This window comes from Cyprinodon tularosa, unplaced genomic scaffold (assembly GCF_016077235.1).
Source record: "Cyprinodon tularosa strain WSP-4 unplaced genomic scaffold, ASM1607723v1 ctg661, whole genome shotgun sequence".
Taxonomy (NCBI): domain Eukaryota; kingdom Metazoa; phylum Chordata; class Actinopteri; order Cyprinodontiformes; family Cyprinodontidae; genus Cyprinodon; species Cyprinodon tularosa.
Genome location: NW_024039409.1, coordinates 319,120 through 385,993, shown reverse-complemented (window position 1 = coordinate 385,993; position 66,874 = coordinate 319,120). Strand labels below are relative to the sequence as shown.

General features: G+C 39.7%; 3 protein-coding genes across 4 annotated transcripts; 2 read left to right on the top strand and 1 right to left on the bottom strand.

The window, feature by feature from the left end:
* Positions 1 to 6,826: 6,826 nt before the first annotated feature.
* Positions 6,827 to 12,412, bottom strand: dennd10 (DENN domain containing 10). The gene is made up of 9 exons (XM_038309486.1): positions 12,119 to 12,412; positions 11,561 to 11,757; positions 11,388 to 11,467; positions 11,147 to 11,295; positions 9,266 to 9,377; positions 9,085 to 9,185; positions 8,852 to 8,959; positions 7,724 to 7,818; positions 6,827 to 7,650 (listed from the first exon to the last, which is right to left on the bottom strand). The coding sequence occupies exons 1-9, from the start codon at positions 12,162 to 12,164 to the stop codon at positions 7,483 to 7,485; spliced, it is 1,056 nt and encodes a 351-aa protein (XP_038165414.1). The 5' UTR covers positions 12,165 to 12,412; the 3' UTR covers positions 6,827 to 7,482.
* Positions 12,413 to 14,434: 2,022 nt separating this feature from the next.
* Positions 14,435 to 41,436, top strand: eif3s10 (eukaryotic translation initiation factor 3, subunit 10 (theta)). Of its 2 annotated transcripts, none has more exons than XM_038309485.1 (22): positions 14,435 to 14,608; positions 16,735 to 16,925; positions 17,015 to 17,151; positions 17,277 to 17,440; positions 19,780 to 19,979; positions 20,300 to 20,508; positions 21,863 to 22,034; positions 22,130 to 22,234; positions 22,536 to 22,634; positions 22,721 to 22,837; positions 22,925 to 23,110; positions 25,095 to 25,442; positions 25,548 to 25,652; positions 25,731 to 25,844; positions 25,919 to 26,041; positions 26,129 to 26,282; positions 32,408 to 32,580; positions 34,990 to 35,063; positions 35,145 to 35,746; positions 39,429 to 39,561; positions 39,654 to 39,808; positions 40,719 to 41,436. In XM_038309485.1, the coding sequence occupies exons 1-22, from the start codon at positions 14,560 to 14,562 to the stop codon at positions 40,886 to 40,888; spliced, it is 3,780 nt and encodes a 1,259-aa protein (XP_038165413.1). In that variant the 5' UTR covers positions 14,435 to 14,559; the 3' UTR covers positions 40,889 to 41,436. The 2 variants fall into 2 exon arrangements, with proteins under 2 accessions (XP_038165413.1, XP_038165412.1); XM_038309484.1 differs by having other exon boundaries at positions 40,701 to 41,436.
* A 5,159-nt stretch (positions 41,437 to 46,595) lies between these two features.
* Positions 46,596 to 50,426, top strand: emx2 (empty spiracles homeobox 2). Its single transcript, XM_038309487.1, has 3 exons — positions 46,596 to 47,345; positions 48,189 to 48,373; positions 49,472 to 50,426. Exons 1-3 carry the CDS (start codon positions 46,955 to 46,957, stop codon positions 49,637 to 49,639), a joined length of 744 nt encoding a protein of 247 aa, XP_038165415.1. The 5' UTR covers positions 46,596 to 46,954; the 3' UTR covers positions 49,640 to 50,426.
* Positions 50,427 to 66,874: the final 16,448 nt, after the last annotated feature.

The following is a 66,874-nucleotide window of genomic DNA, read 5'->3' as shown; positions in this document are numbered from 1 at the left end:
AACATGCAGGTTAGTTTTTTTTTTTATAAATTCAGCTCCTTAAGTGGTATTAACTCTCTTTCTATAAGCTTCTCTCTCTGTCCTTCCTCTGCTTCTCATGGTCAGTCTTGCACATAGGTTTGTATATTTTCAATCCTCTAAGGATGACACTGTTTTCTTTATGCTGATCAACCAACACATTTTAAATCATTTCAAATTGTTGTGCCAAGTCTTGACATTTCCACAATTTCAAAATTTTGATACTTATTCAATACCATCTTCCTCAACATTTTACTTCCCATCCTTGAGCTACTCATATTTTCTTCAACCAGATAAGATTCAATTTTTTCTTTGTAATTTCTTTTCTGATTCAGCTAATTTTATATTGTTCAGCCTATGCTGTGAACCTTGGCTTAATTTTGCTCTTTTTCTGGACAAGAATTAAGCTTTTCTGTTTGCTGCTAATTCATAACATGCCTGACATGTTTCTGGGCAGTAGGTGGCCCCACTTCAAAATTTCTTTAGAAATTTTTCTAGAAACTTGATAGACATTATATTAAGACCCTTCTAGTGCACATATTAATGACATTTTTGATATTATGTATGGTTTGGCTGTGCAGCTTTTAAGATGAGTTTCTTTCTGCCATTTTAGTGCCAAATAATTCTACCCTACAAAAATCTTCAGATGATTCAATTGTTTTCTGCAGTTTGAAGTTTCTGATGACTTCCTATCACATTTTCATATGTTCTGCAGTTAATTTCAGCTTTATTCATTCAGCAAAAGCATTCCCACTTGCTGTTTCTCCGAAACAGCTTTTTCTAGTTACTTTTAAAATAAGATAATTAGATAAAATGCACTTGAAATAAGACAATGTAATTGTGTTTTCTTATTTTAAATGTAAATTGTCTTGTTCCATTGGCAAAATGTATCTTTTTCCTCCTCAATCCAAGCACAAATGCACTTATAATAAGAAAAGATGATATCTAGATTTAGATTTTTTTCCAGTGTGCAGGTTCCCATGGATCCTTGAAATCCTTTCAAATGTTTTAATATATAAAAAAATATATATTTAAAACCTGGAAAGTAAAAAAAAAAAAAAAGGCATAAAATTACACCCATCCTTGAAAGTTTATTTATTTTTAGTTTTGTGGTGACTGCTGCATGTGAGGAACCTCTGCCCGCGTTGATGTCTGTTTGTTTTCTGCTACCTGCATGATGCTCAAAGGCTTCTTTAATAATTTTATAGATTCTTTAAAACATGAAACCAAATCAGACAGAAAATGTGAGATGCATATAAACCGATTCCTACCAGGTAAAGCTCTGTTGTGACGACTGGCAGAATCTACTGTGGTTTGGTCTTTGGAGGGTCACTGGAGTCCAACTGGGAGGCTGATAATCTGGCCTAAAAGAAGTCTGCCATGTTTATTTATGTTAGCTGGTCAGGTTGATTCTAACGCCTCTTGTGATGTCATCAATACAAGTTAATGCAAAGCAGATTTACAGTTTTTCTTTCTTTACAATGTTCTTTTTAAAATCGTACAATGGAAAGTCCCAATTTATTTAGCATCTCTTTTGTTTTTAATTATTTTTAGCATTTTTTTTACTGTTATCACATTGTCACAAGTACAGAGCAATGAAATTCACTCTCTGCATTTAACCCATCCCTTTGGGTAGCAGTGGGCTGCCATTGTGCGGCGCCAAGGGAGCAGTGTGGAGGTTAAAGGTCTGCTCAGGGAGTTGGGCTCGAACCTCTGGATTCCAAGCACAATGCCCTAAACCACTAGGCCATGCTTTCCCATTAGTATTATTCATTTTTTGGTGAAAACAGAAATTCATTTTCCCCTTGCAGAACCAGATTTTTCCAGAGCAACTCTCTGCTGGTGGCTCCATGCCGCCACATCAGCGTCGTGCTGACCCTCTGCCTGATGGTCCCCGTCTCGTTCAGCCTCTTCTCACCAGTAGGAACGGTGAGTTTCAGGCTCCTCTGATCCCATCTAATGCTTTCCATGTGACGACCCAGGCTGACTCCGGCTTCGTCTTACAGATAAAATGGGAGAACGTGGAGCAGGGGCTGCTACCCGGAGCGGTTGGCGAGGAGCTGATCTACCATAGAGGACTCTGAGGAGCTGCTGGGCAGCATCACTTCACCCAGAAACATCTCAGCCTATGAAATATTTAAATCATCAAACCAAGTCATGTTGATATTAACTTTATTTAATGTTATATCAGGTGTTGTTTTATACCAAACATAGTATTAAATCTTAAAAATACATTTGCTTTAATGTTACATGATTAGTGACACATAAACCTGCTCTCTCATTTGTAGAAATGAGGCACAAAAATAATCGGATGAGGCAAACAGCCAGGCTACACCAGCCATGATGAAGTCAATGTGGTGATTTAAGTGTGAACTAAAACCTGGCGATTCATCGATCAGGCTTTTCCGAGGGTTTTATTTTGTCATTGTACTTTAAACACTAAGAAACGCCATGCTTCAGGCTCTTTAGAGGTTACAATTTCCTCATCACCTTCCTCATCTGACGACGATTTTTATTGAGCGCACCTGTTAATATCGTAGCTTTTTTCAAGATTAACAAAACGGATTGAATATTTTCCACCTACTAGGTTGACAATATTTCCTTTCCAGTTCAACAGAAGATAAAAATAGAACAGAGCATCATCCATGCATCCATTTTCTGACACCCTTATTCCAGAGTGGGGTTGTGACGTTTAATGGCGTCTATCTCCAGCAATCAATGGACGAGAGGCGTGGTCCACCCTGGACAGGTCGCCAGTCCATCGCAGGGCAACAAAGAGACAAACAGGACAAACAACCATTCACGTACACACTAATGCCTAAGGAGAATCTAGAGAAGCCAATTAACGTAACACTTATGTATTCAGACTGTGGGAGGAAGCCAGAGTACCCAGAGAAAACCCACATGTGCTCAGGGAGAATGCAAACTCCATGCAGAAACAGAACAGAGCAAATAACCCGCTTGAAAAAGCGAGTCTGGATCACTATTTATTAGTGTTGCGCCGTTGCAATTTTTGGCCACGATACCGACCTGGCTGTGCAGTATCGGCCCATATCGATACCATCTGTTTGAAATTGATATATGTTTGGTGTATATATGAAGAACTGCAGACTACTTGGATGTAAAATAATTGCCATCATGGCTTTGTCAAGCTGCTGCCTACCTTTGTGAAGCAGGAAAAAGACTAAAACAAAGTGAATCCAGTAGAACTTTTTATTGCCTACCTGGAATGGATGACAATAGTTGAATAAACTTTTGGCTCTCAAAATGGTAACGGTGCCCTATTGGTTGGTACTCGCGACCCGGCTCTGGTATCGGTACACTACTATTCTTCTTAAATTCAGACCTATCATCTATTATCTGATAAACCGGATATAGAGCATCAGTTCAAAAATGTATAAAGGATCAAAAGGATCGCCCGTTTTAAAAAAACAACAAAGTCATGAATACCTGGAGAAAAAATCATTATTGGTTTTGTTCTGCATGTTACATTAAAGCTACAGTGTGTAATAATTTCAGGGATATACGGTCAGAAATGTAATATATTATACATAACTATGTTATTTATCATCATCTACGAGCTCAGCCTCTTAACCTTAATATTTGCGTTGCCTTAGAATTCGTTATTTATAATTACATAGGAGCGGGTCTCGCAGCCATGGAGGCAGACATCTTTGCGCTACGGCAGCGCAGAGCCAACAAACTAGCGATTGCGAGATCGCCCATTACGCTCGAAAGTAACTACGGCAAGTTGAGAGAGATGAACTGAGACGGTACTGAACAATAGATGGCAGTATTAAAATTATCTATGTAAACAAACCTCATCACTTGAGAAGGTAGGTGATTCCGACGTCGTGGAAGACATTTTGTCCCGTAACGCTCGCCGTACTGTTGGGGGGGAGAAGCGGTGGGGGGGAGATGTTCATGTCGCTGAAAATTACACACTGTAGCTTTAAAGGAAAAGTCTGGTCATATTCAGAATTCAATCTGCTTCTTAAATAGTATATAATAAGTGTTTTTAATTCAGAGTAATTTTCATTTTAATGTGCTTTACTGGAGGCATCCATGTTTGTCAAAGAACACTACTGCCACCTACTGGTTTGTGACGTCACAGTGCGGTATCGGCTGTTGATCAAGTCCCAGTGCTGTAACTGGTGTTTGTCACAACGCGCTATTATCCAAGTCATCTTGAAAACATTCTTCTTCCAAATGTTGGCTACATATTACGGGTTTTTTCTCTGGCCAGAAGTTCGATGGCAAATCCTCCCTCTTCAAGTTGGCAATCCAACGACCAACCCGTCCGTGGCGGATCATGAATCGGAAAGGTGAAATAACTCTTTTTTTCACTTTTACCCGATGTATTCCAGCATCCAGCTGCCATGCACGTGGGCATTGTCAGTTTCACTATAGCTCTGGTGAATTTCAATGGTGAAGTCCTCTGGAAATCTTCAATAATTGTTGTTGATTGCAGATGTGTCTAGTAGTTCCCATTGATTTAGCTTGTAAAGCGGGGAGAATGCGCTAGGCTTACCGCACCGTGACGTCACTGCTGGAAGATGGCAGAAGGGGTTACTATATTTATGCAAAAAATGTCCGCTTCCAGACTCAGTGATCAAGATGAAAAATGTTTTTATTTTTTTTACTGATTAATGCTAAATTCATTAAATCACTGCAAACCCAAGCTACAGCCTCTCTAGAGGGAGAGTATTTTATAACTTGAAAGAGCTGAACTGGAATTTTAAAGGCATACTATGCAACATTTTTCAGTTAATTAATGTGTTTCATAACGTTTTGGATGATTAAATGAGTCATTTCAGGTCGAACAAAGGTTTTCTCGGCCGCCCTGGTGGTCTGTAGGGGAAATACCGTACTTGCAATTGCAGGAGCCCTCGGCCCGCACCCACAGGCTCAGAAGTCTCGTGCATCGCGGGAGTCGGTCTTGCTTTACGGCGAGAACTTGGCTAACTACAATCTTTGTTATTTAGTCACATGCATAACAAATAATGTTTAAAAATGTGCTAAATTTTCAAACTCAAAAATTGGAACAAAATAGTCACTTACCGCAGTAGACATGGTGATTCGTTGCGTTCACCAGTCTGCTAAGCTCAAAACAACCGCGCCTGGCTTGACGGAGAAACCAGGAGAACAGCTGAGCATATTTACGACAGTGCACTTTTACTTTCGCCCTCTGGGGGGGGGGGGTCTCGCTGGAAAATCAACACCGGTTGCATAGTATACCTTTAAGTTTGTTGTTTCCAAAGGTTTAGTTTGGGGCAGAAACACTACAGAGCATCGCCGCAAAAAAAACTGAAATCGTTGGGATTCTGGTGGAAAGATGAGGAAGGGTTAATTTTCCAGCACCAGTGAGCCTAAAAATACAAACACTTAAAAAGCAATGGATCTACTTCCCGAAGACGACGGTGATGGATGTGGAAGGAATATCACCGAGATGTCAGATGCTGACAGCCTGTGACCAAAGAAGACAGAATGCTTTAATAACCTTTTAGTTTTATAGTCTGCTCACTCCTGCTGCCAGGTTTGGTGTAACACACTTTCCTCCAAACAGATTTATTGGTTTTCTGATTTAACTTTACAGGATCTACATCACATTAGCAGCAGAATCACGGTTAAATCAGCCAATCCTGATCATCTGAGCTTTTAGAAAACCAAGAAATGACCAACAACAGGGACGGTTTTAGTGAAATGTTGACCTGATCAGGAGGGAGAAACCACACGTTGTGTTACATTCATCGCAGCCATCAGACGAACAGAGGAGCTTCTTTTCACTAACTTAATTTGATGAGAAGAGCTCGTCACATGAGGATCAGAGGAAGGCTCTGATCTGTTAAACGGGCTGGAATTTTTAAAGGAATAGTACACCCAAAACATGATTAGCCTTCATTTTCTACTCACCCCCATGCTGAACAACACCCTGGAGTACTTTTTTGATATCTCAAATGCATCTGGAGATCTGGGAGGCTTCTTGCTGTCTGCTGACATTCAAATAATGGAGGTCTATGGCGCCCGAGGCAGAAAGGTCCATAAAAGTCCACAAAAAACGTGTCAATATTCCTCCATACTGCTCGTCCAATGTATTCCAAGTGTCCTGAGTGGGTAGCGTCCATAATTTACTCGAAACGAAGTCATTTAGAATGTTTTTAGAGCATAAACAGTAGTGTATAGGACTTCCTAGAAGCGCGTTCACGAGTCTACGGAAACCGCGGCAGACCAAACCAGATGAAAGTGCGCATTCAGCGTCTGCTCTGCCGATAATGCAAGCGTAGCAGAAGAAATGTGCTGTTTACCTGTGCAAAGAAAGAAACAACGAAAGAAAAATGTCTAAGGACTTCAGTGTTGAGGAAGAGCATGAGTTCTTTGCCGAGCTGAATGCGCACTTTCGTCTGGTTTGGTCTGCCGCGGTTTCCGTAGACTCGTGAACGCGCTTTCAGGAAATCCTATACACTACTGTTTATGCTCTAAAAACATTCTAAATGACTTCGTTTCGGGTAAATTATGGACGCTACCCACTCAGGACACTTGGAATACATTGGACGAGCAGTATGGAGGAATATTGACACGTTTTTTGTGGACTTTTATGGACCTTTCTGCCTTGGGCGCCATAGACCTCCATTATTTGAATGTCAGCAGACAGCAAGAAGCCTCCCAGATCTCCAGATGTATTTGAGATATCAAAAAAGTACTCCAGAGTGTTGTTCAGCATGGGGGTGAGTAGAAAATGAAGGCTAATCATGTTTTGGGTGTACTATTCCTTTAAGGATGGCTTCTATCTGCTCATTCCCACATACACTTTTATGAGTTTTACTTTTATTTGTTTATTTAAACCAATCGTTTTCCGGGTTTGGACGCTCATGATACAACAAACCACTTTAAACTGATCCAGTGAGTAATTATAGAGTTCAGAATTATACAAACAGGCTCAGAAACATGCATACATTCACTTAAATCTTGTGGAAGTGAAGTCCTAGATTGCCTTTATGCATGAAAGTTTCTCTGTTAGGCTTTAATCAGTCAAAGGAAACCAATTTAATAGAAGAGAGGTCAAATGTCTGGTTAGAATAGAACCTGGAGTTGGTTAATGCTATGAATAATCCTGTGGTTGAGGTGCAGCTTGCAGTAACTAAATAGTTGAGGAAATAAGTTTGCATGATGCATAATTATTCCACCCAGGAAGGATTTAAGTAAACGCCTCAAATCCCATAATAATATGATGCTGATGTCCATAATGGCTGGATGTCGGCTTCTCTATGACCAGCACCACCTACTGTTAATCCTAACATTGATCCTTTGCTCTCTTGTGCAAAAACTAAACACCCCCCACCCCCGGCTTAAACGTGTTCACCTGTGGTCACTTCAGAATACAAATGTTAACAATTGCGGTTCACTCTCTTGCTGCTCCTGATGTTTCCTCACCTTCAGATTATAACTAATGACAAAAAAAAAAGTTCATATTCGTAGGAGTTGTTCTGCTGCTGCCAGGTGAAAGAGGAAGTTCTCAGTGGCTGGAGGGAAATGATGCTGCTTTAAAACCTCCAGCGTGATTTTAGAGTCTTCGCACTCTTCGACCAGAGCGAACAGGCTGGTAAGGACTTCTTTAGTCTTGATGGAAATGTCCTGTGGATTCATTGGGATAGATTTAGAACCAAAGAGAAGGTGAGAGGGGAGCTGGTTCTGCGTGGGTTCTCACCTTAATGACTTGGCTGTCCGATCGCTCGGCGTCCTCTGCCGACTGGACGATGATGTGAGCAATTTCCTTGTGTAGCTTCCCCATCGCCATGGCCTCTGAGGTGAAATACGGAGTATTAATCTGAAGGCATCAGAGGAAGCTTGGAAATTCAGGAACATCGCTATGAATGCTGATGAAGATTCTCATTTATCCAGATCATTGTCATTCCATAAAAGTAAAAAAAAATAAAATCCACTGGACTTTGTTTCCAAGTTTGAAGACATTTCACTTCAATTCAATTTATTTCTATAGCGCCAACTCAAGGCACTTTATAATTCAACCAGATCATACAGTCAAATTGATTCAAAGTTTTCTATCTAAGGAAAACCAGTTAATTGCATCGACTCATTGACTCAAATACAATCCCTCACACTAAGCATGCGTGTAGTGACAGTGGAGAGGAAAAACTCCCTTTTAACAGGAAGAAACCTCCAGCAGAACCAGGCTCAGTGTGAGCGGCCATCAATCATTTGCCCACGACCACCTTAGGACGGCCGACTGAATTTCAAACATGCTTGATTTTCTCCCGACCTTACGATACCTGATCGGGAGATGGTCTTGAGAGGCTGATCGTCCCTCGTTACCGTCTGTACACTACATGATTTACGACACACGATCAGGCTGAAAGTCAGCCAAAAAAAATCATACACTGTGCCCGGCTTAAGATACTGCTGCTGTTTATTGTAAAAGGGCTGCAGCCCGTATTCTTGGTATGTCTGGATGTTTCTGTTCTAGCTGTGGTCCAGTATCTGTGATGTTTGTCCCTTGCACTGCACTTTTTCCTTCTACCAAACTTTCCTTAAACTCAGTCTCAGAACATCCAGCTTCTTTAACCGTGAAATTGTGCTTTCTACTCTCCATGCAGGTACAGGCTATAAAAATAAATCTGTATTTATTTACTTTTCACTGTATTTATATAATATTGGATTATTCTGAGACACAGTTTTTTTCTTCCTGGCTATAAACAATAATTAGAGATGTTGATATAAATAATACAGATTTCTACTTTGATCATGAGTTTTCCTCTGAACTGAAATCTTATTCATTAGAAATCTGCTGTGTCGTGGTTTCTCTTTGAACGCGGCTTACCTTTGGCTCCCTGGGACACAGTGATCTCACTATCTGGAAGGTTCACAAACACATCAAACAAATCCGATCTGTTGCTCACTTCCGGATCCACAAAGCCTGCGATGTATCCTGTGCAGAGAGCACAAACATCAGTGATGAATACTCCCTCCAATTAGATGATGCTACAGATGGGGGAACATCTGGGAGCCTGGAGATGTTTCCTGTTAATTAGAGAGAGCAGAAGGTGGTCTCACCGGGGCACTTCTTTAAGTCCTCCAGCTCAGCCTCAGTCAGATGCACATAAGGGTGCAGGATGGACCAGTCCTTTCTGTGCCACGTCAGAGCAGGCAGGACTCTGCTCACCAAGAGGATCCAGAATCAGCATCAGGACATCGTTCCTCTCAATAAAGAGAAAGTTAAACGTCTTGGATGTACCTGGTGAACTCCAACAATGCCTCGATCCGAGGATGATGAACCACGATCCTCTTCTTCAGCATCAGGGCGGTGTATAAGATGATGGTCTCCATCCCGAACTGAGACACCACATCTGAGACAGAGGAGGGGGCAGAAAACCCGGGTCACCAATACGTTCTCAGCATCAGGTGTCCAAATGACGCACTTATAAAACATCTACTGAAATTATGAGTCTTTAACAGAGGGGGGATTTTTTCTTTTTAATCAAACATCCATCTTCTCCTGCTTTTTCCTCCAGGTTCGCCAGTGCATATATCCAGTGTTCTGTCAGGTGGACATACCCCATCAGACCAGCATACCTATAGTCAATACGCATGCGCAAGACGTCAGATTTGCGTTTATCCCTTTAGGTTTGTACGGAAAATACTTTACACTACCTCAACGGGGGTGTATATACGGAAGAGGATTAGTGCCACTGAAAAAAAAAAAAAAAGTTAACTGATTTTTTTTATTTTATTTCAGTTTAACATGGGGAAAAAGTCAGAATTCTGACTTTTTTCTCAAAATTCTGACTTTTTTTCTCAGAATTCTGACTTTAATTTCAGAATCTTGGATCTTAATGTAGATGGGCACCATGAAGGAAGAGATGTGGAGCACTCAGCTTCACTGACAAAGATGTGAGTTGTTTGAGAGGGCCAGTGACACATTGGTGGAAAATGACGGAATAAGGCAACTTTTTACGTGCCAGAGGGGTCTCCTCATTAATGGAGGAGCAGAAGGTCATTAAAACAAGAGAGCTAGTCTCTAAAACAGACATGGCTATGGCTTGATGCTAACATGTTTGTTAGCTGTCAGAATTCTGAGGAAAAAAAGTCAGAATTGTGAGAAAAAAAAAGTCAGAATTGTGAGAAAAAAAAGTCAGAATTGTGAGAAAAAAAGTCAGAATTGTGAAGAAAAAAATCAGAATTCTGACTTTTTTCCCATAATAAACTGAAATAAAATTTAAAAATCAGTTAACTCTTTTTTTTCCAGTGGCCCTAATCCTCTTCCCTTTAGTTTTGTACAAAAAAAAATAAATCTAAGGTGAGCTCACCATACAAATCAAAAATCACCAAAAGGTGTGTAATCAAATAGATTTTTGTACATGACTAAAGGGATACACGCCCATTGAGGTAGTTTAAAGTTTAGTACCCTGAACAGGTTGCCAGTCTGTCGCAGGGCAACACAGAGACGCACAAAGACACACAACCATGCACACACACACTCACACCTAAGGACCTAAGAGAGAAGTCATGATTTTGGACTGTGGGAGGAAGCCAGAGCGCCTGGAGAGAACCCAGGCATGCACAGGTAGAACATGCGAACTCCATGCTGAAAGACCCCGGGCCGGGAATCGAACCTGGAACCTGCTACCCACTGCTGCACCGTGCATTTTTTTTTTGTCAACAAAGCTGAAAATGTATTAATGATTAATAGACAGTTTATTAATGCCTGAATCATTTCTAAACTGCATCTAAACCATCTGTAAAAGGTAAACAGATCAATTATTAAGCTATTAAGCCCATTAATGTTGGGGTAAGGGTAAGTCCAACATGACAAGGCAAGTTAAATTAAAAATAAAGGTTAGGTTCAGGTCTTTAATTCACTGATGTTAGGGCTAAACTAACGTAGCAGGGTGATATGATCTATTTATGTTTTATAAATGGTTTGGATGCGTTTTATAAATGATTATCAAACATTAATAAACTACCTGTTAATCATTAATAAATTATATTTATGATGGTTATTGTACTGTTACCCGGAATCTTATTTTTTTTCTTTTGTTAATATAAACAAACTTTTCCATTAAAGTTGATTATTTTCTGAGAGAAAACAGAACAGCCGACACAATGACGGTCTAACCTTTGACTGAACCGGCCAGGTACGCCTTTCTGACATCATAATCCCTGATGAGAAACGAGCCGTTTTCATCGTTCTGACAAATCCCCTTGGTGAGGACGGTGATGTAAGCCTCCATCATCTTCACTGGACTGCCATGTTTGATGTACATTCTGAAAAACAAATGTCACCGAACCATTACGTACTCAGAGCACTAAAAAAAAAAAAAAAAAAAGAGAGAGAAATGTATTTTCTAAGATGTTACCTGCAGAGTATTCTACTTAGAGCTGCATATTTCTCAGGGTTGAAGTCTTTCGCCGTTACACAAATGGAAAAATGGGTGACCTTTAAGCCGAGGAAAGACACAGACATCAGCGCATGTATTTTCAGTGATGTTACCAACCCGGGTGAGGCAGCTGGCTGCTTCCAGATCGGTACCTTTTTCAGTGCCGTCGGCTCCTGGACCTCCACTGTGCTGATGTAGTACCAGGTTCGGCTGAACTGGCCGAACACAAAGGTGTGGAAATCCCGGCCATCCTGTGTCAGGCAGCACTTCCTGAGCAGGAGTTGCCTCAGTTCAGCAGTGATGGAAGGATAACACCACACCCACAATGTGTCTCCATTAACATCTTTCTCTAGAGGGGAAAAATATGCATCAATAATAAATCACTCCAGACTTATGGTGTTAATATATAGCTTTTAAACTTCACATTAAGGCAGGGCATAGCTGAGAAGTGGAAGGAAATGTATACATATCTGACAGAACTTTAAAGAAATAAATGGAGTTATGAAAACTGTCATTTCCTTCAACTCTAAAATCAGCATGAATGATCTGTGACCCCAGATCTATGAGAGCTGCTCCTGCTGATGCAGCACATATGGGTCACACTGCTGTCATGTGATCGTCCAAAAGTCTTAAAGCGCCAAAATAAGATGTTTAAATTATTACACAACTTGTATACTAGAAGGAAATGAGCTGAATAATTAAAAGTGTACCAATCAATCCGACGCTCAACATCAGCTGCGTCTCAGTCGTTGCCATGTTCCATAGCAGTCAGAGACCACGGAAAGAGTTCAAGAGTTAACCACAGCCACAACACCACAGGTCTCCTAAAATCGAACACGGAGATACCGCGAGAGTTAAAAAAAGGAACAAATATACGAAAACGACTCTGGATATATCAGGAGGACCGAATAAGGTTAACGTAATTATTGTGTTAGGAGGAAATTCAGCTGTCAACTGAGTTTCTCCATCATCTCCCTGCAAAAACCTCTTCCGGGAGTGGACGACTGAAGGGGCGGAGCTTCGGTGCTCGCAGCCAATCAGATCTTGCCATTTGAAGCGCTGTAGATGCATTTAAGGTGAGCGGAATACAGAGCAACAGTGTATATTATATTATATTATATTATATTATATTATATTATATTATATTATATTATATTATATTATATTATATTATATTATATTATATTATATTATATTATATTATATTATATTATATTATATTATATTATATTATATTATATTATATTATAATATATTATATACACGGATATACACAAAAGCTGAAACGTTGTTTTTGAACAGAGTTCGGATTTCAGATACTATTGAGTGCATCATCGTGTAGAACATCCGGGTACTTTGCTCTCCCGGTGCTGCCAGGTTCGTTAAAAATCCCCGAAGTGAGAATATGTCATTTTAGAAGCTGCTCAAACACGTTAAATAATAATTTATGAACAAAGTGGTAGGAAATGATAGTTAAACAGACACTGGGTCATGACATGGCCAAATTATAGTATCGATTTCACTGTTTATTGTATTATACCAAAAATGGAACAGAAAAAGAATATATAGATGCTTTTACTTAAGAGATTAAAGAACAAACTGCTGCTAAAATAGTATAAGATTTTAATACTTACTTATGTTCTTATACATAGACTTAAAGACCAGTATTCAAAAAGTACCTCATCAATTTAGTACAAGTATTCAAGCAGCTATTCAATGTGACGAACAAGCTGCTTGTTACTTGATATCAGCAATTGGATAAACATTTGTTACTTTAATCAGAATTATTTTTGTTCCAAACCCTTTCTTAATTATTTACAATTTAAAATGTTTTCTCATTTTTTTTTTCAAAGTAAAAATTATATGGGAAATATATATTTAAAAAAAAGCAAGCGTTAATCAAAATAGCTCATATTTTTTCAAGAAAAACAACAAAAATTTGCAGAATTTAAAAGAACTAATAAATATGCTGCTCTATGGTCCACACAACCACAGAAAATTAAATCAGAGACACATTTTCTGATGTCTCATTTGAGTTTTTTTAAACTACTTCTGTATTTATATATTAATATGCTTTGCTTTGTCCTTTTTGAGTGTCCTGATAGCATCTTTATAGTGGTAAAACCTTATGTTACTAAAGAAACATCAGATATTTTTGGACTCCATGTTGCGCCCCAGAAAACCGTATTCAACTGTCCCATTAGCCATCATCTAATGTATATCAGGGATGTATATATAAATATAAAGTAAATATATACGTTTAATTTCAGATGAATACATTTTTACATGACAAGTAATTCTTAAATTTATCATTTTTAATGTATTGGTAAATATCTGGTAACATATTTACTATGCATTTTCCAATTTATGGTATATTCATAAATTAAATAAATAAATAAATAATACATCTATTTATTTCATGGTATATTTATTCACATTAATGAATTTTATTATATATTTTTGCCCTAAACCAGGATCATATCATATTAATTGTAGTTAATCTATTCTTTTTTTAAGCGAAAACATATGTCCATGTCTTGTAGATTTTTTAAAATCAAAGTACGCAGTTGATATTTCTTACATTTTTCGATAAACACACTATTTTATCACTTTATTGCTGATATAATTGAATTTCCCAGTTGTGGAACAATGAAGAATATTCATATTCTAAGTCAGTTATAAGTTTTCTATAATGCCTAAGGACGGTGTAGTTTTAGTTTTATACATTTTATTTGATATTGGCTTCAATTTCCAATTAAATTAATGAATTTTTATTATGCCACCAGAAAGGGGCCCTGACCTACAGGGTTTTGGAGGAGCCTCTGCATAAAAGGCAACGTTTAATGTTATTAACCTTCTCTTTGTAAATGTCTACAAACCAGTAATCGAGAAGCGTGTAACACATTTTAATTACCTGTAATAAATAATAAAAATATGACATCAACTAAGAAGTGAAAGAAGTCTGAATAGTGACTTGTCCTAAACGGGGGCTCGCATCGAATCTGGCAACCTTCCCGCGGTTGTTCACGAGGTTCTTCCTTTCAGCCAGCGCCGTCGCCGCGAGTGAGTGCGTGGCCTGGATGGACTGGTGAAGTCTCTTCCAGTTTTAACCAAGTCAGTCAGTTTTGGGTTACACTAGTATACCAGCAAGATGCCGGCGTATTTTCAGCGCCCAGAGAATGCTCTGAAACGAGCGAACGGTGAGTGTGAGGAGCTCCTCGAGTTAAAGCCGACTTCAGCCGCGTCACTACTGTGCGGCTCATGCCAATGCTAAAGCTAATGCTAGCTTTAGCATCAGCTAGGCCACACTTGTGGCCCTCACGGGGTTACCTCTTATTTACATCGCTGTATATCGACGTTTTTATAGATTTTCCACGGAAAAAAACGTTTTATTGGTCATTCTTTGTTGCGGTTGATCAGTTATTTGTCGATATCGCGAACTTTTGCTCTGTTTTCATTATGACCTAGCTTCATCTGTCAGTTAAAACATCTCCGTTTGACGGTTTTCCTGCATTTCTGTTCACGCAGCTAATCTTAATAACAGATATCCTTTTCTGCTCCAATATTGTTTAAATTTTCTGAGCATTTTTTAATTAAATTCTGTAGGAGTCCTCATCTAACATTGATTAAAAGTTCAATTAGATGTGTCTGTTTCCTGTGACAGTTTAAAGGATGTAAAACCTAATAAGAAAATGATCAGAATATTTGGCCTTAAGGTTCCCCACCTATAATATCATGCAGTATTATGTGCGGTTACATGTATTTGGTGGTTTCAGATTTATTTTTCAAACTTAAAGGAATAACTACCTGTTTAATAATAAAAAAAGGCAAAATCTGCAATAAAAAAAAATCGTATATTTTTGTTATATTTTTTTTATTACTGAGGCGCTTTGGATTGTTATTCTGCAGTGGTCACATGTAAACCCAGATATTTAGAAATGCTTTGAATTTAATCCTTGCTGTTTTTGTTATAGAATACAGTAGTGTTTATTTTATATGGTTACAAACGTATTACACTAAGAGATTCCTATAATTTTCTAACATTTCCAGGAAAATCAAATTACATACTGACATTGCAAACTCCATCCAGTATTTTAACCTAAAGACCCCATACTAAGAATATTAAAATACACCCCGTGTGTAAAAATAACAATAACGTTTGTCTAAGTCTAATAAAAATCGAAAAACAAAACCAGTACAATGTAGATTTGCATGTATTTCATACCCAAACCAGAAATTCTGTTTCTAATAATCCTGTCACACAAGTGTCTTCGTAATTATTTTATTAAAAATCCAATAATGAAGTAATTACCCTAAATAACAGGTTAATAAGAAGGAACCAAATAAAGCCAGAGATAATAGAAAACAGACAAAAGACAATAAATGATTAATAGTGAGGGTCTTAAAAGATGTTTACAAGCTGGCATTTAAGTCCTAATACATAATTATTTGCAGAACTTTAAGTGACAGACAAAGCAAAGCCTTTCATATTTAAATATATACTGTATCTGGCCTCTTTAAGAATTTCTTAGTCTTGTTTATGGGTTCAATGCTTATATCTGTTTGAACAAACGTTCATCATCACTATATCAATTTATTGACCTTAAAAGCAGGCTTGCCCCCAAAGAAGTCAAGTGATCTGGGCTTGTGATTAAGGACCAGTACGTCCACATTTGAACCAATCAGGTTCTGATCCCTGGTACCAAGGTGTCGGTACTCAACGGTACCTATTTTCAGCACCATTATATTATCATCTAGGCTAATTTAGCTGAAGCAGAAGAAGATAATGATGCTGAATCATCTTGCTGTTTGCAGATGATAATTTGCTAACAAGTGCTGGATGATGTGGCTTAGAAACCAAATCTATTTTTTCCCCCTACCAATCCAATTCATTTTTTTTTTCGCCTTGGGTTTCGTTGTAAAAATGAAAGTATGAAAATGTGCATTACTTTCAAAAATCATCCTCAATCATCTCTTTTTGGATCAGCAGCTCTCTGACATTATGTGTGAAATGCTGTGTTCATGTTGGCCAATTTAAAATCGTCCAGTCTTCTACTTCCTTATTGTTACAATGACGCCTTTGGGAACATAAATATGTTGCCATTTGATTTGATTTGACTTTGGTAGGTCAGACAGTAGCACAGACTGTATTTGGTCAGTACATATAAAACTGTCATATTCAGTACCCATCCATTCTTGTCACAAACTTGTTATGCCTAACAGAGCTGAACGTTATTATAACATTATTATTAGGTTTCCTTTTAAACTGCACTAACTGAATAAGGATTAAAATGCTGATAAAAATCTCTTACTTGTGTTTAAACAGAATTTCTCGAGGTCGGCAAGAAGCAGCCAGCCTTGGATGTTTTGTACGATGTCATCAAGAGTAAAAAACACCGAACATGGCAGAAGATCCATGAACCCATTATGCTCAAGTACCTGGAGCTGTGTGTCGACCTGCGCAAGAGTCACCTGGCCAAAGAGGGTCTCTACCAGTACAAGAACATCTGCCAGCAGGTTGGTTTGAGACAATAAATGCAGCTTCATCTGAACCTGTGTTTTTCAGTTTCTGGTATATGGAAGCATTTTTTTTTTTCCCTTCTCAGGTGAACATCAAGTCTCTGGAAGATGTAGTGCGGGCTTACCTGAAGCTGGCTGAGGAAAAGACTGAGACGGCGAAGGAAGAGTCGCAGCAGATGGTGCTGGACATCGAGGACCTGGATAACATCCAGACTCCAGAGAGGTAAAGATGGTGTCCTTCAAACTTATAAACTAGTTCCTAAACTTTACAGGTGGGTGATTCGGGACTTTGTTTAAAAATGCCCTTTGACGTTTTATCTTCTTAATGCCTTGCTGTCATTGTTACAGTGTCCTGCTGAGTGCCGTGAGTGGAGAGGACACCCAGGATCGTACTGATCGCCTGCTGCTCACTCCTTGGGTCAAGTTCCTGTGGGAGTCTTACCGCCAGTGTCTGGACCTGCTGAGAAACAACTCCAAGGTGGAGCGTCTGTATCATGACATCGCCCAACAAGGTACTACAATGATATTATGTCCTTCCATTACCACTTTCTCTGTGTACTTTCAATAAATCTACATTTAATATCATGTTAAAGTACAAAATATTCTTATGTAAAGTTCAGCAGTTAAGGGTATGTGAAGCCTGATCTTTGGCTGCAGGTTTAAAACCAGCATTCGATTCTTTAGGGCCACAGGACACATTAAATTGCTCTTGCAGCTTTAATGCTTCTCCTTCTTTAAAGGGATCATAGAATGCAAAACCAAGTTTCCATTGTCATAGATGAATAACGGTAGTTCAGTGGGTGAAATAGACGTACAGAGAAGATCAAACCCCATCAACACCTCCTTTCTCTGCAAATCTCACAATTCTAAACTTCCACCATAAACCAGGCGAATCCAAACGAAGCACCGAATTGACGTCAACTCGGGGATGTTGCCTTATTTTGTTTTGCCCTGTACTTTTGTCAGGCCCCGAAGTTATCATACAGACCAGCACACTGGTTCACTGGCCCAAGAATATGAATACAGGTAGATGTAAGACACCAGTTTAGCCTACAGTTGGGGTAAGCTCTACAAAAATTACAAAGCAGGCAGTTTCTCTATTTAAAATGAGCCAAAACCAGGGGTGGACATGCAGCGTTCCAAGCTGCTGACTAGGGGTGTAAATCACATCCATCATGGCGATTCGATTCAGTATCGATTTTCTGACCCAACGATTCGATTATTTTCGATACTCAAGAATACACCACGATTCGATTCGATTAATCGGTTATATTTTTTTTTTATTATTATTTTTTTTACACCTTACAGGTTAAACAAAGTTTCAAGTTTGAAATAAATCAATGAAAGCTGTAATATCATTATGCATTTTCTTTAGAAACAACAGCAAATAACAGAAGTAGAAAAGTTGCATCAAAAAATACTGCAAAAATACTGCACAATATCAGTGTAATGAGTTCAATGCAATACCTTGGCTCCAGAGAAACTGTCCAACATATTTTTTTAGAATGTAATAAATATACTCAGGAAAGAGAGATGTTGCGTAGAGAGTTAGACAGGAATAAAAATAAACTAGATATAAGGAAATTGTTTCAAAGGTCATCTGGGGATGTAGTTTTTGGTAGTATTTTTAATTTTCTAAGAAGAACGGGTATTTTAGGGAGAATATAATAGTTTGTCTGGTCCATACTCCATTCTGGAAGGTGGCGGTAATGCACCTATAAGTTGTTTGCCAACCGCCATTAAAAAAAAGAAGAAGAAGAAGGCTCCAGTGTCGACGTCACCGCCCCCTTGAGAGACGCTCCGCTGCTCCTCTCCCAGATTGTAGCTCACCGCAAACAGTGCAGCAGACAGGAGGCCGGCTTGTTTTGTTTTTATGACCGAAATTGCGGAAAACAACTCGTGAAGGTTGACCCGCTAGAAGAGCGAGGTGTGAGAGAACGCTGGGACCCTTTTTCCAGCTGAATCTCCGCTCTTTTTGCCCCATTGTCCCTCCGTCGTCGGACTAAACTCGCCCCCACTTCCTCGCCGCCTCGGCCGTATCTAGACCCACAGCGTGTAGCACAGACCACGCTTCAATACTGAGCATAATTTAAAAATGTCTGTGTGAAGCTTGCTGCAACAAACTGCTGTAAGAGTATAACCAGGAAGCGCGGTAGGAGGGCAAAATAGGTTTAGCACCACCGCAGCACGGGAGGGAGAATTTCGCCCAGGAGCAAATGGATAAAAATTACGATTATGATAACGATTATTATTTACACCCCTACTGCTGACTGGGTTCATGCGGACGGGGCAGGGAGCAAGCGGGGGGCGGAGCGACCGAACCCAACCTGGTGACGGTAGCCTGGACCCTGGAGCTCACGGCTTGTTTCAAATGCCTGGTGTGTTTCGACTCCGAGCTGCACTGTAGTCCACCAAAATCCCGGACGATTTTGAAATTCTCCCCAGACATTTTTTAGGTATGAAAAGTAGGACATGTCGGGGAAAAGAGGACGTCTGGTCACCCTACCATTTCAACAATCTGATGTTTCTGTGAGTGAGTGCTTGTTGCTATGATGCGTCTTTGTTCAGCAGCTTTACTCGTTGTAAACCAACCAATCAGAGCACAGCTGATCTAAATATTCATGAGCATACCATAAAAGGAAGAAAACCTGTCGTTTCATTCTAGGGCTTTTAACCAGGCTTGCATTAGGGCTCATAGAACAGCAAATATGCCATTTTCAGCCCTACCAATGTTACACACCCTATTCAGAGACCTTAAGGACCAAATGCCCTATAGAATCATATTATGACTCCTTTAATAGGGGAAAATAAGCTGGATATTAGAAATCTGATATTCATTTCTTTTCTGCAGCTTTTAAGTTCTGCCTTCAGTACACCCGCAAAGCAGAATTTCGCAAGTTGTGTGACAACTTGCGCATGCATCTGGGTCAGATCCAGCGGCACCACAACCAGAGCACCGCCATCAACCTGAACAACCCTGAGAGCCAGTCCATGCACCTGGAAACCCGCCTGGTGCAGCTAGACAGCGCTATTAGCATGGAGCTCTGGCAGGTTGGTTCCTCAATATTTTGGTTTTCATTTCAACAAGTAGCCTGATGATCCAGATTCAGTCTGAGGTTTAAACCTACTAGGTTTGACTAAAACGGATGTTTGAAAGGAAATGAATCTGTTTTGTAAATATTTGTGATGACATTTTGAGCTGATTCAACTTGAAATGACAGTTTTTATACATTGGTACTTTATAAAAAAGGCTGCTTTGGTAAAAAATGAATTGAAAGTAGCAGATAAAAAGCATTTTCACAGCTGTCTGAAGAAAAGATGCCTCCAAGATGAGCCTTGGGTAACAGATTGTCTTCTTTGTGTCTTTCTAGGAAGCGTTTAAGGCTGTAGAGGATATCCACGGCCTGTTTGCCCTTTCCAAGAAGCCCCCCAAACCCCAGCTCATGGCCAACTACTACAACAAAGTTTCCACTGTCTTCTGGAAGTCTGGAAATGCCCTCTTCCATGCCTGCACTCTCCACCGTCTCTATCATCTGTCGAGAGAAATGCGTAAGAACCTGACCCAAGATGAGATGCAGAGGTAATTTAATTCACTATACCGTAATTTTCGGATTATAAGCCGCACCTGAATATAAGCCGCAGAAGCTAAATTGCATGATTTGTACACATACAAGCCGCACCTGACTATAAGCCGCAGGTTTTTTATGTTTAATTGCCATATGGTTCGTGCACAGAGAGGATGGTCGGGAAAGTTAACAAATATTTGTTAACATTTCAACACAATTTGCATATTTGCATACATTAACTGTTACAATTTAGTGCAATAGAAGCTCCCATTTATTAACCGGTACGTTTGTTTTCCATAATGAGGGTGTCACACAAACTGTCTTGCGCTCGCATTGACCGTCTTTCTCGCTGTCGTTCTGTCTTGTACCACTCGCGGTAAAAGTCTGCTTCCGGAGGACCTCTGCATTCCTGCACGCGCGGCTATCATACTTGTGTGTTCAAGCAAATGTGACGTCAACATGGTGGATGGTAAAATCCATAGATTTAGGTTAGGGATTCACAATATAATCGGCCCCCTATCAGTATCGGCCTTAAAACCGAATATCGGACAGCGGCCACCCCACCGATATTTAACCCGATATTTGATCAGCTTCTAAGTTTCTAAAGTCTAAAAAAAAAAAAAAAAATACTACTTCTTCTTCCTCAAAAACTTCTTTTTTACAGACTTAAAAACTTCTAAAGACGATGGAAAAAATATTGATACATTAAAATATCACAATATCTTCATATGCTGATATATTGCCATTTAAAAACACCATATCAATCTCTTTTACTAATGAAATATTGCTATACGTCATCGTTATGCTACGAAATCCCCCGAAAATTCACGAAATTTTGCCATATTTTTATATGTTGATATATTGACGCGGCATCGATCTATTTTACTAACAAAATCTCACAAGAATTTGCGAAATATCACGAGTTTGTAACAGAACGATGAAATTTCACGAGATTTTGAAAGTAAAATAGATCGATACCGCGTTTTTAAAAATCAATTTGATATCAGCATATGAAAATATATTTGACTATATTATTTTTCAAAGTGTCAGAAATGGATAACAAAACTGCTATTTTCAATGACTACTTATTTTTGTCCAGCTTTAACATCGGTATCGATATCGGTTATCGGCTGCATGAGTTTTAAAATATCGGCCAAAATCCCAATATCGTACATCCCTAATTTAGGTATTACCCTAGTGGCCGTTAGCTGTAAAAGTCCATTTATTAACCACATTGTTATATAAGCCGCAAGGTCGAAAAATGAGGAAAAAGTTGCGGCTTATAGTCCGAAAATTACGATAATTGAAAGGTGTGTTTAGGCTGGGAGGAGAGAACTTGGAGTGTAAACGTTTCATTTGGATCCTCAGGATGTCCACCAGAGTCCTCCTGGCCACTCTGTCTATCCCCATCACCCCTGAGCGTACGGACATCGCTCGGCTGCTGGACATGGACGGCATCATCGTGGAGAAACACCGCAGGCTGGCCACCCTGCTGGGCCTGCAGTCTCCTCCAACTCGCCAGAGTCTCATCAATGACATGGTACACACTATTTTAGAGCTGACATTTTCTTCTACTTGCTAAAATAAAACCTGAATTTCTTTTTAAAAATGTATGTTTGATTGTTTCCCCTTAAGGTGAGATTTAACCTGCTGCAGTACATCGTTCCCGAGGTGAAGGAGCTTTACAACTGGCTGGAGGTCGACTTCCATCCTCTCAAGCTGAGCGGAAGAGTGACAAAGGTAGATTATTACAACAACAAGCCGTTTCTCATTTCTAAGTGAAGTTAAGAAACACAGTGAGACATTTTCAGCTGTTACATCTGTTCATTCTTATGACTCAGCTTATGAAAACTTATGTGAAATAAATTTGGATGCATGAACTCTGACCTATTGAGGTAAACTGACTCAGTCTGGGTTCCCTGCCTGTTCTTCCAGACTCTTGGACTTACATTCTTTGATAAAATGCTATAATTAATCAGGTCTTGAATAAATAATAGTTAATATTCACTGTAAAGGCAGTCATTTCTTTATTTCCTGTTAGGTGTTGAACTGGGTGAGGGATCAGGCTGAGAAAGAAGCCGATCTGCAGCAGTATGTCCCACACCTGCAGAGTAACACCATCCTTAGACTCCTGCAGCAGGTAAATCCTCTTCCTCTTAACTTTTCCCTAAAAATACTAAAACCTGATGATGTTTCTAACTAGTTTTTGTTTGTGGGGAATTTTAGGTAGCCCAGATCTACCAAAGCATTGAGTTTAGCCGTTTGGCCTCCCTGGTTCCGTTTGTGGACGCCTTCCAGCTGGAGCGCTCCATTGTGGATGCTGCACGCCACTGTGATCTACAGGTAACCATGCAACAAAGTCCATCTGTCTCATGCTTTAAAGTAATTTAGCATAGCTAGTCTTAAACTTTTTGTTAATGTTTCTTCTAGGTTCGAATCGACCACACGTCTCGAACCCTGAGCTTCGGTTCCGACCTGAACTATTCCACCAAAGAGGATTCTCCGGTTGGTCCGTTCCTGCAGAACATGCCGTCTGAGCAGATAAGGAACCAGCTGACCGCCATGTCTGCCTCTTTAGCTAAAGCCATCCAGGTCATCAAACCTGCAACCAACCTGGTGAGTTCCTCACCAGTTAGCTTAACCCGTAGCTACTCCAGGATACAGATGGCACAATGACAAAGCTCTAAATAACAGTCTAAAAATCAAAACAAACACACATAGGTAAGACAAATATAGAAAATGATCGATAATAAAATATAGATTATTACAAGTAACACAATTCATATGTATAAGAATAAGATTACATGAAACGCCTTCCCTCATCTCTATAACGCTTAATCATTACAGCAAAGAGCTTAATTTATCTCTTGTGCCAAAAAAACTCTGCTTATTTCACACCTGAGCTTATTGCAGCCTGCTAGAAACCTTGGCTACATCTTACAATAATATTGGCTTCAGATAAATCATTTACTTACTAATAATCTTTGAGTAAACGCCAAAGGCAATGCAAAACAGTGGAGGTTCATGCATCCCATAAAACTAATGGTTTAGAAGTGGTAAATGTTTCTACATTCATGTACATCTGTTTACATCTTATTAGAACGAGTTAAGTTGACATATTCTACTTTTATAGACGTACCTGCGGGAAAATGAGGGAAACACGTCTGACCAGAGATAATTTCTGAGCTGTGGCTGAGAGCTTTTTATGCCCACAGTGGCGCTAGTGCAACCTCTGCTGGTGGGGATGACCACAGCAAGCTTAACTTTATAGAAAACACATCAGTTTAAAATACAAAAAAAATACAGTCTGTGTCTATATATTTTCTTTCTACCTGCTGCACGTCCTTATGATCTCTTTGCATGGCTGCTGGGGGCACTAATGAATTAGCCAACACATGCATCCATCGTCTGATGCACATATGTGTTGGCTGGTTGGTGCATCAGTTTGTAATTCTTTTAATAATTATTGGCTCCCCCCCCCCCCCTTATTTAAAATATGGACCAGATTGAAATAAAATTGTAACCTTTAAGAACAGGTCAGTCCTACAACCAATCTTGCTTACCATGGAGATTTCAGAATGTAGAGATTGATGCATAGATATAAAACTTGAATCAAAGCTGCCACTTCCATGTGTTTTGGGATTGTACTTACATGGTCCCCTATTGGCAGGATTTAAAGAGTTGTATGGATAAGGTACTGAGGGTGGGTACATGGGGAGAGGGATGAAAAGATTAACAAGAGCAGCTGATAAATATATCTATAGGATTATGTTGGTAGCAAGCAAAAAAGCCGTTACTAGGAAATGGCTGAAGGCAGAAGCTCCTAAACGGGAAGATTGGGTTGAAATGATACATAATATTTATATTATGGAAAGGCTGACTTTTTCCATCAGATTTGAATCTGGAAAATTTAAAAATTATTGGGAAAATTGGCGATGTTTTATTTCACAATGGAGATCAGACTTTGTTTAATAATAGTGTGGGTTTGGGTGCCCTTATAGGGTTACAGACTGTAAATAGTTTGCTTACAGTTCAATACTTGTATAGAATATATGCACAGATTCTGTTGGATGTTGTGTTTGGGGAAAAAAAACAAAAAAAAAAATGTAAAATCGGTATGTATACTTGTATGGGAAAAAATATTTTCAATAAAAAGTGAAAATAAAAATAAAAAACTTGAATCAAAGCTAATATAGTTTTTCTATAAATTTTTTACATAACATGTTGGATTATAGATGCAAAAGGTCAAACACAGACTAGGTTGATGTATTTATTCATCAAATTATAATTTATTTTAATTACAAATACAGGAGTAGCTCATCAATAAATATTTGTCCTTTATTATGTAGAGATTCAAATGTTTATTTGTACCTTTCATTGTTTTTGTTTTTTTGTCCTTTATAATTATTTATATCTGTCACTGGACAGTGAGACATCCTTTATAAGAGGTCCCAGGGTTGGATAAAATAAAATATTCACAAAATATAGTACTGTTTGTGTTTAAAATGGTGATTATAAATGGGACAAAGATGTTTGCTCCTGTTGCTGCCGAAGATGATTAGTCTTTTTAAAAATTTTTATTTGTTTTATTCCCCTCCAGCAAGAGCGTGACGAACATAATCAGCAGGCTATCGCTGCGTACCTGAAAAACGCTCGCAAGGATCACCAGCGCATCCTGGCCCGTAGACAGACCATCGAAGAGCGAAAGGAGCGCCTGGAAAGCTTGAACATCCAGCGAGAGAAGGAGGAGCTGGAGCAGCGAGAGGCTGAGCTGCAGAAGGTCCGCAAGGCCGAGGAGGAGCGTCTGCGGCAGGAGGCCAAAGAGCGGGAGAAGGAGCGCATCATGCAGGAGCACGAACAGATCAAGAAGAAGACGGTCCGCGAACGGCTGGAGCAGATCAAGAAAACTGAACTGGGAGCCAAAGCCTTCAAGGATATCGACATCGAGGTCAAATTCAACCCCATAAAACATCCGGATTTCAGTCGATTTAACTCAATATTTTACAGAAACAATCAGATTTATTAAAGATAACTTTCTACTATTTTACCACAGGACCTGGAGGAGCTGGATCCAGATTTCATCATGGCTAAACAGGTGGAGCAGCTGGAGAAGGAGAAAAAGGAACTTCAGGAGCGTCTAAAGAACCAGGAGAAGAAGGTTGATCTTTAAGCTCCTGTCTAGATCTGTGAAAGTAGATTTACATTGAATAGGATACTAAGGATTATTTCTCCACAGATTGATTACTTTGAGAGGGCAAAACGCCTGGAGGAGATTCCTCTGATCAAGAAAGCTTATGAGGAGCAGCGTGTCAAAGACATGGAGTTGTGGGAGCTCCAAGAGGAGGAGAGGGTATGTAAGCAAATAAAAGTTAATCCCCAGCTGAATGTTGAGAGTCTAAACGGCGCTGCGTTTCTTTTTTTTAGATCAATAACTTGAAGATCGAGCGTGAAAAGGCTCTGGAGCATAAGAAGCGGATGTCCAGGATGATGGAGGACAAGGAGAGTTTCCTGGCTAAAATAACAGCCGCCCGCAGCTTCATCTACGAGGTAGAAGTCTTTGCAGTAGTTGGTGGAGGAATCAGAGGACCCATTTGTTTAAGACTGTATTTAAACGTCTTTATTTGGGCTTTACAGGAGAAATTAAAGACATTCGAGGAGCGTTTGGTTGAGGAGAGGAAAAAGCGCCTGGAAGAAAGGAAGAGGCAGCGCAAGGAAGACCGCCGTAACGCTTTCTACCGCCAGAAGGAGGAGGAGGCTCAGCGCATCCATGAGGAGCAGCTCAAGAAGGGTTAGTTAATAATAATATTACCTGAACTTTATTGATCTCACTTTGGAGAAATTTACCTCCGCATTTAACCCATCCCCATTGGGAGCAGTGGGTTGCCATCTTGGGGCGCCCGGGGAGCGGTTAAGGGTTGTTAGGGACCGAGCCAAAAAAATCAGAGAAGCACAGGGAAGTCATTGATGAAAATATGGTAACAAATTTATTTTTGCAAAAATAAAGTTCAAACTTCAAACAAGTCTGGGCCCATCAAGGAAAACGAATGACGAAAATCAGTGTAATCCAAACCTGACGCAGGAAAAGACCTCCCTAACTGACACACAAGGGAAAACATATATATACACTGGTTGATCAGACCATTTTGAAACAAGAGGGAAACATAAAATACATTTTCCTAAACAAAACTTGGCACCGAAAGACAAGGCATGTTTACCATAAAAGAACCGATGTTCGGTACCCAGTCCTACTCATAAGGGATTGCTTTCTCAAACGACGATGCCAACGCTGATTTATTGAGCGTTTTGATTGTTGTGCAGGGAGAAGCTGACATGGAGGATTTACAACATTCTTCATTTGGAGCGGATGACTTTTTAGGTGCTGGAATAAATTTGTACCGCTACCTTTTTCAGCAATGGTTTTGCGGCACGTCTTACAAATTAGCACCTTTTGTTCGACGTCCTCGGCTTGAAAACCAATTCAGTTTATTTATACAGCGCCAATTCACATCACAAGTCATCTCAAGGCACTTTACAGTTCACTAGATCATCCAGTCAAATTGATTCAAAGGACGCAAACCACTGCCATATATTTGCTCAGCTGAACGACCTGCTGTCACCATATTTAGTTTGCCATTTGCTGTAATGTGCAGAAAATAAAACTGTTTGGAGGAGGGATTTTTGATGCATTCAAAGTGTGTGGGAAAAATAACTCTCTGTGAAATAGATGCAGACGGCTTAATTTTGTCATGCGAATTTGTTATCGATGGTTGCGATAGTCATTTTAACTATTGTGCGTGGGGAAAGGCAAGGCAAGGCAAGGCAAATTTATTTGTATAGCACAATTCAGTACAAAGACAATGCAAAGTGCTTTACATGATTAAAGTACAGGAAGATAAAACAGAATCAAAGCAAGTAGGAAAAAATAAAAAACAAATAAAATAAAATAAAAAATGCAGAAACAAAAAAAGAATATTAAAAACAGTTGGATTAAAGAAAACATGTTTTTGTTGAATTATTTAACTAGAACAGTCGAAGGCAATCCTAAACAAATGTGTTTTTAGTCTTGATTTAAAGGAACTCAGGCTTTCCGCACTTTTACAGTTTTCTGGAAGTTTGTTCCAGATAAGTGGAGCATAGGAACTAAATGCTGCTTCTCCATGTTTAGTTCTGGTTTTAGGTCTGCAGAGCAGGCTGGAGCCAGAAGACCTGAGTGGTCTGGAGGGTTGATAAACTAATAGCAAGTCTGTGATGTATTTAGGTGCTAAGCCATTCAGAGATTTATAGACTAACAGAAGTATTTTAAAGTCTATTCTCTGAGATACAGGGAGCCAGTGTAAGGACTTTAGAACTGGGGTGATGTGCTCTACTTTCTTAGTCTTAGTGAGGACACGGGCAGCCTTGTTCTGGATCAGCTGCAGCTGTCTGATCCACTTGTTAGGCAGACCTGTGAAAACACCGTTGCAGTAATCAATTCGACTAAAAATAAACGCATGGATTAGTTTTTCCAGATCTTGCTGAGACATTAGTCCTTTAATCCTGGAAATGTTCTTCAGGTGATAGAAAGCCGACCTTGTAATTGTCTTTAAATGCTTTTGGAGGTTCAAGTCTGAATCCAGCACTACACCTAGGCTTCGGGCCTGATCAGTGGTTACTAGCTGAAGCGACTGAAGCTGTGTGCTAACTTTAGATCTCTCCTCTATTGGTCCAAAGATTATTACTTCAGTTTTGTTGTTATTCAGTTGAAGAAAATTATGGCACATCCAGGCATTGATTTCTTCTAAGCATTTCCTCAGTGCTTGAATTGGTTCATAGTCACCTGGTGACATGGTGATGTAAAGCTGTGTGTCGTCTGCATAGTTATGGTAGCTGATGTTGTTGTTTTTTATTAACTGAGCAAGAGGGAGCATGTAGATATTGAATAGGAGGGGACCCAGAATGGACCCTTGGGGAACCCCACATGTGATTTTTGTCATCTCTGATGTAAAGTTGCCTACTGACACAAAAAAGTCCCTGTCCTTTAAGTAGGATTTAAACCAGTTGAGAGCTGTACCAGAGAGGCCGACCCAGTTTTCCAGGCGCTCTAACAGGATGGAGTGATCGACAGTATCGAATGCTGCACTGAGGTCCAATAGTACCAGCACTGTGGTTCTTCCGCAGTCTGTATTTATTCGGATGTCATTAAACACCTTGATAAGGGCGGTCTCTGTACTGTGGTGAGCACGGAAACCTGACTGGGACACGTCAAAGCGGCTGGTCATATCTAAGAAAGTGTTTAACTGTTGAAACACTGCTTTTTCAATAATCTTACTGATAAAGGGGAGGTTTGATATGGGCCTGTAGTTCTGGAGTAGTAGTTTGTCTAAACTGTTCTTTTCAGCAGTGGTTTGATATTTGCTGTTTTTAGGGACTGCGGGAAAACACCTGACAGAAGGGACGTGTTTATTATCTGAGTCAAATCAGACGCTATGACAGGCAAAACTTTCTTAAAGAAAGCTGTGGGTAGAACATCAAGGCAGCAGGAGGAGGAACTTAGCTGCTGAATGATTTCCTCTAAGCTTTTATAGTTTATTTGGCTGAATTGGGACATTTGGCCAAGATCAATTCCAGTTGGAGACAACTTTGGTACTGAACTTGATATGGATGTATAAACTGATCCTCTGATCTTTAGGATTTTCTCAGTAAAGAAATTAGCAAATTCATTGCAGGCCCGGGTGGAGTGGAGTTCAGGAGCCACGGACACAGGAGGATTTGTTAGCTTGTCGACTGTGGCAAATAAAGCACAAGTATTATTAACGTTCTTGTTAATGATTTCAGAGAAGAAAGATTCTCTTGCATTTTTCAGTTGTAAGCTATATCTGTAAAGTCTCTCTTTATAGATGTCATAGTGAACCTGGAGTTTCGTCTTTCTCCACCTGCGTTCAGCTTTACGACACTCCCTTTTTTCACTTCTAACTGCTGGAGCACTTCTCCAAGGAGATTTTTTCTTACCGGAAAAGACTTTCACTTTAATTGGAGCAATGCAGCTAATGATGTCTGAGACTTTAGACTGAAAGTTATCAACTAGCTCTTCTACTGAGTTGCACCCCAAGGTTGAAGTAGCAGAGTAAGCTTGAATAAAAGTTTCTGTGGCATTTTCCTTAAAGGTGCGTTTTCTTATGATGTCCCTTTGGCTAAATGAGTCACTGGAAATGATGCCCTCAAAGGTAACAGAAAAGTGATCGGATAGGGCAACATCAGTAACACTGACTTTAGAAATCTTCAGACCTTTAGTGATGATCAAGTCTAAAATATGTCCCTGTTTGTGTGTTGGTTGTTTAACATGTTGAGTTAAACCAAAGTTTCTAAGTGTGTCATACAGTTCTTTTGCACTTCTGTCTTCAGGGTTGTCAACGTGAAAATTAAAGTCTCCCACAATAATTAAACAGTCATAATCAACGCATATCACAGACAGGAGGTCACTAAAATCATTAAAAAAGTTTGACGTGGACTTGGGAGGCCTGTAAACATTTAGAAACATAGTTCGTACCGGGCTCTTTACCTGCAGAGCCAAATGTTCAAAAGAGTCAAATTTTCCCAAAAACACCTTTTTACACTTCAGTGAGTCATTAAACAATGTTGCCACTCCTCCACCTTTCCTTTGCTGTCTGCTCTCGCAAAGAAAATTGTAGTTTGGAGGAGACGACTCCAACAGAATATGTGCTTCATTAAGTCCATGTAACCACGTTTCTGTTAAAAACATAACATCAACATTATTGTCAATAATAAAGTCATTAATTAAAAGGGATTTTCCTGACAGAGATCTAATGTTTAATAAAGCCAGTTTATATGAATTAGTTGTTGATGTTGTCTCTGTAGCAGGCTGCATCTGACAGTTTATGACTCTTAAGTGTCTGTTCCTGTTTGTTCCCATTTTGTTTTTCTTATTTCTGCCACGTATCATCACAGATATTCCATAAGCTCCAGTGTAAGGCCCAAGCTGATGCTGGAAACTGTTATGTCTGATAAGCTTGTTGCCGGGGCCCGGTGTGTATCACGGAGAAGTTATCTGAAGGTCCTGACGTTCCGTGATATGTAGAGGAGGATCTGGGGCTCTGCTGCTTTTAGGATATGCTGGTTTTTTCACATAGCTGCGGCTTTCGGAATGGCTATGTGGAGAGGATGTCAACTGTAGGCCAATCTTGAAAACTTTGTTCATGTTATGAGAAAATTCCAGAAAAGGAACATCTGGGCTTTGTGGGGGAGAGGGGGAATTGGGTGCAGTCTGGACTGGTGTCTGTGGGGATGGAGGTTTTTGATAATTTAAATTTAAAGGGGAGTCCTCTTTTTGTCCTGCTGAGATCTGGGATGAATCCTCCTGTAGTTCTGATGTAGGCTCTTTCTGTGTCATCTTTTTGGCCATCTTTATCTTGGCTTGTTCGGGCTTTACTGGGCTTATCGTTTGTTTAGGCACTGGTTGTACTTTGTTTTGGAACAAAGCTGATGGTGCATGGTTAACAGAATAGAAAATGTTTGATATCAGCCGTTTCGCTCCTGACCTATTTAAAGAGAAACCATCTCTGTTGAACAAATGTCTCCTCTCCCAAAAGATGTCAAAATTGTCTATGAACGTTACAGTTGTTTGTTTGCATGTTGCATCCAGCCATTTGTTTAACATCAGAACTCTGGAAAAAATTTCATCTCCACAATTAATGGGCACGTGAGGGCCGCTGAGAAACACCTTGACATTAAGACCATCAACTAAATTCAGCAGACGAATGTAATCCTCTTTCAGTATTTCTGATTTTCTCAGGGCTGCGTCGCCCAAGGCTTCAGCTTGTATGATGAGTTTTTCCAAGGTCGGGCGTTTTTTCATGATCTCTGGAAGGATGTCTGTTACATTAGACACCAGGCCATAGTTCAAAGGGGTATAAATCAACACCTCTGTGTTTTTCTTGTTACAGAAATGTTTAATCCCACGTATAGATCCACTGCATAATATCAGGGTCCTTGGCCCTGTGGCCTGTTTTTTCTCTGGTAGCTTAGAGTGAAGATTGTTGACATACCTTTGATTGTCTTTGTGATCCTTCTGGGTCTCATCTTGAAGTGGAGCAAATCTGTTTTGTAACGGAATTCCAATATTTCCAGCAGGTTTACTCCTATCATTTGTTGTGAGAACATCCCGTTTTTGTTTCACTTTTCTTGGGATATCTCTCTGTGGTCTCGGCCAGTTTTCTGTGTCTAGGTGGGTTCGTTGATCCTTTGGTCTAGCACCCAGAGTGGTCCAGGGATTCTCCTTTTCCTCTGGGAACTGTTTGTTTGCCGAGTTGCTGGGCTGGTGGTCCCCGTTCGGAATCACAGGCAGCGTTGTTTCATTACCATACGCAGCGTTTACATCATAGTTTACTTCAAGTTGGTGGATTTTCAGCTCCATGACAGCTATTTTCTGTAGAAGCTTGTCAAAGTCGTCTGTGCTGAAGGTAGGCATCCTTTGAATCGGGTGGTTCTTCTCCATATCCACTTCAGATGCCCTGGGACAGCTCAGTCTCTCCAGTTGGTTTGCCCACTACAGAGCCACCGCGACGCTGCAGACTGTGAAAGTCTGCAGTGAAAGTCTGGGAAAGTCAAGATACATCAAGTACATTTGATATATTGCCCACCACTAATGTTGCCGTTAATAGAAGAAGAAGAAACTTACGTTATTGTTTCATGTGTGCGGAATCTGAACATCCCGGAGGAAAGACATCCCCCACTTGTCACAGATGTGGAAAGTCGTGTCAAAAAATTATTAAAAATGGCCCAGTGTATGCCGGGTTTGTCTCATGCAGCAATTCTCTGCCGCTAACGGGTTTCACCTCCATATCCACTAAGAGCTGACCAGGATCAGCAGCGAGCGATGCAATAAAACAGACTCCATTTGTCGTTCTTTCAAAACAGAACGTGAAGAGCGTGAGCGGCTGGAGCAAGAACGGCGTGAGGAGGAGGAGCGCGAGTACCAGGAGCGCCTCCGCAAACTGGAGGAGCAGGAACGTAAGCAGCGCGCTCGTCAGCAGGAGATCGAGGAGCGGATGCGGCAGAAGACCATCAGCCCACAAGAAAAACCACCCCAGGTAACAAAAACTGACCTGGAGAGTTTGTGGAACAGACCCACAACAGAAAGCTTTGGTTCTCATTTAAATACAGTAGCTTCTTTACATTCTTCCCACTTTTTCTGCCCACCCCCCCTCAGACCATCTATTTAAAGCCATGAATAATAATACAGCTAGTTTTGTGACACCAGTGGCTTTTATTTCACAATAGACAGACATTAAATGGTTTGGAAAGGAAAGAAAGACCTGCAGCTAAAGTTTACTGGTGAGGATTTAAATCCAGAACATCACTGTTGTAGGAAAATCTTAAGATATAACAACATAGATATTGATGAATCTGATTAATGTGGACTGTTAAACCCTGAAAAATAAGGCTTGGAATAACTTTTTCTGGTTAATTGGCTTGAATTAGGCAAGGCAAATGTATTTGTATAGCACAACTCAGTACCAAGACAATGCAAAGTGCTCTACATGATTAAAATATAGGAAAATAAAACAGAATCAAAGCAAGTAGGGAAAAAAAATAAATAAAAAAATTGCAGAAACAAAAAGAATATTAAAGCTACAGTGTGTAATAATTACAGGGATATACAGTCAGAAATGTAATATATTATACATAACTATGTCATTTATCATCATCTACGAGCTCAGCCTCTTAACCTTAATATTTGCGTTGCCTTAGAATTCGTTATTTATAATTACATAGGAGCGGGTCTCGCAGCCATGGAGGCAGACATCTTTGCGCTACGGCAGCGCAGAGCCAACAAACTAGCGATTGCGAGATCGCCCATTACGCTCGAAAGTAACTACGGCAAGTTGAGAGAGATGAACTGAGACGGTACTGAACAATAGATGGCAGTATTAAAATTATCTATGTAAACAAACCTCATCACTTGAGAAGGTAGGTGATGCGGACGTCGTGGAAGACATTTTGTCCCTTAATGCTCGCCGTACTGTTGGGGGGGAGATGTTCATGTTGCTGCGGTCTGCAGTCTGGACGTTAGATGTCGCTGAAAATTACACACTGTAGCTTTAAAAACTGTTGGACTTAAGAAAATAACAAAGTTGAACTAATGATGTTTCAGTTGAACTGTTTAACTAGAACAGTGGAAGGCAATCCTAAACAAATGTGTTTTTAGTCTTGATTTAAAGGAACTCAGGCTTTCCGCACTTTTACAGTTTTCTGGAAGTTTGTTCCAGATAAGTGGAGCATAGGAACTAAATGCTGCTTCTCCATGTTTAGTTCTGGTTCTAGGTCTGCAGAGCAGGCTGGAGCCAGAAGACCTGAGTGGTCTGGAGGGTTGATACACTGATAGCAAGTCTGTGATGTATTTAGGTGCTAAGCCATTCAGAGATTATAGACTAACAGAAGAATTTTAAAGTCTATTCTCTGAGATACAGGGAGCCAGTGGAAGGACTTTAGAACTGGGGTGATGTGCTCTACTTTCTTAGTCTTAGTGAGGACACGGGCAGCAGCGTTCTGGATCAGTCTGTCTGATCCACTTTTTAGTTGGTTAGGGTTTCTAATTAGGGCTCTAACAAGCTCATGTTAGCAATAAATTATTCTATCAAATATGCTTAAAAATAATTAAGTTATTGGGCAGAAACCACCTTCTGCGGATGGTTCACCTGTTCCTTAAGATTCTATTATGAATAATAGGAATGCTTAGAGTAAATGCAAATATCTCTTTTTTTTCTTTTTTTATGAGAAAATGAACTGTTTTTAATTTATTTACTTATTTTTGCTTTATAATGCATTATTGTATTTATATAAAACATAATTCGTCTAGATTACTTAAAGGTAAAGATACACAATTATTGTTTTTGGTTGCAAAGCACATAAAATAATACATATTCATCAAAAAGGTAAACTGCTGATTTATGATTAGGGTTGTCTAGGTGCTATGACTTCAAACCCAGGGAAATATTTATTAGGTTTTCTACGATTCCATTGGAATAGTAAAAGGCATAAACATGTTTATTATTCTATAGAAAATCACATCTTTTTCGATCTCAACATGAAATTTCCTTTTTCAACAGAATCCCAGATTCTATTGGTTAAATAAGTCTACAAGTAAATGTAAAATAACTCAGAAAAAAATGCTTTGACAATATTTTAATGTTTCCGGTATTATTTTTTTTATCTGCAAATAATCTACCGATATATAAGATTAAATATTAGAAAAAATGCCAATAACCCTTTTACTTAGTATTGATTCCGTGCCAAATTAGTAATTCATCCGGATACAGCCTATAAGCATCAAGACTTTTCAGAGTATCATGGCTGTCCATCGGCATCCATGTATCAGCAGGGCGGTGGGTGTTAAATCAAACGAAGATCAATGGCCTTGATGAATTTTAGTAATTGAGGTCCTTGAATCGCTTCAGGAATCATTACAGCACTAATTATAATCTGTTGCTGTTGGACAGGATGAGAAAGAGGAGGGAGGCTGGAGAAAGCGAACTGAAGGAGACTCAGAATGGCGTCGTCCAGTTCCTGACAGGTGTGTAGCTTCGCAGATTCATTCTACTCTCCAACTTCAGTTTCTGTCAAGATTTGAGCGGTGACCTTCTTTCCCCTGCAGGGACTGGAGACAGGAAGGCCGAGAGGACAACAAGGAGGAAAAAGAGGGACCCTTCAAGAGAGGGGATGCTCCTCGCAGGGACGGCGATGAAAGAGGACCTCGCAGAGGCTTTGAAGATGACCGAGGTCCTCGCCGTGGAGGCGATGATGACCGTCCTCCTCGCAGAGGGATGGATGATGACCGTCCTCCGCGCAGAGGGTTTGATGACGACAGAGCTCCCAGGAGAGGCGGAGACGACGACCGCGGACCTAGACGAGCCTTCGACGACGACCGTGGACCCAGACGAGCCTTCGACGACGACCGTGGACCCAGACGAGCCTTCGACGACGACCGCGGGCCCAGACGAGGCTTCGACGACGACCGTGGACCTAGACGCGGCTTTGACCGAGGCTTTGATGACGACCGTGCTCCGAGACGTGGCTTTGATGATGACCGTGGACCTAGACGCGGCTTCGATGATGACAGAGGTCCTCGCAGGGGGCTTGATGAGTCAAGGGGTTCCAGACGTGGGGCTGACGACGACTGGGGTCCTAGAAGAGACATGGATGATGGCCCACGCCGTGGAGATGACGCCAAACCATGGAAACCCCTTGGCAGACCCGGTACGTACAAATGCTTTTACCCGTCGGTGTCACGTTTTTATTCATCATAGCTACAAGGTTAACTCCTCTAGGTTCCTCACGCTCACCTGCTATTGTTCTTTACTGTTTGCAAGCTAGCTGTCAGGTACCCTAATGCTAATCAACAGTAAGCGCTAGCAAACATTTAACTTAATGTAGTTTAAGTATTGTTAAAATAAAAAAAGAGGAACATGTAAGGTTTCTGAAAAGCGAGACGAGATATGTCGCTCTGACCTGCTGTCAGGCTATTTCCCACTTTTGATGCATTAACTCAAATGCATTAGATGCGTTCACAAGGGCCGCGGCGCCAAATTAAATGCTGCAGACGCTGTGAGGGGCGGATTCTCTAGGCGTCAATCATGAGACATTTACTTCTCTTCCAAATGCCAGCGAGGCTACGAATGAGAAGGGGAGCCCTCTAGTGGACAGCCGTAACGTTACAACTTGTTAAAAAATCCTTTTAAGGTGATGGTATCAATTAAAGTTATTGTGGAGGATTTTTTTTTTTTTTTAAAGAACTGCCCTCTCCACTTTAAAAAAATACGCTTGCAAGGGTGTGCACGAGCCCATTTCTCCTCGTGCACGCTCTGTTTAAAATGTGCTGTTCTCATAGCTCATACAAGCGTACTGTGTCCACATACAGCAGGGAATATATAGTGAACTTTATAGTGAACTCCGTTAACTCACCATTCAGACTGATCATCACTAGATTTTGCTGTGTTCTTCACGTAACTCCTCCTCCACCGCGCGGTGCCTGCACCATCTTTATTAGTCGCAGCTATTGGGTAGCGATTGCCTATGGCGACAGTGACACCAAATCCCATAATGCTTTGCTGTTCAACAGCATTCTGGGATATATCTGCCTCTTCTGAGGCCTTTCTTTTCTTATACACTTCATAGACACTTTTCGCTTACGACCTTCGGCCATTTTCAAAGAACCGCTTTGAGAAAGGTGAGCTTCAATGACTGTCTGAAACCGTAGCTCACCGCAGATATACACCTGAAAGTGAGCATGTGCAGAAAGCTATAGCTAACGGGACGAGCACGCAGGACGGCCTTACGTAAACATATCACCAGAATGATTGACAGTTAGGAGGACCACTTATTTAAATATTAATAGTGCTCTGCTTTCTAATAGTGTATATGAGAGCTTTCTAATAGTTTATATGAGAGCTTTCTAATAGTGTATATGAGAGCGTTCTAGTAGTGTATATGAGAGCTTTCTAATAGTTTATATGAGAGCTTTCTAATAGTGTATATGAGAGCGTTCTAGTAGTGTATATGAGAGCTTTCTAATAGTGTATATGAGAGCGTTCTAGTAGTGTATATGAGAGCTTTCTAATAGTGTATATGAGAGCGTTCTAGTAGTGTATATGAGAGCGTTCTAGTAGTGTATATGAGAGCTTTCTAATAGTGTATATGAGAGCGTTCTAATAGTGTATATGAGAGCGTTCTAATAGTGTATATGAGAGCTTTCTAGTAGTGTATATGAGAGCTTTCTAATAGTGTATATGAGAGCTTTCTAGTAGTGTATATGAGAGCGTTCTAATAGTGTATATGAGAGCGTTCTAATAGTGTATATGAGAGCTTTCTAGTAGTGTATATGAGTGCTTTCTAATAGTGTATATGAGAGCGTTCTAATAGTTTATATGAGAGCTTTCTAATAGTGTATATGAGAGCGTTCTAGTAGTGTATATGAGAGCTTTCTAATAGTGTATATGAGAGCGTTCTAATAGTGTATATGAGAGCGTTCTAATAGTGTATATGAGAGCTTTCTAGTAGTGTATATGAGAGCTTTCTAATAGTGTATATGAGAGCTTTCTAGTAGTGTATATGAGAGCGTTCTAATAGTGTATATGAGAGCTTTCTAATAGTGTATATGAGAGCGTTCTAATAGTGTATATGAGAGCGTTCTAATAGTGTATATGAGAGCTTTCTAGTAGTGTATATGAGTGCTTTCTAATAGTGTATATGAGAGCTTTCTAATAGTGTATATGAGAGCGTTCTAATAGTTTATATGAGAGCTTTCTAATAGTGTATATGAGAGCGTTCTAGTAGTGTATATGAGAGCTTTCTAATAGTGTATATGAGAACGTTCTAATAGTGTATATGAGAGCGTTCTAATAGTGTATATGAGAGCTTTCTAGTAGTGTATATGAGAGCTTTCTAATAGTGTATATGAGAGCTTTCTAGTAGTGTATATGAGAGCGTTCTAATAGTGTATATGAGAGCTTTCTAATAGTGTATATGAGAGCGTTCTAATAGTGTATATGAGAGCGTTCTAATAGTGTATATGAGAGCTTTCTAGTAGTGTATATGAGTGCTTTCTAATAGTGTATATGAGAGCTTTCTAATAGTGTATATGAGTGCTTTCTAATAGTGTATATGAGAGCTTTCTAATAGTGTATATGAGTGCTTTCTAATAGTGTATATGAGAGCTTTCTAATAGTGTATATGAGTGCTTTCTAATAGTGTATATGAGAGCTTTCTAATAGTGTATATGAGAGCGTTCTAATAGTGTATATGAGAGCTTTCTAATAGTGTATATGAGTGCTTTCTAATAGTGTATATGAGAGCTTTCTAATAGTGTATATGAGAGCTTTCTAATAGTGTATATGAGAGCTTTCTAATAGTGTATATGAGAGCTTTCTAATAGTGTATATGAGAGCGTTCTAATAGTGTATATGAGAGCTTTCTAATAGTGTATATGAGAGCTTTCTAATAGTGTATATGAGAGCTTTCTAGTAGTGTATATGAGAGCTTTCTAATAGTGTATATGAGAGCGTTCTAGTAGTGTATATGAGAGCTTTTTAATAGTGTATATGAAAGGTAAAGCTTTTCACCAGTTTATATGAACAGTTCTCACTACTTTGTATGAGAGCTTTTGAGTAGATTATATAAGAGGTAAATGTTTTCACTAGTTTATGTGAGAGCTTTTTACTAGTGTTTGTGGGAGGTTTTCAGTATATTATATGGAAGAGTGTAATTTAATATGTGTATATGCAAGTTAATTCTGATTTATGTCCCTGGGGGCACCTCATAGGGGGGGGGGGGATTCAGCGTGTGTGAGCTGTGATTGACACTCCATCAGACGCTCCTCTGGCTGTGATTGGTTGTTTTGACTCGTCCCGAATTATTCTTTCCAGATTGAAATACAGGCAGTAGGCGGTACCAGTTGAAGCAGTTTTTTTCACAGGTTACATATCACATGTACTGCTGTCTGGGCATAGGGACAGTTTTAGCCAATATGACAAAAAAGTGATTTTTTTAAACTTACAGACTTCAGCATTAAAGATCATCCTCTATAGCTTTAATAGAATGGAGCAAATTTGCAATCTAATATAAAACAATTTCAACAATCCAAAGGTAATGTTTTGTTTACATCCCTCGCTCTGTAGGCATATTGTTTTTGATTGTAGCCATGACCTTTAATCTCTTAATGCAATTAAATCTTATCCTAAAGGAATGCTGAAGATTTATACTGTGATAAATTCTGGATATCAAATAATTTTTTAAGTGTTGATAGCGTTTTTTTTAATGATTTATGTCTGGGGGCTTGTAATATTACAGGATAATTATCGGAACAACAATTATAAATTTTGTAGTAAAAAAAAAAAAAAAAAAAGATGTGATAAGTTGTTTCAGAGCGATCCTTTGGTTCCAGGTGGCTGGCGTGAGCGGGAGAAGGCCCGAGAGGAGAGCTGGGGTCCTCCCCGCGGCGGCGGCCAAGATGATGAAGAGGAAGGCGATGGAGATGAAAGGCCATCTGATCGCTTCAGAGACCGTCGGCCACAGAGGTGGGGAAGGAATAGGCGTCTGAAGAGCAGCAGACGCTCCTACAGAGAAAGTCGTCTCTGTTTATTTTACTCAGATTTTAAACTGTTTGCAGAGAGGAGAACATCTGGAGAAGAGGAGGCACAGAGGAAGGAAGCTGGAGGGAATCTCGCAAAGAAGACGCTGACCGTGATGATCGTCGTAGCGACCGGAGGGAGCGAGACAGACGAGATGATCGCGATAACAAACCACCTAGGGATACTGATGAAGGTGAGGAAAACTTGGAGATATGAATTTAGTTTCAATTCAGTTTATTTCTATAGCGCCAATTCACAACACGTCATCTCAAGGCACTCATCCAGTCAGATTGATTCAAAGTTTGATATCTAAGGAGAACCAGTTGATTGCATCGACTCATTGACTCTTCAGCAATCCCACACACTAAGCATGCTTGTAGCGACAGTGGAGAGGAAAAACTTCCTTTAACAGGGAGAAACCTCCAGAAGAACCAGGCTCAGCTCAAACCTGAAAAGCATAACTTTTAAAATCTACTGCTAATGCATCTCACATTCTAATATCAGAAACCTCAATATGTCAGCTAAAAAAAACCACAGACTTTGTTTTTAGAACTAATACATTTACCATTCTAAGTATTTTATAGCATTTTTCCAGTAAAAAGGGACTAAATAAATAAGTCGCTGGGAAGGCTGGGGTTTACCCTCCACCATGAAGGGATGCATCAAAGATCAGGGGATCTATTAAATCACATCATTGGAAAGTTTAGTGGAAGGAGAAAAGTTTGATATAAAAATTAGTAGGATTTTGAAGCAAATTGTCACAAGTTGCCTGAATCAGGTCCAGTATGAAGTTTTCACGGTTGAGGACCATTTAATGTGCTGATGTAGATCGACTGGGTCAGATGGAGTCAAAATTACTTGATTTAAATCTAGAAATAAACACTTAAAGTATAAAACTATTTAGTTGATCCGTGAGTTTTTCTATGATCTAGTTTATTGAGATGAAATGTCATCTATAGCCAGCAGAGGTCACTGTTTCCATGTGTGATTACTGCTACTGGGGGAGGGGGGCTCTCTGTGCCTCAACTTGTTTTCAAGATGTATTTAATATTTTGTGTTTTTTGACTTACTCCCTAACCATGCAGTCGCATCTGATGCCCCAGGCAGTACATGGCGCCGCGGCGGCGGCGAAGAAAGACGAGAGGAACGGGAGCGTCCCAGAGAGCGGGAGCGCGAAGCTGAAGGGGAGAAGGCCTGGCGCACCGACAAGGAAAACCCTCGCCGCACCAAGAACGAGACGGACGACGATGGTTGGACCACCGTCAGGCGCTAACATCTACAACCATGTGTCCAAGCGCTCCTGGCCAACATAATCCAAATATTAAACCATAAGAATAATAATCATCCAGCAGGTCAAGGTTTGGATTAACGATCCTCGCCTCTAATACTGGATGAAATACTTGTAGGCGGATTTATTTTCTTTATTTTGTCTTCCTGTGATCATTCAGACAGGTTCCATTTCCTCATGATCTTTTGTGCACAGCGGCCTCATAACAAACAATAGTCTATAAACGTGTTATTAGTGCTTCAGACGCTCCTGGGCTGATGCTCAATTAAAACCGTTTCACCAACTGCCTCTTAACTCTACATGTTCACACTCAGATTAACATCTAGCAACAGGAGCAGTTCTTTTTCTGACTTCTGCTCCTCATGTCGAAGGAGGTGCTTCTTAATCTGCTGGTGGATTTTACATCTTAATTTGCATGCTTCAGAAATTCAGATTATCTTAATATCCAGTGTGTGCTGCTGCAATCAGTGGTTTCGTACCACTTTGCATGTATGCATAGAAATCCTAGAAATAATAAAGATGTTTGCTCACTACTTGTTTGGTCATTCTTTCTTTTTTAGTGTTTTTAATCCCTAGAATGGTTTTAAAAATAACTTTAATCTGTTGCTTCGCCTGTTAAAACTGAATTTATTAATCCAGCTGGAGAAAAGAAAACTTTCCCTCAGAAATATTAAATATTTCTATCATCATAATTAGTTACTTTGCACAACAAAAGATTAAATAAACCAGCTTTTTGGGGAAAATATATATCCGCAAAATAATAAAGCACTGCTCAGTCAGTATTATTTATGCTATTTTCATGGGTGTCTATAAAAAAGAAAATGGTTAGAAATGTACAATTTTTAGGTATTTTCTTTAAGTGGGAATAAGAATCCCAATAAGCTTTTACGCTTTTTAAGTTATTTGCACATTCAGATGTCGAGAAAACCTGTTGGAATTTTGATCCATACATAATTGTCATAAGAAAAGAATATTTTGTTAAAGTGGAATATGTAACAGTCCATAAAGGTAAGCAGTTTATAGATTTAATCCAAATGGAGTGAAAAATTAAATTTTTTCTTAAGTGATTTTATTTGGCTTTAAGGTAATGGAAACCAAAATCCAGAGTCAAAATTAGATTTAAAAAAAGTATGTTTATTCCTTCGCAATCAATACGTGGTTCTTTGGATCAATGCGCCATCGGCCTGTTGCATTGTGAAGAAGTAATGTAAACCCAGATTGCTTCGATAGCTGCCTTCAGCTCGTCCGCCTCGTTGGTTCTGGTGTCTCGTCTTCCCAACGGCTCATAGATCCGTTTGGTTCGGGTCAGAGGATCTTACCGGCCAATCAAGAACAGAAACACTGTGGTCACTGAAGCAGCCTCGGGCATTCGGAAAATAAAATCATCCCTGTACAGCTTCGCAACGGAGGTGAGAATGAAGCGCATCAGAGGTTCCTGGATCTAATGGCACTCCAACCCTTCGCAAAAAGTAGTTTATTCCAGTATACTCTAAGTGCACTAATTTCATACTTCAAATCAGGCAGTGCACTTAGAGTTTACTTATTCTAAACTATATTTCATATACTTAACAATAGTATAGTCAAGTGTACTTGATACTATTTAGTGTTTACCAAAGTATACTTTAGTAAACTTAAATTGTTCCAATTTAGTTCGAAGAAGTATTACTTTAGTAATACTTCAAGTACACTAAAAGTACATTGTTTGGTATACTTTCTAAACTTATACTTAAGTATTTTTAATAGAATTTACTTCAAGTATACTACTTTTTGCTAAGGGAAACCATCACTACCTGAGGAAACATGGATCCAGACTCTCAAACCTAGATTTCCAAATGAAATGCAAAATTGACTTTCATCTGGAAGCAGGTAGTTGAACCATTAAACACGTATCTGGTTTCTTCTGACGATATTGTTCAGACGTGACATTTTAAACCATTGTATCCACTTGTGCTCTGAGAAGGAAAACCTAAGGATATCTAAGGAAAACCAGTTGATTGCATTGACTCTTCAGCAATCCCTCACACAAAGCTTGCTTGTAGCGACAGTGGAAAGGAAAAACTCACTATTAACAGGGAGAAACCTCCAGAAGAACCAGGCTCAGCTCGATCACAGATGGCTGAAAACGATTTTCTGAACCTGAAAAGCACAACTTTTAAAATCTACTGCTAATGCATCTCACATTCTAATATCAGAAACCTCAATATGTCAGCTAAAAAAAAACACACTTTGTTTTTAGAACTAATACATTTACCATTCTAAGTATTTTATAGCATTTTTCCAGTAAAAAGGGACTAAATAAATAAGTCGCTGGGAAGGCTGGGGTTTACCCTCCACCATGAAGGGATGCATCAAAGATCAGGGGATCTATTAAAGCACATCATTGGAAAGTTTAGTGGAAGGAGAAAAGTTTGATAGAAAAATTGGTAGGATTTTGAAGCAAATTGTCACAAGTTGCCTGAATCAGGTCCAGTATGAAGTTTTCACGGTTGGGGACCATTTAATGTGCTGATGTAGATCGACTGGGTCAGATGGAGTCAAAATTGCTTGATTTAAATCTAGAAATAAACACTTAAGTATAAAACTATTTAGTTGATCCGTGAGTTTTTCTATGATCTAGTTTATTGAGATGAAATGTCATCTATAGCCAGCAGAGGTCACTGTTTCCATGTGTGATTACTGCTACTGAGGGAGGGGGGGACACTCTGTGCCTCAACTTGTTTTCAAGATGTATTTAATATTTAGTGTTTTTTCACTTACTCCCTAACCATGCAGTCGCATCTGATGCCTCAGGCAGTACATGGCGCGGCGGCGGCGAAGAAAGACGAGAGGAACGGGAGCGTCCCGTTCCAAGGTGATGGGTTAAATGCAGAGAGATATTTCTCCAATGTGAGAGCAATAAATTTCAATTATTGTATTTCTCTGCGTCATGACTTGATGCTGCGACACCGGCCTCAGTCCACTCCTTGAGAAACTCCTCCTTGCACTTTCTCTTGCCAGACTTCTTTCTTCCACTTAATTTTCTGATATTTTGTTGGATATAAAGCTCCATAAACAACTAGCTTCTTTAGCAACCACCTGTCGCAGCATAACCTCCATTGAATAGTGTCATTAACTGTCCTCTGTCCGGTCATCACTCTGACCCAGAGCACTGCGGGTGTTCATGCATTGAACTTTATTGATTTCACATTGGAGAAATTTACTTCTGCATTTAACTTATCCCCTTGGGGAGCAGCGGGCTGCCATCGTGGGGTGCCCAGGGAGCTAACAGACCCAGAGGGGCAGTCTTCCAAGCTCTATGCCCTAACCATTAGGGCCGCCACTCACCTTATAAGGGTGTTCACAGATTTAGAGTATGGCACCATGAATTCCCAATAATTAAGTATTTCTATGTTCTTGAGTTATATGTGTCCAATAAAAACATGCACCTTCAGGCTTTTGTTACAGTAAAAATCCTCGAACTCGAAGACTTTGATTCACAAGTTTTATTAGTGCTGAAAGTGGAGAAATTCTGGTTCCAGTAGCTTATATAGAGGACAAAGAGTTAAAGCAAGATGCCATTAAAGATAAAAATAAGACAGACAATATAAAAAGAGTGTATATTAGTACAAAAAAGCATAAAAAAAGAAAAAAGTAATGTCCTGAAATGTTTCCCTTAGATATTAAAATATCTGCACAATACAGAGGTAGTAGTTAACTTGGGTTATTGCACTTGCACTGCAGAGATTTACTGATCATATAAATAAGTGAAAATTACACAAGGTACACAGTAGTTATATGTGTTATTGCACAATGAGAGAGAAGAATAATGCACACGAGTGACATTAGGTAATGTTTTGCATAAGATGTCCAAGGGTGCTGACCCTTGACCCTCTTCCTATCACCTCCTTCTTCTTCCAAGTGAGGAGTTGTACTGCTTGATGTCTTGGGGAACAAAGGAGCTCAGCAGTCTGTTGGTCCTGCATTTGGGGAGGAGATTTTATACATTAAAATCTAAGAAGTTGAATTCCGTTTAAAAGCTTGGATGTGTTTGTTTGTTTGTTTGATGGGATATTCACCTTAAAAATGACCATTGTGGTGTTTTTGTGCTTTAAAAAACATATCTAAATTACTGAAATGGGAAACTGATGCAGGAATGAACACCTAGTGAAATCTGGTCAGGTTTTCTTAACTTAAACAAAACAAATAGAGGAATATTAATAAAAAAATAATATTTTCTTTCCCTTTTTCTTGTTTCAAATCTTCTTCCAAAACCGCAACAGCAACTAAATCATCAGATTCAGGGTTCAGATCCAGCTTTGTTTTTTTAGGTGTTTGCATCTGCTTTACCCTTTATGGCCAGCAGAGGTCAGTAAAACCCTGTAGGAAGCACCATTCATGCTCCTCCATGTTCAGCAGTCAACTGGCTGCATGTAAAACTTTAGGGAAACATCATGAGGCTGGCTGACGTTCATGATGGGGGAGTAACTTCAAAACCAGAGATATGCTGCTGCTGGAAATATGTATAAAAATCTCTGACAACAAATTATTATAATTACCTGTTACAGGGAGTAATTCGCTACCATTTAGAAATAAAACGAAGGATTATACTAAAAATACGGAAATTATATAGAAATGTTTTTTTTTTAACTATAAAACGTCACAATGCAAATCTCTAAATTTAAATAATTTAAATAAGCGCGCAAAAGAAAAAAAAATCATTTTTTTAAATGGATTTAAATTTTAAAATCAGGAGTATATCTTTGGTACATTTTTACTGTATTTAAAGCGCTAAGAAGTATTTTTTTTATTATGATTATTTTTAAAGCTGTTTTTTATTCCCCGGAAACCAAAGAAAATGGGAAAAATAAGAAATAAAAATTTCCAATTGCAATCTTATAAGACAGTAAAAAAAAACTGTCTAATAATTTGAGTTGTGTTTTTTTTTTACTACAAGTGCTACTAATAATTATTATAATAATTTGTTTTTGTCATTTATTAGTATTATTTGTACTAAAGCTTTTAAAAAATAAAAGTAAATTGGCAGGAGGTTTGCTCAGCTGCCTCAGTTTCTCTGAAGGCACGGTGTGCGGCCGTGGCCCCGCATGCCAACTGATCCACGCACAGGTCGGCTTCAGAAAAACACCTGAGCCTTTTGTTCGTCTTTATCCTGAGACATAACCCCGCTCACATAGAAACACTCGCTTTTTCTTAAAGAAAAAAAAAGATGTAGGCCTACTACACAGCTTGGATTCATAAGACATGTTTTTTTTTATTTATTTATTTTGTGCTGAAGCTTTGTTGAAGAAGAAAAAAAAATGTTTTTTTTTTATGTATATACATGTATCCAATCTAAGGAGGAAAAAAAGAATAAATGGAACAAGAATTAAAGCAAACAGTGGAGAAATATGTTCCTGATCTAGAAAACATAGTTTAATAGAAGCGAGCAGTTGTGCTTTATTAAAACCAATTAATGCTGTCAGAGCAGAGCGCTCCCTCTCCCTCCTAAAATCAGTTTCTGAGCCTCCCATGCAAACAAGGAGCAAACCTGCAGCTCTCCATGGTTCCAATGAATGAGTTAAATGTCCCGAAGATATTTGCGCGAGCGCGAGGGGGTGCGCGCGCGTGTGCGGGGGGCCTCCTCTCTGGACGAATCCGTTCCGTGTTGCGCGCTCGAGTCCGCCTCTCCGCGCCCCTGCTTCCCCGTTGACGCACTTTTTAAGCGTCTTCCCCCGTCTCCACCTCAAGGCGAGCAGCAGCGGCGGCGGCAGCAGCAGCGACCAATCACCATGCCATTACAGCCTGCAGAGGAAGCTGTTTATGGGGCTGCAGCGCTAATTAGGCTCATGAACTAACAAATCTGCCTGCACCAAGCCGGCCGGGGAAGAAAAAAACTGCGCATCCATGGATTAGTCTGGGAGTAGCTGAGCGCTTTTTATTTTTTCCTGCAAGCTTCCCAACTTATTTCACAGTGAAGAAAACTTTCCCCCCTTTTCTTTGGGTGTGGAGGATTATTTCAAACAGAGGCGCTTTCGACAACTTCGACCTAAGCTGGGGAATCTGGACTATCAGACCATGTTCCAACCCACACCCAAGAGGTGTTTCACGATAGAGTCGTTAGTGGCCAAGGATAATCCGGTACCGGTGTCCCGCTCCGAGGAGCCCATCAGGCCGGCGGCTCTCAGCTATGCAAACTCCGGCCAAATGAACCCGTTCCTCAACGGCTTCCACTCCGGCGGCAGGGGCGTCTACTCGAACCCGGACTTGGTGTTTGCCGAGGCGGTCTCTCACCCGCAGAACTCCGCCGTCTCGGTGCACCCGGTGGCCCCGCCACACGCGCTGGCCGCTCACCCGCTCTCCTCCTCTCACAGTCCGCACCCGCTTTTCGCCAGCCAGCAAAGGGACCCCTCCACCTTCTACCCCTGGTTATTACACAGATATAGGTACCTGGGCCACAGGTTTCAGGGTAAGTCCTCCATCTGGCTCAGCTTTACGCATGACGCACGCCGAGCGGCACTTTTAGGGTTCACTTTTTTTTTTTAACTTATCTATTTAAAAATAAATAAATCTTGACAGCTGAGGAAAAAAAATACACACCCATAAATAATAATCTAAAACACAGCAATTTTTAAAAGCTCGTTTCACCCTAAACAAACCTGTACAGAAGCTATTAAAACAAACAAAAAAAAAGCAAATAGATCTGGTCTGAACTGTTTTCTAAAATGGTAAAACAAATATATAGTTTTATATATATATATATATATAATTTCAGTGTAATAGATTTATTTTTTTTCAATAAATGATTTTAGTTTTGTTTATAATTTTCTCTAATGAGCCTGACGCTTTTTGATATTTTCGGATACTTTATATTTACTTGCTTTTAAGGGTTTGTTTACTTCTTGATAGATTTCTGTTGGTCACACGTGTGTTTATTATTTTCTCTTGCTCCACAGATGTATCTGCTTAGTTTTCTCCCATTATAGAGACAGTTTATCTGTAATAAATTGGCTGAAAGAAATTCAGATTTTATACCTTATAATTCAGATTTTATACCTTATATAGGTAATATAACTAACGATAGAAGTGTTTTTTTCTCCCTGTAGAGTTACATTTCAAAAAACAATAATGTTTTAAATACAACTTTAAAATAAATGGTCTATTTTCAATCCACGATGTCCAAATAATAAAAATGATCCAACACTTCTTTTGTTCATTTACAGATTAGCTCAGGCCTTTTTGCTCTTGTATAAATCTAGATTTTTTTGTTATAAAATGTCACTCAGGCTCCTCGTTTTCTGTTCGGTTTTAGGCAACGAAACGAGTCCCGAGAGTTTCCTTTTGCACAACGCGCTGGCCAGAAAGCCCAAACGAATCCGGACAGCTTTTTCTCCATCGCAGCTCCTGCGGCTCGAACACGCGTTCGAGAAAAACCATTATGTGGTTGGAGCGGAGAGGAAGCAGCTCGCACACAGCCTTAGCCTCACAGAAACTCAGGTAAGAAAGAAAGAAAAATGCTTAATGTGATGAACTCCGCCATGATTTTAGGAAACTTGTTAAATGAACTACAAGCGAGGCGCCTGTTTCTGCTTTTAATTTAACTGCGTGTTTTTGCGTGTGAGTGGAAGGGTGTGTGTGTGACAATCGTTCCAAACATGCAACTTTTTGTCAAGTTTATTTATCCATGTCTCACCTGATTGCTGATGGAGATCATATGAGATGTTTATTATTATTTTCTTTAGTGTGCCACCGTGCGCCATGATGGTTTTTTTTAGTTATTAGATTTTACCGAGACTCCATATTTACGCACGGATTTAAATATGTCTGTTGACATTTAAAAAACAAGAATTTTAAACAATCATTCTCCAAATTGTTTCTGCAAACCGGGGTCCATAAATGCGTGTTGTCAAATGAATAAAGAGATGGGGAGGGGGCTCTCAGGCGGTCATTGTAGGCCCTAACCTCATTTCAGTTGGGTTTGGATTACTTTGTTTTGGGGAGATGGAGGGGGGGGGGGGGGGGGGGGGATAGAGGAGAGAATGTTGCCTTTCAAAATGGAGGGCAAATTAATCAGTTAACGATTTTATTGGATAGTGGACACAAAGAGCGAAGCGCTGCCATGTTTAAGCCGCTGTTGGAGCCCATCAGGCCGCCGTCTTTTGTCCCCTGGAGCTGAGGGGAGAAATGAAGCGTCACCTCTTTCAATTAGCCCTCTGAAGGTTTATTAAACGCACCTCAGCGGCCATTTAGGAGCGACAAAGCAAAGCAGCGGATCATTTATCGATTTAGATGTCGGTATTGATTATTCACAAATCCATTTAGAGGGAGTGTGTGAGCAGCTGATAATAGGCCAATGTTTTTGTTTTTGAGAAATAAATGTTTCTTTAAAGAGTATCTATATTTTTTTGTTTACTTAACTCTTTTTTTTTAAATAATTATTTAATCTAAGCTTGCATTTTTTTTTCTCTTTGCGCCTCTTTATGCATGTTTGTGTTTCCTGTTCCCCTTTTTACGCACGGGCCAATCTCAGGTTTATCTGCTGACACTGATCCGGCTTGTTTTCTTTTCTAACCCTTCTGTCCTTTTCCTCCTCAGGTAAAAGTGTGGTTTCAGAATCGGAGGACGAAGTTCAAGCGGCAGAAGTTGGAGGAGGAGGGTTCGGAGTCTCAGCAGAAGAAAAAAGGCTCGCATCATATAAACCGCTGGAGACTGGCGACCAAACAGGCGAGCCCGGAGGAAATTGATGTCACCTCGGACGATTAAAAAAAGGGGAAAGAAATATCCAAATGGGACTGACTTTCTCAGAACTGTCTGAATGAAGGAGGAAAGGATACAGGATGCGGGGCAGAGACTGGAAGGGGATCGGATGGAGAGAGGAACCGAGGCTGAGGCTGGTCCTGCTGCACGGAGCGGCTCTATTTGGTCCAAGAATCAGCCTCTCAGTCCGTCTACCTGAACCCACCCCCGCTCCACCACTACCAACCCTCACACCTCCACATAATTATCATTTTTATCCAATTCTTATTGGACGTTTGCACTTCAGAAGATTTTTTTTCACACTCAAGAAACCAAAACACCAAACTGCTTTATTTTATTTTTTTTTGTAAAACTTTAAATGCATGGTTTAATATTCCCCCCCGTAGTTCTTTTAATTTGACTAAAGAGGGAAAAAAAAAAGAAAAATAATTTTCTTTTTTTGTTTTTTTTTTACTATTTTCCAACAGAGAGATGTCGTGCTTCTTCCTTTCTACAAAGTGTGCAGTCTTTACTTAATGATTCTCGTGTAAAAGTGATTGTGAAAACATATGAAGTAGCGGTGTTTTCTTTTTTTTTTCCAGACAGAAAAAAAAAACAAACAAAATTTTTAATTATTTTTCTCTAAAAGATGAATCAGAGCGGAGAAGTGAAAAAGGAAGATATCAGGACGTTCCTTCAACCCAAAGCTTTACCAATACCGTGTCGCTCTGCAGCAGGACTCTCAGTGAAGGACTAAAAAAAAAAAAACAGAAAGGGAAAAAAAACAAACAAACTTCTGGCACTGAACGTATTCCATGTACAGAAATGCTACAAAAATTCCTGTTTCTGTTCAAACCCCTTTTACAGAATGTAAATATTTTTTGTGTTTGTGTTAAGTTTGCTACAATTTTAACACAAAGTATACTTCCAAGAAGTATGTAATTGTCAATATTTTGTCAATAAAGTTTTATCAGTATGTTGCGCGTAGTAGAATTGGAGGACTTTTAATTAAACCGCGCAGCCGCAGGTGAGGCCTCCGATCAGGAAGTCGGGAAAAATGCGCAATAAATTTGGCGCAGTCCTTTTTTTTCCACCTCTTTGGAGCAAGGAAGCTGAAGCGCGTCCTCAGACCGACTGCGCTGGTTTTATTTTTCGGGAGCGGCTGCAGAGTCCGCTTCGCTGTAGCTACAAAGAGGCCCCCTGTGCAAGGCTTTTGTGGAAGTGCAAATCAGTTTGGGCAATTATCATGCGGGTAATATGAGGGGGGAAAGGGGATGCATTGCCCAGTGGTCCACTTTAATCTCTTAATCCACGGATCCGAAGAGGAGGGGTGGGTTGGAGGAGAGGGGGGGCGGCTGGCTTGGACATAATTTAGTACAATCTGACGACGCGATAAGGGAAGGTTGCAATGCGCTGCAAAATGGGATCTTTGTCTGAAAAAGTCTCCTATCAGGATGCTGCCTGGGACTCAACTGGAAGCTTTCTTTTTCATTTTCTAAAGCAAGAAAATGTTCATATAAATTAAACAAAACTAAAATTAGGCTTAAAAATATATAAAAAAGTCGGATTATCAGATTTCTTTCCTTATTTTTTAGGGAAAACAAAGTTTAAAGTTTTAATGTTTTGCGTAATTGTTTCATAAATAGAAACGAGTCGCTTTTTTTTTTTTTAGGGACATAAAAGGAAATTCTTAAACGGCCAAAAAGATTATAACAGCAATAAAAATCTAGAGAGAGAACACCATTAGCTTTAGAGAGAGGAAAAAAAAACTAAAAGCTTTATTACAAACCCAGCTTTGAAATAGGGGGGATTAGAGGACTGAAAGGGTCCCACAATAGTTAGAAGAAAAGGTTTCATGCTAATGAGGTTAATGCCCTTTGTATCTCCGGACTCCACAACTTCATTACTCCTATCTCGGGCAACACGGAGCGGCTCAGAGCCTCACAATCCACTCGAGCTTTTCCCCACCCTGCCTATAAAGAAGGATTTGATAGCAGTCCTGTTCAAACTAGATAATTATATCTTTTCAAGTTGGAATTAAGATAAAGAAAGTGCAGTGGAGGCGGTGAGCCTTGATCCGCCGCAAACAAATTTGGCGCACAGCTCCCCTCCCCATCACCTTTGTGCGCCTGTTTGGACACACGGGACCCAGGATAGAGTCCTCATTAGATGGAGTCTGCTCAAATTTGATTAAACATATCTGATTCTCACCTGTTTTTTTTAATTAGGAGGCAGTCGATGAAAAAATAGCAAATTCTGAAGCTATTTTCACTTATTTTTATGTTTTCTAACCTTATATTTAAATGGGGATAAAATATATATTTTAAGGTGATGAAATATTTCAGTTTGTTTAAACAAAAATGGCGACAAATATCTACAGTTCATGAAAACTTAAAAACAAATCAAAATGAAGAGAAAAATCTAAAGTTAAACATGTTCTTAGTGAAACTACACTGGAAAATCTTCTTAATTTAAGTGTATTTATTCATAATTTGAGTAGCTAAATGAGATAGTTTGCCAAAGGAATTAGTATTTTTACTCTTAAATTAAGATAATTAGATAATATGCACTTGAATGCAATTGTGTTTTCTTATTTTAAGTGTAAATTGTTTTGTTTTATTGGCAAAATGTCTCTTTTACCTCCTGAATACAAGAAGAAACGCGCTTATATTAAGAAAAAATTACTTATCTAGCTTTTGATTTTTTTTAACGGGGTTAAGATGAATCCAAGCAAACTTCAACTCAAGGAAACTCCTCAAAATAAGAATAAAAATAGAAAAGTTTTTACCAAGAATAATAAAAATAAAAAACTGGAATCAATATAAAACATTTTTTTATTTCTAAATGTCCAAATAGGGACCAAGAAAAATCTATAATGTACCTTTTCCATCTCCCGAGTTTTATTTTATTTTCTCTCCAATTTAAGCTTCAATCTACAGTAATAATTAAGCAATACAGAAATCAGTCATTTTGAGTTATTTATATAAAATAAATGTTTTTTATTTTTTATTCCAAAAGTGGGTTCCAAGTTTTCACCCATCAAATAACAACAAAAACAATAAATCATACCATGTTTTTATTTTAAATGTCAGGATAAGTAACTTTTTTAATTTACGGAAAATCTTTTTCTTTTTTAAATCAGCTTAATACATTATATAAAAGAGGTTTTTATTGTTAGGGTTGCGTAAATCTTTAATTCTTGAACGTTTTTTACTCTTAAAAATAAATAAATAGAGATCAGGAAATGTTTTATTTCTTTGAGCGTAATTCTGGTATAAAAATGATCTAGATGGAACAGAAATGAAAGTGGAGTTTTTTGGTGGAGGTCCCACTCCCACGGGCTCGACCTTTGGTGATCCTTAACTCCCCGCACAGCATCCCGGTGTTATCCCCTCATCACCTCACCTCCTTTGGACATTTTGGAGCTGAAAAAGGCCCGCTGCATTAAACATTTAGTCCGCCATGTGAAATGATTATCCGTTCCAGAAAAGAGTAGTCGGGTCCTATCAAGTGACCCCACTGACCCAAAACCTCTAATCTGCAATTAGTAGGTATAATTACGTCCGCTGACACTGCTAATGTGAATAGTAGCCAAAGGAGGAATATAGGCGGAAGACAGAGCTGGTATCAGAGCTGGAAGTCAATAATTGATCGAGGTGAAGTCGCTTTAAGATCGGAGAAGTGGCTTTTCAAAGGCTGGCTTTAGGGACTTTAGTCAACATGCGCTCCATGGAGCGAACCTTTCTGGTTTTATCCCACTGATCCCATCAGTTAGGGGATCTAATTGAAGGGTGGCACCTGCAGGCCGGCCTGTCACCATCACAAAGACACGTCAGGTCTAACCTGATCTGTCCTGTTTCACAAATTGTCTCTGAAATAGATCCATGAAAGGGGAGATTCCTCCCCATACAGCTCCTCTGGCCCTGACATAAGGTGCAGCGACAAATATACAAGCCTAATGAGCAATTACCGTCCAATCACTCTCCAAATAGCTTACATAATAATGATTAAACATCGCAGCTTCGGATTCAGTTTCCCCCTCTTTATTATTAACAACGCAGGGAGGGGCGCCGGAGGCTGCGCGATGCGCGCTCATGATTATGTTTTCCAAACGCAGCAACTTCTTCCACTTTAACATCGGCTGCAGTCAGCACTTATAAGAAACTCTGTCTGACATGAACTCATCTGCGCAGATGCAAAACGGCACATAGATGGATGTAGTATCTGTTTATTCCATGTTGGATTAGCAGGAATTCCCAATTTAAATGCGCGAGGATGAGGATGTTTTACGCACGGCGGCCTGCTGCGTTCAATGACCTGGAAAAAAATAAGTAGAGGTTCATTTAATGTGTTTAACAGCAAATCAGAACAAAAATACACGTAAATGAGTAAAACTGAAGCATGTTATTCAAAAAAATAAACAATTAATTGCTGATTTATTTACAGTCTTTGGCTAAAACATGTTCAGCTTCAGTGTTTTCAGTCCTGCTTTGAACCAGCAGCTGCTGGACATTTTATTTTCAGGGAGATGGTTTTAAAGCTGAAACAAAACATCTTCTTCTGTTGTGGTTCTGGAGACTCTGAGGGGTCATAAAGTGTTCATACCAGACGTGCAACTCTGAGGCATATCTAAGTCCAAGACCATTCAGTATGCACCATCAACTCGGGTTAAACAATCTATCATTTACAAAGAGGGAGCCAGTGGTTTGAGCGCCGGTATGATCCAATTTCCTGCTGCTGGTCAGGATTAATGCGCTTCCTGTACAATAAAAAAATATGAGTGTGTTATCTTCAAACGCAAATGTAAATAAAATCACATCAAGCTGTTTTAATAACCCATTAGAATGAATGAACTATGACAGTAAATATGATTCTTATTAGACCAACAATAACAGTGAGGAGTTTACTGAAAAATAACCCCAAACTGTTAGAATATAGTGTAAAAAATGACTTTAATCAACATGTTTGAGTAGAAATGATTAGTTCACAGTGAAAAAAAAAGGTACTTTAGTAAATTAGAAAAATTACAGAGAATAAATAAATGTTCTTGCAGAGCAAAAGTGGGTCAGTTTGAAAGGTTTTCACAAACTGATGAATTATTGATCCCAATATCTTCTATTGATAAAGCACATTTGTTTAACCAAAGGGCGATACAGTACAAAACCAGGTCGAACTAAAGCACTAAACTTTCAAATATATTGAAATTCATATTTCATTTATCCTTTTTAGCACTAAATATTTGAACAAAAAGTTGTTTTTAATCATCAGGCTAAAGGGATATTTTAAAAATAACTCATTCATCAATTTAAGTACCTTTATATTTGCAAAACCTCAAATCAGTTCAAATGTTGTAAATGTTTTCTGAAAAACAGGCATTTAAACTGTTTAAATATTTCAAAGGGAGACGTCAGAGGGAGCAGGAGTTTCATAGAGACCAGTACAGCCGAGCAAGCCTGCTGTTTTTAAAGTACGAATGTCTTTTGGTGTATTTTCTGTACTGCTGCAAGAATTCATCTCTGGCATTTTGAAGAAAACACAGTTTCCAAAAAGTTTCCAGATAATTTGTCAGTAATTAGACCTGGCAATAGAGGAGAAGAAGTGAACAGCTTTCATATTAAAGTATGAAACCAGCAGATATTATTTGCAGTAATGGTAAAAAATAAACATCATGCAGTCCAGTCAAACCATTGGTCCCACTTTGGTTCTAGCAGCATCACAGCTGGTAAAAATGCTCTGCTACTTCAAAGAGCAAAAAAATAATTTAAATTTCTGCCTTTATTCCTGCTGAATAAAACTTGGTTAGAGTAGCTAATGCCACATGGTTTCCTTATTTACTATATAAAATGTGTTATATTGAAAACAACCACAATTTAATTTCTACACTGCAAAAACGATCTAGAAATAAGTAAACATTTCTTGAATTAAGTGTATTCACCCTTAATTTGAGCAGGTTAATGAGATAGTTTGCCAATGGAATGTGTAATTTTACTCTTAAAATAAGATAATTAGATAATATGCACTTGAAATAAGACGATGCAACCGTATGTTTTCATATTTTAAGTGTTAATTGTCTTGTTCCATTGGCAAAATGTCTCTTTTACCTCCTCAATTCAAGAAAAAATGCACTTACTTTAAGAAAAAATGACTTATCTAGATTTAGATTTTTTGCTGTGTACTTTGAGTTTTTAAAATAGTAATAATAAAAAGATAAAACTTAAGGTAAAAAGACACTATTTCTTAATGGTAAGATGATATTTTTTTGAAAAAAAAAAAAAAGGTTTAAAAAAGGCACAAAGTAATGACAGAAAAATACCGCTTTAGAATCTTGGTGACAATTATTGTATGAAGAGAAAAACAAAAAAGAATAGTCGCTAAAAAAAGCTGTTTTTTTTTAAATATCCTTATTTAAAAACAAGTCATTTCAACCCTATAATGCCAAATGTATCTGTTTTATTACATACGGTTTCTGAAATGTTTTGCGTCTGACACCTTTTGCATAATTTAATGGTAGAAACTTTGCTCAAAATGTTATTGTACACAATCAGATATACCTGATAATAGAGGGCAGAAGACTACACAAAAAAATAATCTTGACTTATCGCATAGTAATAAATTATTAATATCAAAAATTTATTTCTGTTTTTTCTTTTTACATATTTTGTTAAAAGGGCAAATAAGGAATTCAAACCAAAAAAAGGTAATTTTCTGTTTTGTTTTATTCTTGGATCGGGCTTTAAAGGGTTAAAGCCATAAAGAGTCACAGCTAACAGAAAAAAAAGCATCAAGCATTAAAAAAACGTCTAATGTACAGTTTTTATATATATATATATAAGCAACAATTGATGGCAAAATACGCCATCTGCCCTGTTTGTGCATTTCATTGAGAGCTTAATGTATTACCCATTAGATTAGGAAAACTGCTGTGTTGGTATTTCTCACTTCAGCAGCAGTGGACGGCTTTTCTAAACAATCATGAGCTGAAAGAGATCAAATTCAACCAGGAATATAAATACTGTGGTTCTACTTTAACATCTGAAGACAATCTTCATGTTTTTTTTTACCATCGTTGGCATCCATCAAGGTCAGTGGATCATCAGAGTCAACTTTTAGCCCTAACGATTAAGGCTGAACCTCTTGCTGTTGCAACGTTCCCACTGCGTGATCTTTGTCGGGTTCTTCTCCATCTCAGATCCTCCAGGGATCAATTCAGTCGGAATAAATAAAAACGCATCAGAAGGGAATCTGCAACCAGTCCTCTGTTCTGGCCTCTCTTCACTAAACCCAGTAGATCACAGCAGAACTTTCCTGTTTGGGCCAATCCCTGTTATTTAAACTGTTCTCTACAACCTCCTGTGACATCAGGAGATCCAGATGTTCACTCAGCAGATATCAGTTTTTTTTTTTGTTTTTGGCAGACCTTCTAGATCATTTATATTTGTGTTGAATTCTTCTGTGAAGATTCAGGTTTCAAAACAAGGCCATTGTTTTGAAACGGAAGATCTACTTTGAGCTTTTCTGGGTGGTTTGGGTTTAGTAGGTTGGTCCATCAGCCGCAGGGTCACAGCTCTGCTCCACCCTTCCCTCCGCAGTCGTCAGAGATTGTGATTTGGTTTGTGGAATTTTGCCAGGTACATTTATGAACCAATTTGTACTCAAACATCTTGTTCATTAAAGACGCCCCTCGCCTGGCAGAAGAATCCAACAACAGGACAAGCGGAAGGGGAGGTGCTTCCTCCCACCTCAGTAGGGGACAGCAGCGGGGCCCACATAGGATCTTACTCTCTTCCCACCAATCCTATGACGTTCCAGGCAGCCAGAAAAAGAAGCGAAGCTGGGAATTCTCAGTGCCAGCTTTTAGGTTGCTCACTTACTGCCCCCAGCCTCCCAGAAGGCACTGGGCTCACATGAAGGCTTCCAGTTACCGTATCAGTCTGAGCGTCAGGATGCACCTCAGTCTGACCCCCTACCCAGAAGCACCTAACATGGGCGGGAACCCCAGAGACGATAATCAGGGTCCTTAAACCCCTCCAACACATTATTGGGGTGATTCTGCAAAGGAGGCCTGGATAAAAAAATGTAATGTGAGATAAGTTAGTATATCTATTTACTTTTTGACTGTTTTAATGTTAATAAAACATACCCCATTGAGCACCAATTCAATTCCTCAGTTATCAGAGAATAATTCAACGTTTAAGTATTAATACCCACTAAAATCAGAGGCTCTTTCACACCAATTCAGACTTCCAAATGTAGGTTTAAGAGCTCCGTTGCTTATGTTGACAGAGGTCACCTCATGTCACAGAGTTAGCAGACATAAGGTGTCTGCCTGAACCCGGCCCTGCACCAACCAAAACCGTCCAGACACTTTTAGGGTCCTCGTTAGCTGCTTTCCTTCTGCAAACATCTCCCCTCGCTGCATTAATATTCCTGTGACCCACTGCAATCCTGTGAGATGCCTTGTGTTTATTTTCTTTAATGATACTGCAGCAATTTGGGGCTGTAATTTGCTGCACCCTCATTTGCATATAAGTGTTTCCCCCCTATATTCCAGCTCTGAGGGGAGTAATTGCCGACCCCAGCCAACCGGCACCACCAGCACCACCTCCCCTGAAGCTCAAACCGCCCAACATTTTATAGGTTGGATCTGCAACCAGCATTCCCTCTCTGCACGCTAATGTGTACCACATGGTGGACTGTACACCTGATAAAATACCTCAGGGGCTCTGCAGTTTGGAAAATCCTCAATTCGCCCTCTAAATAAAACAAACAATGGCCTCGCTAAATATATAACATATGCCGGCTGAATTATTTTTATTCTTTTTTTTTTGTGTCTGTTGACCTCTGAGTCCCCTTGCTGCTCATCCTCATCGTCATCATCACTGAGCTGTTTGCAGGAAAGTGTCAGGGTTCAATAACAGCAGTTTATGAGCTGCTTTTAGGTATGATTACACCCTGTTCCCATTCTGCATACTCTCTGATGTTCGTCTCATTGTGGCTTAAATCTGAGCTGGAATGTGAACAATAGGTGGTGAGGTTTTGTTGAGCAGACAGGTGAAATGATGGACACCTGTTCCTCTGCCCTGAGCTTCACTGTGTCTCCCCCTCTTGGTGACTGCATGGCAGCAGAGTCTGGCCCCTCTAAAAACATGAAATATAAAGCTTCCTCTGGCTGAGTCTGACAGCATGTTGACAGTTGAGCATCAGGAAAGTGCATCACATGAAGTCCTTGTTTTAGAAACAATAAATGGTGATTGGTAAATAGCTTTTTTTTTGCTGCTTCTCTAGTTTTAAAATGCTATATTTTGATAACCTGACTCCGCCAGATGGATTTGCTCCGCATATCCATCTGGAAACCTTCCATTGAAGTAATTTTGGGAAAGGGGCGAAAATACTGGTTAGCTGATTGGCGTATGTTGGTGATAGACGGGCCAAATAAACCAATCAGATCAACGAAGCATATGGTGTACTAACAGAGCGACGACGAAGAGGAGCCAATTGATAGATCAAACTCTTGCCGAAACCAGTCGGGAGAAGAGCAAAAACAGCTTTTCCTCTGAGAAAAGCCTCCAGAGCAGTGTTTTGCTCTTCTTTCAGTGAAGAAATACTCTGTAATTCCGATAAAACTTGCTCGATAGCCACGCTGACGCTAGTTTCATCGGCTGAAGCCGTCATGTTCTTTAGACTGAACTGTCGCGCTTCTCGTTGCGTCACACCTCAACCCGCCTCAAAGCCAACGCTGATTGGACGTTCGTTTGGTGAACGGCTCCAAATTTTCTGTAACGGAGAGTCTCCAGACTGATCTGCGAGTGAAAACTTGAAAGCTCGCGAGATCAGGAAGGTCTCACGAGGCTCATGTTTTGATATTGCGTGGCAATAACTTTATATTAAGACCTGAGTGACTAGTTGCATCTTCTAAAGCCGGAAGGAACTGTTCTCATACAACAAATCATTGTTTAGAAGATTTAAAGCTCGACTTCTGCTTAAGATTTTTCTTAATTTACATAGAAAACCCTTGAAAGAACAGACGACATTTGATTTTATGTTTTCTGATTAAAACTACCTGATTTTTCTCCAAAAACTTTCTCCTTTTTTAAATATTTCTTGACTCCATGAACTGTAGCATTGCTCACAGGCATGTAGGATCCCACATTCTCCACTGTACACAGCAGGAAAAAAAGCAGAGCTTTCCCATATTTATCTTTGGTTTCATGCTGACCTACCTGCAGCATCAAACTGGGAAGCTCAGTTTTATTCTCATCGACCTGCGGCACACAGTTCCAATTGAATTCTTAGCTGAGTTTACTGAACTCCAAATGTTGATGTTTGTGATGGTAGGTGAGGATTGGCCTGTTTTAACCTCATCAGCCAGTTAGTGTGAAATCTAAAGGATGCGCCTTACCATCCTCCCTACTTTGGGTGGGGTCTGGATTCCTTTCAAGCCTTCTTTAGCGCAGTAAACTTCTTAACTACTGTTTAGATGCAGATATTTGCCACTTCTTGCATGAAGCGGCTGTTTTTGCAGCCATTTACTTGATGTTCATTATTCATCAGCCAAATTTACACGCTGTGCATCCATTATGAAGAGTATTTAACAGGAACGGGCCTCCGGTTCACAGTAAATTTTCACTTTAGGGAAACAGTATGTGATGGCTGACTAAAGGTTATTGCACACTGTGATCAACCCTAAACCGTTAAACAGTAAAATAAAAACTGAATGGTTCAGTTATGTTTTTTTCTATAGATTTTAAAGGAAAAGTCAACTCACATTCAGAATGAATGAAAGTCCTTTAAGTAAGAAATTATTACATACTTTTCAATAAATGATCAGTGTTTTTAATTCAGAGTAATTTTCATGTGAATGTGTTTTACTGGAGGCATCCATGTTTGTCAAAGAACACTACTGCCACCTACTGGTTAGTGACGTCAAGGTGCGGTATCGGCTGTTGATCAAGTCCCAGTGCTGTATCTGCTGTTTGTCACAACGCGCTATTATCCAAGTCATCTTGAAAACATTCTTCTTCCAAATGTTGGCTACATATTACGGGTTTTTTCTCTGGCCAGAAGTTCGATGGCAAATCCTCCCTCTTCAAGTTGGTGATCCAACGACCAACCCGTCCGTGGAGGATCAGGAACCAGAAAGTCTAAATAACTATTTTTTTTTCACTTTTACCCAATGTATTGTATCATCCAGCTGCCATGCACGTGGGCATTGTCAGTTTCACTATAGCTCTGGTGAATTTCCATGGTGAAGTTCTCTGGAAATCTTCAATAATTGTTGTTGATTGCAGCTGATTGCACCGTGACGTCACTGCTGGAAGATGGCAGGAGGGAGATGTTACTATATTTGGAAGAAAATGGCTGCTCCGGGACTCACAACAAAAAATATTGTTTTTTGTTCATTAAATCACTGCGAGCATATTAGTTTCGTGTAAAAATAATGATCCATTGAATATTCCTTGGAAAAGAAACTTTCTTTAATTTTAAACAAAACTCATATTTCACCTTTTTTGTGTCATGGATTAGTCATGGATTGAAAATAAGTATTTATTTTCATTTCTTTCGCAGGTTTCTAACCTTTCAAACCACTTTAATAGATATTAACATATAAATAAACGTTGAATATTTCAGTTTGTTTTGGAAACTCCTGGGATTCTAGCTGCTCAAAGCTCCGCCTCTTGATGCGGCACTTTTACCAGCTCAAACATTTCTACCAACACTTGAAGTTCTCTGGTCAGCGCTGTCATGTTTCTTTCTTTTCTTCAAGATGATTCTGACATGACAATGTCTGACTGCAATGTGTTTTTTTTTGTATTGCCATATGCTTTGTGGGTGGGTGATGGAGGCTATCAATGCATTTTCTAGTTTTACTACCGGAAACTGCAATCCAACGGATCAGTCTGTGGGTTTGTTCCAAAGAAACTATCCTGCCTGTGGCTGAGAACACTAAAGAGGATGATGAGCACAAACATCCAACTGCAGACATGGTTTTGTATTGTGAGCTTTGAAGCTGTAACCTCAGCCCAAGCTCATGTGCAGAATATGAGATTTCTTTCTCTTTTCCCGTCAGCAGCAGATGTTCCTGAATTAAAAGTCTTCAAAACGGTGCAGCCATGTGTTTGAAACAGGAGGAAAAATGGCGCGCTGAAGTGTCTGACATCTATATCCTGACGTGTTAAAACAATACAGGGAGAGAACAGAAGGTTCGGTTATTTGATGTGAAGTCGAACGTGGGGCTCTGAGAGTCGACGGCATCGTAAATGATTGGTGGAGGTAATTCAGGTTGTGACATTCATTACGGGCAAATGAACAACTTAGCAGCTCCACAGAGAAACTAACCCAAATTACACCTGCCGATCATTCACTCATAATGTTCCTTCTCTGCACCTCAAAGCTTAACCATTGCAGGACAGAGATGGTGACACCGTCTACAGCGGAGCTTCAGATATAATTCGATTCCTTCTAAGAGTCCTGCGCCTTCTAAGGATGACTTAAAGGCCGCCAAATGCATTCAACTTACAAAAACAAGTTTAGAAAAATACGTTTAATGTGCTTGGCATATTTTCTCTTTCAGATAAAAGCCTTGGTGATAAACTCCATGTTTAGCACTCGTTTTTTTTATGTAACTGTTTGCAAAATCATTGGGCATCCTTCCAGTTTGTAGTTTTGACAGCACTGGATTTTCCGAAGGTTATAGCGTACAGAAGGAAGGATCTAAGGCTGTTTCTCTCTTTTAGGGGGAGTGGCGGCCGAGTGGTTATACGTAGCATTGTGCTTTGAATCCAGAGGTTCTGAGTTTGAGCCCCACTCCAACTAGCCTCGTGAGACCGTCTTTCAGTCTGGCTACTTTCCGTTAAAGAAAATTTGGAGCCGTTCACCAAACGAACGTCCAATCAGCGTTGGCTTTGAGGCGGGTTGAGGTGTGACGCAACGAGAAGCGCAACAGTTCAGTCTAAAGAACATGGCGGCTCCTTCTTTTGGAATATGGACCGGGCACCTGAAATTTTGCCTTTTATTCGCAAATTATCTTTAGATAAATGGCAAATATCCTTTGCCGGCATGTTGCTGATTTGCTGAGCTAACGAGCCTTTACCTGCAGCAGCAAGAGTAGCCTGGCTTGTGATTGTGTTTTCGTCGTCGTTCTGTTAGTACGTCATATGCTTCGTTGATCTGATTGGTTTATTTGGCCCGTCTATCACCAACATAGGCCAATCAGCTAACCAGTATTTTCGCCCCTTACCAAAATTACTTCAACGGAAGGTTTCCAGATGGATATGCGGAGCAAATCCAGCAAATCCATCGGGCGGAGTCAGGTTACACTCCAACAGACTGCCAGTCTGGATGCCCAAAGCCCCTAAACCCCTACACAGCTCCCCAGGCACTGCATAGTGGCAACCCACTGCTCCCTGAGAGGCTGAGTTAAATGCAGAGAGTAAATTTAAAGGGTAGTGTTGGCCTAGTGGTTACAGCAGTACGCTTTTTGCTCTGAAGAGGTTGCAAGTACCCAGTTTGATCGCCACAGACTCCACCCTGGGTTCCTGAACCAGACCCCTAACCCCGATTGCTCCCCGGGCGCCACACAATGGCAGCCCACTGCTCCCCAAGGGGATGGGTTAAATGCGGAGTTAACTTCTCTAATGTGAGATCAATAAACTACAATTATTATTATACTCTCCTTATTTTAGCTAAGTTTAAAATTCTTCTATTGATTTTATTTCTGCAGAATAAGAGTGTCGTGGAAATGGGCTCGTTTTTATGTCTGGTTTGACATTCCCTGATGAGTATAATGCCCGCAGCATTATACATCCTCAGACATACTTAACAACGGTCATGAGGACCTTTTTTCCCCCCAAAACATTCATCCTCTATTTTCCTTGTAGAGATAATTTAATTCAGTTCTATTCAATCAATCATAGTTTTTTTCAGTGGGTTGTCATAGATGTTCATATAGGAAAGGATCTTCTGTAGCTGTCTGCCTTATAGCAAATATGGAGAAGCCTCTGACTGAAGACTCTCTGTTGTTTAACAGTGCAATGAAGAGGATGCTCACTATTGTCCATAATTTTCTTCCCTTTATGAAAAATTCCTCTTTGTAAAATCAAAGATTTCAGTTTCTAGAAGAGGTTCTCCTGGAGGAAACTCCCATTTTAAAGAGCAGCTTAGAGAACAGCCATCTGTTTCATGTCATATTTATACCTCAGGGAAATAAGAAGTCATGCGTTACTTATGTAAACATTTCCTACTCCAATGGGCAATTTCTTTGTTTACTTTACTTGAAGTGATAATCAGTTTTCTGCCTTTTTAAAAAAACAGTGAGACTTTTTTACCAACTGAAAAATCTTCTCACAAAATAATTTTAGTAAAAAAACTGATTTGAAAAGGACTTTATTTACAAGCTTTGTATTTACAAAGAATGCCAATAGTTGTTGACATTGCTGATGTCTGGTCCCAAAAATATTCCCACAACCTGAATTAATTAATAATCAAATAAATGTAAATCTTTTCCTTTTGGGATGTTATCATCGGTCCTTTAAGTTAGGAAATTGACAATGTTCCACTGCCTTTCTAATCAGCAAACTTGTGAGATTGAGTGAAATTATGCTGCTGCAATAAAAGGTCCACTTATATTACACATCCTTACCAGGGCTGCCAATAAGTCTGAAGGTGCTGAATCTTGAGGATGGATGATTTAAGGAGGAAGCCGTGCTTCTTTCCCACCAAGCAGCTTTGAAGTCTGACCAGAGATGGTTAAAACCTCTCTAACATGGACATTTGTGCAGCACTCCATTATGCATTAGTGCTCAGTGCTTCACCTGGCCCTAACTGGTGCTAACTCTCACCAGTCCACCATATAATTGCATGTAGTGTGAACTTATGAACATTAAATGCATGCAATCCACAGAAATGAGTGGCAGTTGGCTTTGAAGCTGTGCGCCGTGTGATGGTCCACACCAGCTTGCCGCACCTTCTGAAATGAATAATTCTGAGCTGTAAGCAGCAGGCCTGTTAAAACAGGTGCAGTCGCTGAAGCTGGGATACGTTAACCAGGTAATGTGTCTCTTCCCAAGACAAATTACCGCTTAACTCAAAAGCCACAGCACACATTCCGGTTGCAGCGTCCATCCTTCTCTTGTCGGCTGTCCTGCGTGTTTCTAAGTGAGGTATAATGGTAGCAGGGTGTGTAAGTGCTGCAGGTTATTTTGTGTTTGGAAGTGAGGACATGGCGAATCAGAACACTTCACACATGAAAGGCAGCAGCAGGTCAATTTAATTCTCTGTGCCTCTCTTAGCCGGAATCTTGCAGTCCTTTTAGAGTGACTGCAGAGACTAGTTAAAAGGTGTCTGATTCTCACCATGAATCTAATTAGATCTCTGACTAAGGTCCTAACATCTTTGAAAAAAAGAAGAAATGCATGGAGGCATACGGTCCTAAAGCACACAGACACACATACACACACCTCCGATGCACCTTGGCCTGAGCTGCACCCTGCTCGCTCCTTTTTTGGGAGGAAAACAAAGTCCTGCAGGCTAATGAAGTCTGTAATTAAGGAGATTCTGTCAGGCTGAATGAGTAATTAGGACGAGGTTTCTCAGGGGTGTTAATGGTGGTCAGGCTCAGCGGAGCAGCGGCTGCACGGACGCCCAAAGAGAAAAGGCTTCCATACCTCAGGAAATACAACACAATCAAGTCGATCTGTTTTATTTTATCTTCAAATATACTCTATTTTGATTAAAGACAATTTTAAAGAAATATCAAAGTGAGTAAATGCATTTTAATTCAGCATGAAAAGGCTGTTTTTTTTTAATGACTCTGTTTATAAAACAAAAACTTATTTTGTTAAAGCTACAGTGTGTAATAATTACAGGGATATAAAGTCAGAAATTTAACATATTATACATAACTATGTTATTTATCATCACCTACGAGCTCAGCCTTTTAACCATAATATTTGCGTTGCCTTAGAATTCGTTATTTATAATTACATAGGAGCGGGTCTCGCAGCCATGGGGGCAGACATCTTTGCGCTACGGCAAGCGCAGAGGCAACAAACTAGCGATTGCGAGATCTCCCATTACGCTCGAAAATAACTACGGCAAGTTGAGAGAGATTAACTGAGACGGTACTGAACAGTAGATGGCAGTATTATGCCTGAGAAGCGTTTAGTCTGCCTGAAACCAAAGAAGAAGAAGAAGCAGGTATACTGCGCCTCAGTAACAAGAAAGGTGAACAAGGCGGCAGGGCGTGAGTGACTTTGCAAACTGTTTGGCACTGTGTGGCCAAACATCAGACGAATGGAGGATCATGCCTACTCTGTATCACAACGAAAAGCGGCGGACACCGAACCCCCGTCATCTAAGAAGCGGAAACACGACGAGAATAAACGCAAGCGTGAGAAGAAACGGCAAAAAACACGGATCAACATTGGCACGGCATTTACACGATGGAAGTCACTGATGGAGGAAAAAGGTTTTCAAAGTGACACTCAAGTTGCCAGTTTTCTCTTGGACAGGTAATTAATCCTACACACACAATTGTCTAATATCACTGCAGTTTTTGGAGTACAGGATGCTCAGACCTGTCTAAAACAATAACATGCTGCGTGATGATGCTGTTACTCTCCAGTATACTTATTCAGCAACGTCCCTGACGTTTCACAGGTAATGATTCAGTAATTTTCTGTAAAATAATTTTCTGGATATATACCTCGGTTACTTCTCTCCGGCTCCTTTGGAGATCTTCAAGCCTTTCCTCCTCTGCTCTAGTCACCCCGCTGGCTCCCCTCTCTCGCCTGGCCCTAGCTGCACGCCCTCGCCCTCTTCCTCTCCCTCATCCTCGCCTTGTAACCCCCGTGCCACAAACAAGACTTGGACTCTGTAAACGGGGAATATATATTCTTCTAGCGAACACAATCTCGCTGTTAAACTAATGACTACAATTCCTTCGTCTGTTTATATCACCATGCAAAGCAGCTCACCAAAACGTCACAACGACGTAGAAAAAATAACGGGTATATTTATTATCTAAAGTCTACACAGACTAATGAAATACTATCTGTAAAATTATCTATGTAAACAAACCTCATCACTTGAGAAGGTAGGTGATTCCGACGTCGTGGAAGACATTTTGTCCCGTAACGCTCGCCGTACTGTTGGGGGGGAGAAGCGGTGGGGGGGAGATGTTCATGTTGCTGCGGTCTGCAGTCTGGACGTTAGATGTCGCTGAAAATTACACACTGTAGCTTTAAATTAAAAGAAACCAAAGAT

What these genes read in the sequence shown, in the direction of transcription:
- dennd10 (XM_038309486.1), bottom strand. Translation starts at nt 12,164, where the DNA reads ATGGCAACGACTGAGACGCAGCTGATGTTGAGCGTCGGATTGATTG. An exon ending in AGCCGACGGCACTGAAAAAG is followed by an intron (nt 11,468 to 11,560) that starts GTACCGATCTGG and finishes CTCGGCTTAAAG; the next exon opens with GTCACCCATTTTTCCATTTG. An exon ending in CGGACAGCCAAGTCATTAAG is followed by an intron (nt 7,651 to 7,723) that starts GTGAGAACCCAC and finishes ATGAATCCACAG; the next exon opens with GACATTTCCATCAAGACTAA.
- eif3s10 (XM_038309484.1), top strand. Translation starts at nt 14,560, where the DNA reads ATGCCGGCGTATTTTCAGCGCCCAGAGAATGCTCTGAAACGAGCGAAC. An exon ending in TAAAGAACCAGGAGAAGAAG is followed by an intron (nt 25,653 to 25,730) that starts GTTGATCTTTAA and finishes ATTTCTCCACAG; the next exon opens with ATTGATTACTTTGAGAGGGC. An exon ending in AGAGACCGTCGGCCACAGAG is followed by an intron (nt 39,562 to 39,653) that starts GTGGGGAAGGAA and finishes AACTGTTTGCAG; the next exon opens with AGAGGAGAACATCTGGAGAA.
- emx2 (XM_038309487.1), top strand. Translation starts at nt 46,955, where the DNA reads ATGTTCCAACCCACACCCAAGAGGTGTTTCACGATAGAGTCGTTAGTG. An exon ending in CCTGGGCCACAGGTTTCAGG is followed by an intron (nt 47,346 to 48,188) that starts GTAAGTCCTCCA and finishes GTTCGGTTTTAG; the next exon opens with GCAACGAAACGAGTCCCGAG. An exon ending in TTAGCCTCACAGAAACTCAG is followed by an intron (nt 48,374 to 49,471) that starts GTAAGAAAGAAA and finishes TTTCCTCCTCAG; the next exon opens with GTAAAAGTGTGGTTTCAGAA.